Source organism: Zophobas morio, unplaced genomic scaffold, assembly GCF_036711695.1.
Source record: "Zophobas morio isolate AGI-343-1 ecotype UQ-CSIRO unplaced genomic scaffold, CSIRO_AGI_Zmor_V1 ptg000322l, whole genome shotgun sequence".
In the NCBI taxonomy this organism is placed as follows: domain Eukaryota; kingdom Metazoa; phylum Arthropoda; class Insecta; order Coleoptera; family Tenebrionidae; genus Zophobas; species Zophobas morio.
In genome coordinates this window covers 59,395-131,483 of record NW_026972426.1, presented here as the reverse complement: position 1 = coordinate 131,483, position 72,089 = coordinate 59,395, and the positions used below count along the sequence as shown (strand labels likewise).

The following is a 72,089-nucleotide window of genomic DNA, read 5'->3' as shown; positions in this document are numbered from 1 at the left end:
CAGCATGATCATCTGCCACGTGACTAAGTTACACATTTGGTTCGTTGAAAGTTAGAGGGCGTACGCCTACTTTAGTGAACTATATGCGTCTGTTAATACATAGCTAGCAACTACTCACATAAACCAGACTAAGAATTTATAAAGTATTATAAGGTTTGTAAATACTCGCTTATATAACGCAAATTATGTTAAAGGGTGAAGGGTAAAGCAGGTTTATAAACCTGTTTCTGCTTCCTTTTCCAAAAAAAGACAACAAAGCGTGGGCCAATAAAAAAGTTCTTGGAAAAACAATCATATATATAGTACTGAACAACCATTTACATTATAAAAACATATTATGAGCGTTGGCGTATGGTTTATATCCGCTTGGAGGCATTAAAATTATTTTTAGAAAATTAACCCCTTTTTTTGAAAACAAATAATATAATATATAATGATCTATAGGTTACAACTAGGATCCATGTCATTGAAGATGACTCCATTTAGTGTACCCGCGTCGAGATTTTTTCAGTAGTAATTAATTTCCTCGAACCGAAGCCTTAGTGGTATGGTGGAGTTAATAAATTTTTATATTACTTCTTAAGTAAATTAATTAATAGTTTATACCTCGGCTGTAATAATGTTGTATGGCTAACGAAAAAAAAGAAAAAAATCAAAAAGTAAGGTAGTGTTTAGTTATTTTTACACACCTTAAAGAAGCAGGAAATCGTTTATTAAGTTAACATGACCTAAAAAAATTTTTAACGGAAAAACAAAAGTAACCAAGTGAGTGCCCTACTATAAACCTTAGCAAACTTTACTCAACGTAGAGCAAATATATTTTTTATCCTTAGGCAATATAAGGAATGCAACCTAAAAAAATATTATCTAACAGATCTAACAATATAAAGATATTAATATAAAGACAAGCATTTATACTAAAATTCCTAACTCCTCAAGTGGGGAGTGCTGGTTAAGCGTTAAACCTACCTATAGAACTGGAGCATAGTATGTCAGTAATAGAAAAATAAAGGAAGTTATAGATTTTGTATCTTTGCTCTCTCTTTTTCTTTTTTAAATATTTTCTTGCGGTTTTTGTCTCCTTAGTATATTATTAATCTTTTTTAGTTACTTGACCTTTTTATTAAGTTTAATTATCTACACACATTTAATGTTTGTTTATTTATATTTCTTTTACATAAAAATAATTAAAAAACCTATTAATAAACCTATTTTGGCGATGTAACTCCTTGTTCCTGTTATTTAGCCACATAAAGTATAGGCCCTTCAAAGTTAAAACAGCAGTGATGCTGCCGAGGGCTTTCACATAGCTCTACGATTTTACAGTTTCACGGGCAGCTGACGCGATCTAAAGGTTTCACTGAGGTCAAGTGTAGGGCCATCAACACAGCGGCATTCGACGGGTCGACAACGAGGATCAGAATTTTAGTTGTACACGAGGTATATAGGAGCATGGGTTTCTGTTCTTTTTTTTAAAAACTGTCACTGTTACCATAGATTTGGCGAGGCATTTTAAAACTTAAAAGTATTGAATAACTACAAAGGTAAATAATACAAACTACAACTCATGTAAAGATTAATTATTTTTGGAAGGCTTACAAACTGAATATGAGGGTTTACCTCAGCGGACTATTGACCCAAGCGACCTTCGGCCGAAATCTCTCTGTGAAGCAAGATACTGCCTAAAAGTTTTGTGCAAGGTTTGGAAAAGCACTTATTATTTAGATAGTCACCGAAAAGGGTATATAGTTTTACAAGTATATTTTGAATGTGGAAACAAACCTACAGTAGCCTTTTTAAGGATTTATGCAGGTGCGAATAATACACCTAATTTTTATGTCTAGGATCTAATTACCTTACAGCACGGCGTAAGTTTTGAGTAACTGAGGATAACTATTAATTATTTACTAGGTAGTTTTTAAAATAATTGCATTAATATGTATAGTATATATATTAATAAAATATGTGGCTCGTTCATTTTCCTTTTCCGCTCTTTCTTCTTTTTGGTGTTTAACGGGGCTTCGTTGGTGTAGTTTTTGTTTGTCTAGAGGACCAGCGGTATTGTTAAGGTATTAGTTTTAGTCTAGAGGGCTAGAACAAAGACCAAAGTTTAGCGGGCGTTTTTGTAGAAGTTGATAAATAACTTAGTAGTCCAGAGGAAAGCTAAAGAAAACACTAAGTTTTACTTGATATTTTAGACAAATCAAGAAAATTTTATTAAAACAGATTAAGATATTAATGCTCTGTGAGGTCCACGAGTTCCATTTTCAAAGGCAGACAAGAATCTTAAGAGGTAGGCTCCTGAATCTTTGAGCTGGCCTTGGTTCTAAGTAAGAGGTCGTGGGTTTTAGAAGGTGTTAAAGAAAGAAAGGTCCGATCCTTGAATCTCTGAGATACCACCCTAATTCAGTGAGCTGTAGGGCCCTGAATAACTTGCCACTTATAAGAATGGGGGAGTGTCGAAGTTGTGTACCCTTATAACGGATTAATTGCACTCAACTGGGGGCGTCCTCTCTCGAAATTGCGATTAATTACGACAGTTTGAAAGTTTTTTGCTTTACTGATTAGGAGAAATTTGATATTAGTAACGTTTGAAGTTAGTTTTTAATATAGTTTAGTAATAACTTAACAATATAGTAACAAATTTATTTAACTAATAGATAATAATAACAAACCTTTTTTTGTAGTAAAATTGATATAAAGATAGTAATTACTTTATTATAAACATTGTATAATAATGTATTAGTAAGATGGGCTTCACAGAAAAGCTAAAAACTTGTGGTCAGTTCCTAAACTGGATGATTGAGATTTAGTCGTGTCTTAATAAAAAGAGAGCTTCCGACGCTCACTACAAAATTTCTTTTAATGACGCGACGCAGACAGCGATCGCTTGGGACGCCATAATCTCGAGTATTGACCCAAGCCTGTTTTCCGTTGTCAGAAATATAAAAGGCCAAATGGTCAAAGCAGAAACAGAAGTATGGAGCCACCACAGAGGCCAATGAAGGTAAATTACATGGGGGGAAGTAGAAAAAATTAAGACGAATCTTAAAATAACAGCAATCAAATTTGATTTGGTGAAAGTTAAAAGCTGGCAAATCTGTTGCAGTTTTAGAAGACACTAAATTGGTTGGAAAGAAAGGTTAAAGGCACATTCCAATACCGTTTAAATTACAGAAGATATGACACCTTGAAAATTCGACAGCTCTGTTAATGCTTTTCCAAATGGTGGCCTTTGGAGCTTGTTTATAAGCAATGTGCTCCTCAAAGGTAATTTTTGGAGAAGATGACTTATAGATCCGTCACTAAACTAGCGAAGGGCTGGCAAGTCACTTACCTTGAAGTTGACGGTTTTCATGAAGCTTCGGAGTCGGGGACGATGGGTAAATGAAAACCCAAAACTATAAAGAAGGTATAGTCCTAATAATGGATTAAAGAAAACCTGCGCACTGTGCTAGATTGATACTCAGCAACAAGCCTGCGCAAGGTGCAAAAAATTTGGTCACTTTGAAGATCGATGACCATATTAATACAATATGGGTTGGCATATTAAGAGTCTGTGCGAGGCAAGATTTAATGGAAAAATATTTAACGTACTTAAACCAGATAAATCCGCTTATAATGCTCGCACCCGCCGTCACCAAAGATAAATTTTTTAAGTATTTACTCTCCTTACCCACATGGCAGCAATATTTTAGATTCTGGCACCAGTTGCCATACATTAATGATTCAAATCTGATTAAAAACTTTAGGCCTGTTGACGAGTTAGTACAAGGCCTTTCAGAAACCGTCGAGGACAAGGAAGAGGGCGCATACAATAACGTCAGGTCCTTATTTATCCCCTCAAATCTCTATATTTAAACTAACGTGGGTAAATTATATAACAAAAGGAAAGCAGTACTTTTTTATAATTACAGTGCTTTAATGTTAAATGATGATGAAACGCTAACTAATTTTTATCCATTGCCGAACATTTGGAGATAGCTCAAAGAGGCTGCAACGGGACTTTAAAATGAAATTTGAAATTGCATGTCTTGTTAGATCGAAACTGGAACCATGAAATATTGGGTCACATTGGAGTTACTATATCACCGGATATTTTTGCGGAGAATGAAACTAGAATGTAAATTTATAGAAGAAAATATATCTTGTTTTATATGTAACGAAGCCAATATAAGGTCAGAAAAGGTTAAAACTTAGTAAAGAGTATTCCTCCTTTAGTATTTAAAAAGAAATGGATATTGCTTTACACGGGGCTTATCCGTTACCATTTTAAACTGAATGGGCTATTACGATTATATGCAAACAAACTAACGAGCAATTAAGCTGATGTTTCAGTTGTTGTAGCGAACTTTTTAGATACTATATTGGGTAATAGGTATGACATGGAAAATTCCATCGAGGAAGTGTACCGAGTTACCCCGACTCATGACATTCTATTTGCAAACTCGGAGATATAACTCCTACCTACACAGTGCCTAACAGACCGTCACATAATCCCATTGTGGAGAGATGGAACAGTTTATTGAAATATATGACGAAGTCTATGCTTCTAGGAGCCACTTTACTAGCAATTTTGGGCTGAAGTCATGAACTACGCAGCTTTTATCCTAAATCAAAAATTAAATGCCTGGGAAAAAATTTTACCATGCTGACCCGACTTGAGAAAGTAGAAAAATATGGTACACAAGTAATCATTCAGTGGGATACTTATGAATAATGGCACAAAAGGAATTCTTCAAAGGCCATCCCCGTATTCCTGTGGGAATAGTTACCATAATCATAAAACCGCTACTAATAAACTAGTTAAGAGTAAAAGTTTTAGGGATTTTCTCTAAGTCATATACCAACGAAAAATGTTTTAATCCTTTTACTAATAAGATAAGTAGTTAGTTCTATAATCAATGTTGGAAAAAAGTAGAGTGATGAAGAAGTGAGAGCGGAATATTAAGATAAAGAAGATTAGCCCAATCTTGACACTGATACCCTAACATGCAATTGCACCTAATTAGCAATTGAAGTGGAATTTAAAAACAACGGACAACGATAAAGTGTTAAGGTACAATGTACAGTTTCGGAATTTAAAAGGAGCAGATATATAGTAATTTTCAAAATCAGAGATATTGAACTTAAACCTCTAACTTTCACGGAAATTGAAAAGTATGTATCACATAACGAACAAGAAACATTACTAGATGAAAAAATGGCGTTTATCAACGCCCCAAGAACTAAGAGCTTATGAGAGGAATGAAACTTGGTTAGTCGTTTATGCAACAGTTCTTTATTACTAGTTTTTCCAGTTAAATTATATACCATTAGATTTTATAAACAGGTTTAAAATCTTTTATTATTCTGTTATTAATAGTTATTAATTATGTCATAAATTGTTATTGATTTTATTATAAATTGAATTATCCTACATTTAAATTTTTATATTTTAATTTAGACAATAAGAAGTTCAAACCCGTTTGAATGACACCGTATGGCATTATATAATTAAAGAAGACGACACTTATAAATCTTGACTTTGTTTTAGAGGTTTTTCACAGGTTCATGGCACAAATTTTTATGACGTTATGAGTCTTGTAATCTCTAGGTAAACGGCTCGTTTACTTTCAGTTCTCGCTCATCATTATGCTTTAGAACAACCCAATTTGATTTTAACAATGCTTACGTTAACGCCAACTTGTAGTAAATATATTAGTAAACAAATACCTATTGGGTTTGATCTTATCTACAAGGAAACTTACAATAAGTGTCTATCCCTTAATAAATCTTTGTATGGAACGGAACAAGCGGGTTACAAATGGCCTGAGTTATTTAAATTTAAATCAAAAGGAATAGGTTTTAATTAATTCAAGAATGAGTAATGCGTTTTTTACAGTATTGAAAGCCGTTTCCAAAGCATTCTCTTTATATAGTGGACGATTTGAGGGTTTTTACTAACAAACGCTTCAAAAACACGAGAATCACTTAAGTTAATAGGAAAGGAAGTGTTAAATGAAAACTTTATTCATTTTTCAAATTAAAGAAATAGGGAACAAATTATTAATAATAAGAAATTCATGATAACCAACATCTTACAAGAGTTTGGAATGACCACCACCAAGTCCACTGTGGGTTCTATGGGTAATGGAGCCCTTGAAAACTTGGGCCTTATTATGAAATATACGCAAGCAACCTACAGATACATTAAACAAAACTAAACCGAATAAAAACATCATTAACTAATATTTTTAAGATAAACCCGATTTTAAACATTTGGCAGGGGCTAGGTAAACCAAATATTTATTATAACAACTATGGTAATTATCGACTATGACACATCTTTGAAACGTAACCTAATTAAACATATTTATCCAAGTAATCAAATTTAACACAAATAAATATACATAAATAGTAATGGCCTCTCAACCTTTTGTAGAGGTATGGATATATAAACGGATTGATTGCCCATAATAAATAACTCCCGTACTCCTCACCGTATTAAGCTCCACTACGCCTAACTGCCCTAATAAGAATTTCATAGGAGCCTTGCTATATCTCACAAGCGACATTAGGTCATATATTGCTACTTCATTACATGTTGACGCAATAACCTAAGGCTTATGGAATACCAACACCTAGGTAGCAGCTAAGCAAGTTCTCAGATACTCAAGGAGGACGAAACCTCTTAAACTGATGACTAAACGAAGCTAATTTATAAGGGTCACAGTATATTTTGATGCAAGTCATGCATCTGAACACGATTTAGAAAGTAGAAGTGGTATCATTATAATTATAAATGGGTGCCTAGTTGTTTGGAGTTCAAGCGTCAGAACATAACCGAGTCTTGCGTAGTCAGCCGAGGTTTATAAGTTGCCCTTGCATCGTGCATTCGGTACGCCATATGGTTAAAAGACCTTACATGGACAACCAGTCGGCTATACAATTTGCTTAGGGATATAGCGCTAGTAAATTGTCCCGGTGTAACTTAAGGTCAACTTGTTAAGGAATGCTTGAAAGACGGCGAGCTTATATATATCGCTCTGGGGATATGCTTGCAGATATGCCCTAAAGATATTATATGGAAAGAAATATATTGAATTTTGTAAGAGAATAGTGTTTTTAAGAAAATAGCCAAGGTTGTGGCGATGAGGGATGAAGGGGAAGAGTTTCGAATTAATCACCTCTTAGAACAAAACACGGATTTTAAGTTTGAATAACCGGTGATTAGTATAAAGTTAGACTATTGCCCTCAAAAACTCTGCAGGGCACCCGCCCCCCATTAGTAATACTACGGCGATATAAAATTGTCACGTTATATACTAAAAAGATGACCTGACGTTTTCTTTTCTTGAGGACGCGGAGCTTTTATTTGCTGGGTTGTACAATGGATGGCTGTGATGAGTAATGGAATTTTTTTTAGTTTAACTGTAGATATTGTTTGTATATAACAAAATTGTTACATTAAATGATATTCGCTAGTTATCCTCAAGTGATATTATCTTTTTAATATTAATATATATATTTTAAGTTAATATTTGAATACTTTATTTAATAGATTATTTGAAAAGACACAATACTTTCGGCCAAATTGTCTTAAAATTGAAAATGATGCTTTTTCTCAAAAAGGCTTAGTGGATAGCGATGTTCATAGTTCTAGAGTGTGTACAAAAGGCAGCTACTACCAGCTAGATAACTTTAACTAAAAGATACCTTCTTTAGGAACATTTGTCTAAACTTAAATTTAATTTTATTGAACATCAAACGAAGCAATTATTCATATCAAGTATTAATAATCAATTGAAAGACTTTAACAAAAGTGTTAAGGCTCTTTTCGGTATTTTGTTATTTCAGTGGCTTTCCCCCTCTCGTTTAGAGTATCAACAACTAAAGTTTACCTTGCTTAGTTACCGTCTCTCTTTGACTTCTATAAATTCATCACCTCCTTATTATTTCCTTTATATATAATTTAATTTTATAGAAAGTACGCTAATTTTGGATTATTATAACTAAAGCAATACAATATTTTATTTTTTTAAATAAAAATCTAAGTAATAAAATTTATAGAAGTAATAAGATTATTATGTTATAACATTCACTACCACTTCAAATATAAAATTATAGTTGTTGTGTATACTGAGCAACTACTTCAAACTATTAACCGTAGAACACGAAATTAAACTTATTAAGGAGGAGATCAAATTATTCAAAGATAAAAATCTTTTTGTAAAAACCGCTATTGAGAAATTTGCCGAGGAGATTGGATATAGTATTATATCTAGTATTTTTTTAGTAATATTTATTTAACCCCTTTTTCAAAGATTTCGAGATTTGTAATTTTGAATTGGAGCGGTTTAAAATTTTGTATAACAAAGCTAAAGAACTTGTTCGTGTTCTTATACCTTTATTAAAACTAGTAATGTATGGATTATTTTATAGGAAGTTAAAATTCGAGGTCAGAGACAGAATGAAATTAAAGCTTTAACCATCGGAGGAAAGGTTTTAAGCTTCCTTAATATAATAAATAATAAATATGTTAAAAGTTGTGATTAAAAATTTTACTTATTTAAAACGTTCAGTATGAGCCCAAAAATATTTTGTGTACTTCATTTTTCCTCATTTTAGTTCTCAAAAATCATAACTTTTTTGGTAATTTCAAGAAAATGAATTATTTAATTTTAACAATTCAAAAAGTTTATTCATTTTTATTTAGAATATACATAAAACTCATTTTTATTTTTATTTATAATAATAATTAGTAGCTTCAAAAGTACTAGCTCTTTATAATTATTTATAAAGGTTTTATCACGTTTATTAGTTTATCTTGTTATCTTTTTATTATTATATAACTCTTTTCAGTTTTGTTATTAAAATTGATTTCTTTTAAAATTTATTTGTGCACTAAGTCGTTATTTTTTGATATATATGCAAATGTACGGCGTTACATACGCGTAATATATCAATTAATGAGGAAAGGTTGTAGTTTTGTAAATGATATTGTTCACGTGGAAAATTTTACAGAAATATGTACTTTATATGACTTTTTTAAATTTTTACTCTTTAAGCTTATATTTTTTGTTAGAAAATTTCTTTTATGTCCATTTTTTTTCTTATCAAAAATAGTAGTTAATTAACGTTTACAGTATTAATAACATTAGCTTATTAGTTTATTTTAAGATTTGAAAACTTTATATATGTACAGAATTTAATATTTCATTTTTTATATATATAGTTTATATTTTATATTATTTTGATTTTTCAACCTTTTATAAAATGACGTTTATCTTTAATTTTTTAGTTTCTTTAATTGTAATAAAGTCCTCACTTTACTTAAAGTTCAGATTTCTTTATTAAAAACTACATTGTCAAACCATTTAAATAAAACACAGAACATAATTAATTTCTTTTCTTTTCTTAAGTACTGTTATTATTGCTAAGTGTATGTAACCTTACGTAACCTTCTAACAGAGTTAACAATTGTATGATTTTTTAACTATTATTTTTGGGTTTTAAAATTTGAAATACCAGTAAATATTGATTTTTTTATTTTTTATTTGAAAAATTAAACCTTATAAACTGTCGAGCGTATTGTTTGGGGACGGTGGGCCTTTCTTCTGAACTCAAAAAATTAGTTACGACCTAATCATAAACATTCGGTAGTTGTGGTGCGAGCCCCTATAAATGAGCAATATTGTAGTGTTTATTATATAGTGTGCAATTAATTCATACAAGTAGAAGTAAATATAATGAAATTTAATGGCGTGCTAAATTTTTAAAAAAATTAAAGCTTGTAAGTCAAGTACAAAGTTGTTTACTTTAAGTTTTGCATATATTTAAGGTGTTTAGTACATGATTCATAATGAAGTATACTTTAACTATCACATTGTGAACATTAATAGAAAAAGAATTTCTTGGTTACTATATATAACAATTTATTGTTTAAAGGCTTTTACGTTAACGACGGCCTCAAGGGTTCTAGATTCTCAAGCGCGAAGTATGCATGAATTAAAGGAGCGGCAAGAAAGATTGGACTTGGAAAACAAACGTTTGGAGGCTCTAATAAAGCAGGAAACTTCTAACAAACAGCGATTGCTGTAAATTTATTATTTAAATATATATAGTTTCCTCTAAGATTATTATACCTGAAATTGTATATTTTGACAATATATCAAGTATTTCTTATTGCTAATAACTTTTTACTAAGATTGTTAAGCTTTATTAATTGCAAGGTATTTACACCCCATTGTTAAAAATAGAAATAATTTTTCTAAGAAAAAAGTTAATAAATAAATAATAATCATGTTTAAAAGAGACACTACCCAGCCACTTGTAGAAAAGCTGGAGAAAGAAAAAGCTTCTTGTAATATAGAATTTATTGAAAAGTTGAAAAACATGGAAGATTGGTTTTGATTAAGATAACAATACCTATATTATTAATACTAATACTAATAATAATTATTAATTATAATAAAACTACTTATAATATAGGTACAAAAAGGTCATTAAAGTGAACCAATCAACTGCCCAGGCAACCATAATAGCGAATCGAGATCATGTGGTCGTTAACTGTTACTGTGACAACACTCATACGGCTGAACGAGTTACTTATCAAGTTCGCATAGACATTAATAGCAATACGAGAAAAATGAAAGACATAATGGTAAGTAATAATATTTATAATGTAATAATAAACTATTATAGTAAAGAACTGCATTTAAGGTACTTTATTTAAAAAGTTTTTTTTATTATACTAACTTTATATCCTTCTTTTTGTCTTAAAAAAGTTAAGAAAGTATGAAAATATGAGAGTACTATTACTCTTTTATTTTGTTTACACTATATTTTCTTGTGAAAATACTTTTACTAAACTAATTAGTTTATTAATCTGGTGTGGTTTAGTTAATTCCGAACCTTGTTGACATCCAAATTACCAAAACATGTGCCATTAAAATTGACGATGTGGCATTTTTACTTCGAGAAATTAAGCATAAAATCCAAAGAAACTTAATTGTTGCGGCGGAAGTAGAAGTCTTAAAAGACGTGTATCTCTTTTGTTCATAATTATTTTATATTATTATGTAATCTTATAATATAATTTTTACCATCAGCATACTCTATTATAAACTTTTTGTGTGTATGTTTTTACTTCCCTTTATACTAATACTATGTTTTAAAATTAATTTTTTTTACCTGAAATTGGTATCCTTATGTATAACCTTAACCGAACGATCTTATATACTTGTATATATTTTACCATTATCGTTGCTACCGTGTATTCTTTTTAAAGCTAAAATTATTTTGTAATAAAATTCAAGAAGCCTTTTTTAAATATTTAACTATAATATAAAAAGATATAAAATAGAATGGAACCGTTCAAATTTAATAATATACCACTTGGATGATGGAACTCGCTATGAACTTCTCATCGTTGATTCCTTTCCCGGTTATTATTACTATTATTATAAAATTATGTAAATCTATTTTATATACAATATTGCTTCATATAGCAATATTACTGTAGTATTTAAGTTTTTTTTTTAAATAATGAAAGCAGTGTTTTAATTTTTTTATGAATTGTTAAATTTTTTCTATATAAACGTTGAATTTGCTAGATTCATATAGTTTCATATATTATTGTTCTTAAAGTATAAAAAGTTTATAATTTTCTGATTTGAAAAAATAAAAAAATATATTAACTTTTATGTCATATAAGTTTATAGGACCAGCTATTATAATACAATAATTTAACTTTTTAATTTAAGATAATATGTAATAGTAAGAACAAATTATAATTATATATAAACTTGAAGTAATTATTATAATTTATATTTCTGTTACTAATTATAGTTTTATAACAAACTAATCAATTATGAAAGTAACTGCTCTTTTATGTTAACTAATTTTTTAAATATTTAAATTTAAAAAAAAAAATAAATATAAAAATTGCTATTTGATTTGTATTGGAATAAGAATAATAGCTTTGAATGTAGTAATATAAAAATAAATAAAATTCCGTTATTGATGAATAATTTCAAAATAGTTAATACTGTCCAAAAATAATTACTTGTTTTTTTAGCTTTCTAAAAGTGAATAACCTTATTTGAAAATTTATAATAAAAAAATTTTATTTAATGACATTTTATATCAGTTTTTGTATTAAGGATAGTTAGTAGCTGTACTCATCATAACATGTAACTGGAAAAATCTACACTAGTTGTCATCATGCTATACAGCAATTGAATAATAAAAATATTAAGATAGTAGCATAATAAAATGTTTAAATGGTTATTACATATAAATTAAATACTAATATAGAAAATAAAATATTAATAAAATTTAGTTATGAAGTATACACCAAAAGTAATTTCAGAATACATATAAAAAAGTAAATTATAAAATATAAATCATTAGTTTTAATAATATACATTTTTATCGTTATGAAATATATTCACAGGTCAACTTTACTCGGTAAGCTTGCCCGCACACAGTATGCAACTTAACTTCGAACAGAAAAACTTTTTATTGGTTTATCTCTTTCTTTTATGTAATTGTTATCCTTTCCATCCTGTAATATTCGCTATAGTTTAGTTTTTATTCCTTTCTTAGCTAACTTCTTTTTTATATCATTTTAATTATACATTATATAAATTATTCACAAAAAGATTTATATTTTTGGGTATATTTTTTAAGATTATTTAGTACAGTTATTTATTTAAATTAATTTATATAACACTTGATGTTTTAATACTATATTATAATATAGTTAGTAAACCTCTAAATCTTGTGAAATAATTATTAATTAATGTAACTTATTCTCTGTATAAGTATTGGTATTTAGTAACTGGACCATTATTAAAATGAAAACATTTTTTATATAACTATCACAGAATAAGTTTCAGGGAGAATCTATTGAAGGTTGTCTTGATGCTATATTAGAACTTCATAAGTAAATGCGCATATATTATTATTAAGTTAATATTGGAGAGGTATTATAAATATAATAATTGATTAGATTTATCAAAATTAAAAACGAGTGAAGGGAATTTTACGCCTCTCTGCTTTCGTAATAAAAAAGTTTTAATTTTTTTTTTGCCTATTTGCGGATGTTAATTATGCAAATGTAGAAAGGAAGCTACATTAACTTTAATAACTTGTATTGTTAAATGCTTTTTAGCATTGTGAAAGCGAGTGCAGTATTGTAAATTACTTTGAAGATGTACTATAATCTAAAGTAATCGCCCAAACGTTAAGGGGTTAGAGGTATTTAATACTTGCTAAGGCTTACCTTTACATCTATTGTTTTTGCAGTTTTACTATTTTACATAAATATTAATAAAATGAAGACCTGATTATCACAGTAATGAAAAAAAGTTAATTCTTCGACGTTGAAAAGGCTTTCGTTTATCAAGATGCTCAGGTTTCTGACGCTCTTTTTCGGCGCTCAGCCGTATAAAATTTAAAGCCTATACTTAAATTTTTTTTTTTTTGTTTACCACTTACGTGAAAGACAGTCCTCACCGCTCAGTAGTCGACAAGCTGCTTTATGACTATTTTTAACCAATTAAATACGTAGATGGCTATCTAGGATAGACTTGTTGCCTTAGGTTTATAGCCTAGAGCATATATATACTCACCAACTTAAGGGCGTGCACGAGACTCTATTCTTCGGTTTTTGGCAGTTACCGTTCCACCTCGCCCCTTTAATTCTTGTTATCTCGTAACTTTTGGAAAAATACTATACCTTGCGCAAATATTTAATTTCAAGTAATAGTAACTGTATGTAACCATATCGTTAATCTTTGTTAATGAGAATACCGCGGGTGCAAACGAGGTCTTCTCTTTGTCTCCGGCGCTGAGCACTCAAGTTCAACATCGGCTGAATCTGAGGCTTATCAATAGCCCTGAAACATCTTTGTTTTTAGTCTCTCACAGAAACAGTATACCTTTATTAGAAATCACAAGATGCTTAATTCCAGGTGTACAAGATTAAACAGATATAGACCTTGAGTTGCTCATATTAAACGTGCGTTTATAATTAACGTTACGCTCGCGGCTATTTTACTGTCGACTTACAGGGAGTTAAGACGGTAAAAAAAGGATGTTTAAGAATTTGCTTATAAGCTTGCAGGAAAAATTTATAAACTTGTTAGGAATTATTTTAAAACAGATAACAATTACTTAATGAAATATGAGTAACTAGATATATATTAAATTGGCGAAGTATCGCACCTATCAAACCTTAAATACGCCACCGTTACCTTTTAAATCTCGAGTCTAACAACAATTTCTTACTTTTGTTGAAAAAACAAAAAATTAAACTTTCCCATTTACTTTAATTTGGTAAACTGAAGTTCGGCAGTCTCGTTGTTAGTGAAATTATTTAGAATGAAAAAGCGGGTTAAGTGGTTAAGGGTCTATATGAAACCTTTTGTGAAAAAAAGTTGCCAAGACGGAGTTACGTACTTTTTGTTCCTAGAATTTGCAAGCTATTATTTTTTTAAATCCCTACAACCTCAAATTGGCGTGTCAACGATAAATACTGTTGTAGCTAGTTATACATCTCGCTAGAAATGCTAAAGTAATTTGTTAAGGTGGTAGGAATTTTCTTTTTATATTAATATTAATAAGACTTTTTTGCTCGTTTTTGTAATTATAGCGGTAATGAAGTACGATAAATTGATAAACTAAAAACCTTATTAGATTTATCTACAGTCTCTAGATAAATAGGAGAACTTGTGTAGCTTACTGCTTTGGTTATAATGACAAAAAAGGTATATATCTAAATAGAAATAAAAGCTAATTACTATTCGGACTACTCTGTTGATTTGAAAGAAGTTTGTGTTATATCATCTTTAGCAAATATTAGGTTAATTCGTAGAGCTCCTTGAAGGGCCTGCAATAGTGCATAAATTAAAAGAGTAAAAAGGAAATCTCTTATTTGGTATTTATTTTTCATGTTAACCTTAGTTTTAATAACACAACTCTAGTGCACTTTGTAGCCCTATAGTTATTTAATACAGCGTACATTTAACTTAGTACGAACTTAGTTGCATTAGGAACACTTACTGGATATAAGCGCCCCAACCTTAGGGTCTATCACAAAAATGTTTGTTACTTGTGAGCGCCAGATTATCGGTGTTTGCCTGTATAATTTGGAGCCGGTGAAGTCGTAGCTTTGTTTGCCTTACTTTTTAAATGGCTCTGGACGCCCGGCGACCCACTTCGCTTCCTACTGTAGGAACTGAAAATTTAAGGTTTATTTTCGTTAGGCGTTCACCGCGCAAAGTGTCTAAATTTGACTTATTCTTTACAGTCCTATCGTTGTTATTTAAAAGCTATAAAAACCTTTAAAAATTCAGTATAACTCAAAGATATTGGGCTTGTTTATGTTCCCCCCCCCCTATATAGAAAAATTCTTTTTTTTTTTAGACAAAAGAAAAAAAATAAGAGAGAATTTTGTAGAGTAGTCTTTTAGGAAGTCTCCTACACTTTAGGTAGCTACTTGCTTAGTAATATTGTCGAAATTAGTTATATATATTATATATATTATAGGAAAAAAAGCTTTATTCTGTCATTAACAATCATTCAAATAGTGTATATATACCGTCTGAAAGAGTTACCACTTCAGCACATAGTCGGGTATAGCAAAGGTATAGCTATTTATACTTTGGGTGATAAAACAAGAATTACTAGGGTGGGCATGAAATTTTGTTTGCAACAGTTGATAAATTGCTTGGTTGTTCCTTGGAGCAAGCTAAGCCACTACTTATAATCTATGGTTTATTTCGTTAAGTTATCCATATAACTCTTTGTTTATATTTGCCCATAATGTACGCTTGAGAAACTTTATAAATTATAAGTCAGCTTTGGTCAATACCAAAATATACGCAGTATCCTAGTTATTTATATGTACTTAGCAATTTTCTAGAGAATTTTTATAACACGACAGCCTCAAGTTTTTTTTTTCCCTTATAACTATTAATTCGTCCAGTTTTTATCTTTATCAAATGTCAATTATGCTGTACGGATGCCACACTGGTTATCTTTGTTTTTAGGAAAGTTACACCAAGTTAAGAAAAAGCAAGGGTCTAAGGTCGAGTTTACAGTGTCTAGCCTTAATAGTGCTCTGAAAGTCATAAAGTAGAAAGCCTTGACTTTTTATTAACTAAAAAATAATTTTTTTAATTCAAAAAGTTGCGAATTTTGGGAAATCGATCATTCTTTGCCTTTTTTAAAACCTGATCAAGTTTACCGTTTCGTTTTAGAAAGAAAAAAGCATGCTCTTTACCAATGCTTTCATGCACGAAAGTGAGCTTTTAAAAAAATCATATTTCCCCCTTGAACATACGTATATTAGTAGATATAATTTTTTATTTTTATTTTTTTTGGAAGGTATAAAACCTTATATTTTTATTACTGTCGTACAGACTTCAAAAGGAGGAAGAAGCGATCTTTCAGTTATAATAAAATGATAACTATTTAAAATAAAACAATTTAAGTAGTTTTTAAAACAACTTTGGTATTAAAAATGCTTGTATCCAGCTTAGTTCATTTTTTCCTATAATTGTTAATAACATTATCTGGTGCTTGATCCGGTCGCAAAAGAAAATACCAATTAACGAGCCCTCAGCGGGGTGATAGCGTCCACTTATAGCTTTTAGCTTGTGTTAAAGCAATCCCATGTACATGTATACCTGTTAAAAATAATTCTTCCTCTAACCAATATTTATACATTTCGAGTGCATTGCGCGGACGGCGATAGCGTGCGCCGGCCCAGGTTTCGTAGTTGACCTCATCAGTTCAGTAATTGATGGGGGTGCCGATTGAGCCGATCATAGGTGGCGCTGGCATTGCGATGAAAACCTTTACCCGGAGGTTCAATCTTGGGGTTCTGGTGTAAAACATCGTTGCGGACAAACCCGTCACTCCCGTCATAAGGCGTAGAAGCTTGTTTTGTCTCACTTGAAGCGGAGACTATTGCCCGTGTCGGAGACCAAGACAGTAGACGCGTAAGTCATGGTCGATCGGTTGCACAACAAAGACAAGCGATGTTTGTTGTGCAGCGAGAGTTTACTTCGAGCACTAAGTATAGGGCAGAGTTTGAACCGCCTTGTCCTTCGCCGTGATATAGTTTACGTGTTGCCGCCAGAAGAGCGTATTGCCGTTGATGACTCCATGTTGTTTCGCCTGAGGAGAGCAGGGAATTATCTTACTCTTAAAGGTCAGGGCGATAGTGTAACAAAAGGTCTACACGTAATTTATCGACCGAAAATGTGAGTTGTCACCGTAGTCTGTGGTTAGAGCACTGTCGCGCAAGCTGCAGGTCACGGGTTCGCTTTCGTAGGGGCCAACTCGCATTTTCTGGTCTGGTGGTTGCGTGTACAACTTTACTACAAACAATATTCCTGATATAGTGCGCTTCTTTGTAATAAAAAGACCTTTTTTGCATTAACTATCATTTCCAACGACGACACAAGTATGCAGGTGTCACTAAAAAAGTAGTACTACAGATGCTGGCGCGATAGGCAGGAGACTTTGACAGGAGTAAATTCGCCGTGTTATCAGCAGAAAAGCCAAACTGCTCGTGGGTGTTGTCAGGCAGTAGCGCGTACGTAAAGTGCTGGCTGTTAGTGGGCTTAGGGGCGAGCGCGTATCGCCCATACATATAGCAAAGACGCGGGCCTTAAAGTAAGATCTGATCACGTTAAAAAGAATAGTAGGAAGGGCTATGCGCGCAACTTGTGATGTGCAAGCCCTTGTGCCAAACTCGGTCAAACGCCTTTTCGACATGAGAAAGGCTGCGCCCGTTTCCCTCTTGAAATGGAAGACACAAGTCGTCCATTCTGTCAAGCGAAAAAAGGTTGTTAAGTCGTGGAGCGTTCTTGTCGAATTCTAAATTGGAACTCTGACAGGGCGGGGCTTGCATCAAACTGGTTTAAAGCGGCTCAGTTGACCTCCTCAGCTATTTTGCTAACGGCTGACAAAGAGGCTTATAGTCCTGTATTTGCTTGGTGTGGATGCTGGTTGTGGTGTCTTCGGGAGCATCACAACAGTTGCTATCTTCTAGCGTAATGGTAAGGTGCCTGGGAGGCAGCATAGTCGTTCTACCGCAACCATTGGTGATTGCTTAAACATCACGGTTGATAACCTTAGAGATAGGTGCCTTTCATCTTGGTAAAGCTTTAAAAATCTTTACAATTTGCGCTGTGGTGATTGACTCAAGCTTTTCCTCGGCATCAGCAATTAAATAAGCAGATGTGCAGATGGGACACACTGAGTAGCGAGGTGATCAGCAAAAAGAGTCGCTTTGTCAGCCTTATTTTCCACCACAAAATTGCCGTTTCGCATAGTAGGCAGTGGTAAAAGTGCTGGGTTTGTATATCCTAATAAACTTCTAGGAAGAGACGCGCCCGTTACCGTTGTCATCCGATATATCACTTAACTTTGAATACCAAAAATCGGTCTTGGTGCGCCAACAGCCCTTTCCTAATGCGCCGGTGAAGTCTATTACCGTAAAATTAAACTTGCTAAAGTCATTCTAGTAACAAGTTTTATAATTCACGCTACGACACTGATGACGTAAAGGTTTTATGATAACGAAGCACAGCAAAGTTACAAACCGTAAAAATAAAATAAGTTTACAGTAAATCATAATAATTTATTTATAAAATAAAATAGGAGAAAAAATAGCTTAAAAAAACCAAGGACAAACCTAGGAAGAAAAAAAAGTTAAAGTTAAAATACTAACCGAGACCATAATAAGAAGGGACGGGTCTCACCGGAAAAGAATATGGGCATGAGCCAGGAGCCCTCCACGAGGCGAAAGTCTTTCATCCTCAGTCTTGACACCGAAAGGTAAGTGAAAAAATTGGTGCTTACGGTTAGCATATGCGCAAACACAACATTGCATTACAAATTAGATTTATAAACTTTAGGCTAAGGGTAAAAGAATTAAAAAAATAATATATTTGAAGGTTTAATTTAAAAAAAAAAAAAATAAAAAAAAGAGAAATCTTTTCATACAGTTATTTATTAATCATTGATGACTCGGCAAGTGTTCTAAAAAACTGAAGGAGATCGCTTAGGTTTTACTAATAGCTTATTTTATCATATGTAATACCTCCCGTCATTCTTCTATTTATGTTTTAAATTTCATGCAGTTAAGCGCATGACTGGGCCTCGTAACCCTTTGTTTTTCCAATAATACTAAGTAATTTTTTTTTCAAATCCACTGGTGATATAATTGCATATTTTCACGTTTAAAAGCAAGCAGCAGATGGTTGCGAAAAGCCACTAGTCGTCCCAAACCCATATCACAAAATAAGGTAAACTCACTAATGGTTTCAAGAGCTTGTTTTCCGTGCATGCAGGAGTGCAACGTTGATGGTTCGTAAATATCCTAAGCAGCAGTCACAGAGATCCTAATAGGGCATGTAGGCGCTGTTTGTTGTGCATCATGGGGAAGAATATATAGGTTTTTGCGATACCCTATGACATAGTTTATTCGACGTGCCATTAATGAAAGTATCCTGTTATTGGTCTGAAAGACCCATGGGATTTTTAAGGTCTTAAAGGGTAAGTGTTGGAGATAACGCACTGCTGGAACCAGTTAGGTTCAATTGTTTGAGATTAGCTGGAAGAGCTGTTGTGGTAGTCTCCGGCTCTTTGATTACACTTAACCCACAGCGCGTGAGTGCGAGGTGGGTGTAAAGATTAACAGAAGGCGAAATGTCTGCGTGCATAGCGCGAAAAGCAGGGGTAATTGCAGAGGATTATTTAGCAGTCAGTCAGTGGTAAAGGAACAGAGCAGTTTTAATTATTACTTCAGAGAGAGTTCGCACAGAGACAGTGCGATGATGTGGAGAGATCTAGAGAAGTGCTTAATGAAAAATTGGGAAGCTCTCGTGTTATAAGCGATCATAGCTTCCTCGTGTAGAAGAATGAAGCCTGTAGATTTCTCTAGATTGAAGTTATGACTTGTTGTGCAACCAACGAAGCTCTTTTCGCGTGCTTTTGCAAATATCAACCGGCGTAACAGAACAATCTCGTAGTCAGTTATACTCACCAGTAAAAGTAGGCTAACCGGTTAATTTTGCTTGGGACTGAGGTTGGGCAGTGATGTCTTGGGTAGCAGCATTCAACAGTGGCTTTTGTTATATTTATGATGCAGATTAGTTATGTTGTACCAATTATTTGTTTTACTTGTAATTATCGGCCAACCAAAAACTAGTGAGAGCTATGAGATAGAGAAATATGTAAAGGTCACGGAAAGAGCGTAGACCTTTTTTTTCCTCTACCCGTTATGCGATGACTGGGTCTTCCTATGGCTTACTTTTATTATCCCCCTGGTATCTAGTATCAACTTTAAGAATAACCGACTACGCAAGAATTATGGTAGGTTGTAGAAATTTATTTGACCTTGTCCTCTTGATAAGACTTTCATGTATAGGTACAGCTGATGTATCTTTTCCACATACGAAAACAATATTTTTATATAAAACAGTTTTTTTTAGCTACTTAAGGAGTGCTTGCTTGCCCAGTAATTAAATCAAAGCCTACTATTTTACTATTTATAGTAAATGTTGTCAATTTCAACTTTTAAATTATTCTATCTCATTCATCTCTACAAAGACTGCCAATTACAATTTGCAATTTGAGTTTCTTATCACTGGAAAGTAAATAGGTATAAAACTTTAAATTACCTGAATTTAGTAGAGCGATAAGTTGTATACGGTCACCTGAGTTCACTAAACCTAGAGTTCTGTGTGCTACACGCTCCTTGAGTGTTTCAGTGTTTTGATGTTGAAAAATTGTGGTATACTTTTGTTTAGACACTCTAATTTCTCTTTTTTACGCAATAGTCTAACCTGTTCAATCCCTATATTTTCTTTCAAAAAGGATTTAGGGCATAGATGCCCACCACTGTATTCTCTCGAAAGAGTTGGAAAAAGCAAAGAAATATTAAGCTTGGAATCTCGCTATTTGGCTCAGTGTGGTGGAAATATGCTAGAAACCACACCGAGAGAGACGGCCATACGAGACCTCAAGCATCACAGCTAGCTATTATCATTACAAAACAGTTTGGTACCAAACGAAATCACTTCCAACCTCTCTGCGCCACTGGGATTGCTTTTTACAACGACCTCTAAATGCTCTGTTAGATGTTCTTTTAATGAACTAGTTTTAATAGTAATAATAATAATGAAAATAGAGAAATGCATATTTATACTTAGATAATAAAAGTATATAAATAGCACTGCTATTAATAAAGATAACTCGACCTGGCCCCAACGGTGTCATTGTGATGTTGAAGCAAATGTTGCTGTAGTGCACTGATACTATCTACTCTAGTGACCATAGTATAATATATATTATTTAGTACAAAAGCTATATATTTATAACGTATTAATATCACTAGCCCAGCGAAGCTACTCAACTCAAGAAACAGGCCGCCCCGAAATCACGCGTTAGAGGAAAAGATCTCTCCCACCGCGCCACTGACTAGCTTATAAACACAATTTTACTACTTAGCTGCCATTAAGATATATGTACATAGTAACTACATGTATGCCAATGGCGGCATATCGTCAATGCAACCTCGTCCATTCCTCAGTGACTGTAACTCCTCTCTGTTTGCGATGGAAGAAGGCTACTACTACTTTGGTACTTCCAAAAACATCGCTGCCAGACTTTAAGCCAAATAATACAGGTCTATCTGCCTCTCGTCATTTGTTAGAAAAGTAGATAAGAAGCCATACTGCATTGCATCGCTAAAAAACATTTTACGCAAATCATGCCTTACCAGAGTTCTAATTTAAATTCGAATAGGACACTCCAGGATGCAACAGTTTCGCCGTTTGAGAAAGTAGACGACTTGTGCCTGCAATTTAAAGAAGCAAGCGCCTTTTTTCCCAATGTCGAAAAAGCGTTTGATCGAGTTTGGTGGAAAGGATTGTTTCACAAATTGTGCGCCATAGCCTTCCTTACTGTTCTTTTTAAACTTAATCATATCGCCCACGCTCAAACATAAGACCTCCAACGGTGGGGGTCTCATAGAAATCTCTCCAGTTACCCTTTCAGGAACAAAAAACTTTTATTAACCAGTCTAGTTTGACCGTACTTCTAATTTTTAAAAGAGTTTTTTTTTATTCGTAAGGAAAATTACCGTACTAGGGTAAATCAGAATAGTTAATTCACCGAATGCACGAATAAAAGATTATTTCCAGTTTTTACTTGTAAATAGGCACTTGATACGCCTAACATGAAAAAAAGGGCCTACTAAGAATAAAGTTCCATTTTGGTAGAACAAAACTAATCCTTGGATAGTCTAGGGACAAAAAGTCATCCTCGCCCTGCCAAAGAGTGTACAAACTATTACGAAAGCATCGAAAATGCGGCAGATGCCAGCAAGTATGTGCGACCGAAAGCGCTAGAGCCTGATATGTTACGCCAATCAGGTTAACCCAGTCAGTGTTTAGATTTAACCAAGGCAAGAGAGCTCCTGAACTCGCTAAAAGCAGTTCACTTAAAAAGGTTTTTCATGAAAGTTCTTAATTTTTATTTCTTCCGTTGCTGCTCTAGCCAAATATCTTTTCTTATAAACGCTAGTCCCATAACATGGTGGGTTTGATTATTTAAATTCTTGCTTTATTTTCTTGAGTCCACTGTGTTAGGGTTAATAAAAGAAGGTTCTATATCCACGAGCTACTTTAATAAAACTACTATTCTAAGTGAGATACAACAACTTCGTAGAAACCCGTTTGGACCTATGGTTAAAAGTAACGTGTTGAAGGGTTATAAGTTAGCGTGAGGATGAAGTACTATTATTCGTCCTTATCTTTCTTTAGAAGATATAATAAACCAATTGGAGCAGTGAGAGAAGAACTTCCTAAGGTATTTCCAACCATTGTTTTGAACGAAAGCTAAGGTAAGTTTAAATTCAGACTGTTAGTTGTCCATTATACTGCAAGCCCTTTAAGCATGATTCAGTCCTAGTACTGAATAGCATTAAAACAAGTTATCTACTCAAATGATATTTGCCATCACTCATGCTCTAGTTAATGGTTGTGCGTTACCTAGGAGAGCTTCAGGATCATAACCAGTCGTATCGAAAGGGCAGTCTTGAATAAAAAGCAATCCTCGCTCTCCCAAAGAAATGTGATTAGATACAACATATAGCTAACAGTCGAACGTCCCAAAGAGGGATATACTCAGACTACTTTATGATATTGATAATCTCTTATTAACCTAGAGCTTCTATGCATTTTTAATCAACTTTCTTATTTGGTACCAAATTTTGTATTCGTTTCTTTATAACACGGCACTACCACTGCCACTGGCTTTTTAAGGCAAGGTGTTCTCTTGGTGTCATCGGAAATATATTTGGGGGTCAAACCATTAACAATATACTGTTATGACGGCCTAACGTACAATGTGTAGCTGCGAGGTTAAGGCGGCGGCTAAAATTTTTTATACTTTTCTTTGTGCCTGAAGCTGACTCTCGTTATGCAATAAGCGACGCTTGTACGTGTTGTGTATCCGATCGCTCATGATATCAACTTGCTGGCAATTACCTCTTCACGTTAATTGAGATTAAACAAGCTGCTACGGTTCATTATGGGCTAGCCATGGTTTCTTTAAAACGATGCTTTAGACCTAGATCTCCAGCTCTATTTCTGGCTACAGTTTTCCAACGCAACGCTACTATCACCTGCGACTTACTAAGCACACCAGTCGATTAGTGGCAGAATAGCTCAGTTAGGAACCATAAGCTGGTGAACGTTATCGCCGCTGCATAATGCGCTTTAAATTTATGTTGCATTTATAATAGAGGTTAAGGCTAATGGTAATTGCTTTTACACTAAGATAAATTTTGTTTGCATGTTAACTGCTCGTAAATTAATTTTTTTTTTTTAACGGGGTAGAATACCAAAAAATACCATTATATATACAAATAAATTAAAGTAACAGCATTTTTGTGTTTAACTTCTCCTTCTTTTGTCTATTTCATAGACCCCCTTCGTTTTATACTGAGGTTATTTTACTTGGCACTACTATAGCTGCTAGGATTACTATTATCTACGTAATTGGTTAGTTTTTTTTCGCAGTCTTATTTCCGTTTTTCGATGTGGCATGCGCCCCTCGAATAATTTTTACTTTAAGATGACAGATTATTAAAGCTTATTATAATTTTTTATATTATTTATTATTATTATTCTATCGTTTTAAAGTCCCTTTTTTCTTTATTTTTTATTAAGTTATTTATGTTTTATCTGCTTTAAAAAATAAGTTTTCTACTTTTCTGAAGAAGAGCTGCGAACTTAGACTGTTTACTTTTAGCTCTCCACGAAAAATTTAGAAGAGAGTTAGACTTTTCAAAAGCCAAACTTAATGAGTACTTCAAAATTATTTAGGACAAACTAAAGTCTAAAAGACGAAAGGAGCTTATTGACACATTGGCTAATAATACTGTTAACTCACACCCCTTCACGTTTCCTAGATCATTCAAAGACCCCTTTTGTAATGTTAAAAGAAAGCGAGAAGTTAAAGTCAACCAAAAAACGAAAATCTTAACGGTAAATAGGTATTAGTAATAATAATAATAGTATTTAGTCGCAGTAGTATTAATGCTTCTTCAATAGTGTTTTTAATTATAATATGGTTGAGAGTACCACTCTAATAGAGTGGTAAACACAAGCATTTTAGTTATAACCATGTTGGTAATATAACTTATAATAGCTTAAATAAGAGTAGTCAAAGTAATAAATTCATCGGAGGCCTGGAACAGCCTGTAAAAAAGCTTTACAGCCCACGCCGTGGACGTTGAGATGGGCAGTGCTTCTGGCATTATTCCTAAGCTAAAAAGGAAGGAGCAAATGAAAAGATAACTCGAAAAAAAAATGATTTTTCTCATTACTCTACGCAAAAAAAAAAATGGTTATATCATTTCAACTTTTACCGACAGGGCTCGTATTGGTTGAGCGTACAGACGGGTATTATAATACCCCGTAACTTCAAGTATTTCCTTCCCTGCGGGAGAGACATTATTAAATTTACACTCCCAGGGCACCCCTTCAAGTTGCGCGAATGCAAAGTAAGGGTATAAGCAATGGCGAAGGTAAGAAGTATTCGTTACCACCAGTTTTGATACATATACTCAGAAAGGAATTAGAACTGATGGCTATCTCTCCTTTAAGTTCGTATGAAGGGACTTTAGATGAGTAATCCCGTTAGTCAGTGTCATAGTTGTCAGATTTTTGGGCACACTGCAAGCTTTTGCACTTCGGCTCCCCAATGCGTCAATTGTGACGAGGTCACTTCGCTGATGGCCACTATCAACAGTATCGTTATCCCGGGTGTCTCTTACGCTCCCAGTTTGAGGACAAAACCTTATTAAGACTCGTCCACTATTCCGTTAGTTTCTAAAGCTCCTGACCAGCTTCTATCACAAAAGCTGATGAGCAACAGCCACAACCACAACCGACATTACCGCAGCTTTTAGCAATTTTAACCTTGGATTTATCCAATTTATCCATCACGCTTGGAACTGTGAGAGAACTAGAATCTGTTTGCAACGGTTTCTAGACTAAAGACGCGCCGCCACATTTAACCCCTATCTGGGAATGCGGATGGTTTCGTAAGTAGGAGGCATGAATTTAGGAGCTGTCACAAAGTGAAAGAATTAACGTGTGCGCCATCAACGATACGCACCTCCTTCCTAAAGTTGCATTTAATATGTGCAGCTTGTTGGCGGGGATCCTGGTTGGTGAAAAAGGAGCATTCAGCTTCACTCTATATGTCTGCCAGCTCTACCAAGTGTCGAGACAGTGGGGATTTTCCTATGTGTAGCCGACCAGGGACCCGCATATGTGAGTACTGCCTACAAATCCTCATAGAAGCTGTTATGGTCGTCATCTTTGCGAGTAGCTCCTCTTTGGTTTTGTGAAGAGATCTTAATTGCAAACACCTTTCTCGGAAGAGCCAGGTCGATAATTTGAACGGCCACGTATTAAAGGTCTATGCCGACGAGCACAGGTTGTGCACAATAGGGCCCCATAAACCAACACACTTGGAGACTACAGGCTTAATGGACTCTGGATAGCGCCATATCAAAAGATATACGTTTCTCAAGGGCGATTAAAGCTCTCCACGGATCACCTTCCATTTATTTCGATTTAGTCGAAAAGAAGGAAATACCGAGGGACATCACTCGCTTTTCTACCAGTTAGGACAAATATGCTGGATTTTTGGAACCAAGCCCTGCTCTTCCCGTCCCTACCATCTACACCCGCTATGCGCGATATGCTGTTGCTTTATTAGTAAGCGAACCAATCATGGCTCACACTACTGCCTTGACAACTCGTGAGGTAACGTACCATCCCGATCGCCTGTCTGACGAAATTAATGACGCCTATCTGCCAACGTCGACGTTTTATCCGAGTGATCATGTTGTCGCAGAGCGCCGAAAGACAAACTTACGCTTAATTGACGGCACAGTTGCATAAGTGAGGCTCATGGCCCCTTTTAACAATAAATGGGTAGCCAAGCTGCACTATATATCCGAATCAGGCAACAACAGCCACGCTTCCTTCTAGGCATTTGTTAAAAAGTTCAAAACTCGGGGCTGCACCTCTTCCGCCCCTTCGTGAAGGAAATATAGTGACCCGAAAGTGATGAAGACAAAGCTACGCTTTTCGCTAATTTCCTTGCTACCAAAACGTGCCATCTGCTAATAATGCGCTCCCTCAGCTGAGCTTACCCCTTCCTGGTATCTAAGAACCGCGTAAACTGTTAATATTGGCGAGATTCAAAAGATTGCTGAAGCGCTATCCAAACGCGAAGCGCGCGGTCCTTATGGCATCACTAATGAGATGTTGGAGAAAATACCGTTAACAGAGATGCACTATCTATACTTCTTAGTAAGACTGCGGTTGAGTTTTTGCGCCTTCCCGATCTGGTGGAAGATGGCGAGCGTTGTGATGCTGCTAAAGATACTTAAACCGGAATCAGCAACTTGCAAGTAAATTGACTCGTCCATCTCCTGTCAGCGGTCGGCAAAGCGGGTGAGGCTGTTCAACGCTTTCTCTGAAAGAGGTCGTGGACTCTCTGAACGAGTTGCTGGGGTTTCATTTAGGCAAGGGCACCCAACCGCCCAGCAGCCCCTATGCTTACCTGAATGAACCACTCTCACTTTTAACTCTAAGTAGGCAACAGGCGCTATCTTCCTTGACGCTGTAAAGCATTTGATTGTTTTGGCATGAAGGTCAACTGCACAAACTGCGCTCGTTATCCGTTCCATGGCCTTACAACTTGCTGAACTCTTATGTAAATGTTTGCGTTTTTCAGCGTGCGCGTGAGAGGTACACAAGTTGCCGCTGCGACTCTGACATCAGGGACTCCTCAGGGATTACTTCTTTCGACCCTATTATTTGCAATTGATATAAGCGACGTGACCTTGCCATCAAATCCACGAATTTTTTTTAAGCCCGGCTACAAAACCCTTTTGCTCGTCATTCGAAGTTTCTAGCCTTGTTATGCAAGAATCTGCAGCGCTCTCTTGACGCTCTTGCTAACTGGTGCCGTAATTGGGAAGTTTTCTATAAATGCGATGAAGAGCAAAGCGTTTTTATAATTACTAAGAAACACGACCCTCAGTTGGCGTTAAGCTTTCGTGGCGTTCTCATGCGAGATACTTGAGAGTCATCAGTGACTACAATTTTGCCTGGAAGGCGCACGTGGACTATCTAGCGGTGAAGATCAATGCAGCCACTAAAGCGCTTTAACGTTTACTATGCGGTAAGAGCTAGCTTTCTCTGCGAAACAAACGGCAATTGTATATGTCTTACATCCAGCTAATATGGACATACGCGTTCGCTGCTTGGACCTACGAGTCCTGGGGCGGGGCTCGTAATCGCCACCCACATAACGCGTGTAAGCGCTAATTTTTGTTTGTTAATTTCAAGAAAATAATGACACTATCGATTGAAAGCTATTTTGAAATAGTTTGCGACATTTCAAATTGAGAGCTCGAGTATTCGAAGTATTTTGACTCGATCGAGCTCCAGGAATTCTCAACTATATATAAATAAATTTAGTATTTCTGGAGCCGCAGTGCAACTGAAATTTTCGGGTTATATGGAGTACTGCGCTAGCGTTCTTTTTAAAAATACTTAAATAACTCCTTCTAAAACCATATTATGTTTAGGAAGTTAGATAGGAACGTATTAACTTTTAACTATATAATTATTGCAGGTATTGTATTTTAAATTTTTTTAACTTAAGTTAATAAGATAAGCCCAGACAATATAGCTTTATTTTTGTTTCTAATAAAAATTAATTGCGTATACGAAGATAAATATTAAAATAATAAAATATTCTAAAGAGGTGAACAATTTTTTTAACGAACTAGTTACACTTTATCTGCGATAGCTCACTATTCAAGTAAAGTTGATTTTTGTCTTCTAAGAAAGTTCTTGATTTATGAAACATGAAGTTTTAAATATTGTCTTCATAAGAAAATACAAATACTTATAGTTTTTACTGTTGCCCTTATTACACTAAGTAAAGAGTGATGACGAGAACTTGGTATGCTTTTCTTCGGCAGTGCAGAAAGGTATAGCGTAAGTCAAGAAAGCTAGTTCTTATCCGTTCCAGGCCGCCTTTTTTTAGGGTTAATGAGTTGTCTAAAAAGATTATTTTTTTTTAGGGCAGGAAAAGGTTTTTCGCTTCCTCTCTCCTGACTTTTGCTTGCCCAATGTTCTTTTGCTTTCTCTATGTCGCTCTCTAATTCATTTTTACGTTCAAGTTGGATGGGGTTAGCAGGAAGCACTTCAGAAATAGAAGTGATAGGAAGTTTAGACATCATGTTACCACTATTATAGGAATAACTAAAACCTCTAAAATTATTGTTAATCGGATTTCTTTGACTATCAGTAAATAAAATATTCCTAATATCATGCTCTGCAACGTTCATCTCTTTCAGACAATTTAATAAAACTTGGCATAAGTTAGCTGGTAAAATTGAAAGGCAAACGTCGGTCTTCTTCCAAGTTCTTGTGCATATACGCTTAACTTCTTCAGTAGAACAGGTTAATAAGCTCTTACCATTAATCCCCACAATTCTTTCTCCTACTAACAAATTGTTCTTAAAGGCGATACTATTTAACTTAATTTTAATTATTTGGTTGTTGTTATATTCTAAGATCCCAGTGTCTTTAAAAAAGTCTGGTTTTTTTATAGTTTCGGACTTTACTGAATGAAATTTGGCGTAATGTTCGTGGCTACGGCCAATATTATGACTTTGTTGATAAAAAAAATTCGGATTCCAGTGAGGTGGTTGAGATCTCTCGTGTTGCAAAGTAACATACTTACAATCTTCCACTTTTAGTTTAAGTTTACTCTTCTCTTTTAAGATGGCCTGTAGGCTACTTACGGAATAAGTATTGGCCTCGTACGTATTTACTGATATGAGTCTATCACCGAAAGAAAGCCCAGCTTTAAAAGCCGGAGTTTCTCGATAGACAAAACCCTCGAGGACTTCGTTCTGGTTCAGCACAGGATTAAAAGAACCCACCATAAAAGCTTCAGAGATACATTTTTGGTTAGCCAAAAGATTATGATTTACTAAATAGTTCTCGGTAGGTTGAAAATAGCCTTGTCTAGAATTTAAATGTACATTAAAAGGATCCAAAAAACTTTGCTGATTAATTTCGCTTAACCTCTCGACCAAAATTTCGGCATTACTGTTCGTATTCCTAGAAACACAAATACTTTGCTGCTGGTCACTACTGAAGAAATTCAAGTTATAATTGTTCTGTATTGCACTGTTCTGTATTGCACTGCAAGCAGGAATAGAAAAACTAGCATAGTTAGAATTAATATTGTCTGAATTGTTAACAAAGTTTGAAGATGAGGAACATATAGGCAAGCAAGGGTTAACTGAACTAAAACAATTATCTAAGCTATCTGCACTGCCGTTGTTATAAAAATTATGAAAACCTTGAACGTTAATATAAGAATCAGATGATATGATGTTGTTAGCTTCTCTGAATGAGATTCGATTTTGAGGACCGAAATCCAACAGTAAAGATCTTGGAGCGACAGGGACAGAAGGGTTGGTAGCGCTAGTGCTAGAATTAGTGATTAAAGATCTCCTAATATATTGCGCTCTTTTGACATAAACAATGTATATTTTTCCGCCAACAAGTGCCAAGGCGGCTCCAAAATTTTGACCTGCGTATTTTTTAATGTCCAGTTCGCGAAATATGATAGTCGGATGGAAGCAGTTGCCAGATGAAACAATTTCTTTACAATCCAAGGTAGAATGACTATTTTCTGGAAGTTTGCTTACAACATGTTCACTTTGAGAATCTATAGTTGGTATCATTATGTATATAAACTGTCAAATAAATGGTTTTTTCAAAAATACGGCAATAAATAATATTTTTGAGTATCTTTCGTGCTTAACTTAATCAAAATATATTTATGAAAAACATTTTAGATTTTATCAACCTACTAGAGATTAAGTAAACACTAATGAAAGAAGACAATTCAGAGGAAAGCGAAGAACAAACCAGGGCCCAAAGCTTTTAGGGCCCCGAGAAAACGTAAGTTCATGAAAGGTACACCTTTAATGGAGGTCTGCCTTCACGTGGCCCCAAAAAAAGATTTATGTAACGGGCAATGTTCATACATTATTAAACACCTAAACATGACGCTTAAGCGAGCATACCTTCGTAAAAGTAGTGAATTAGAACCGAAAGTTTTCCCATTTCATCATATTACAAACGACCACTTTTTGTCATCTTGAAAGAGTGTCATCCATAAGCTAACTATCTCGTCTCAAAAACTGCAGAAGGCTTGGTTTATAAGATTGCAAAATAAGTCTCTCAAACCTCAAATTATAATTCAGCGTTTTAAAATAGTTCACTTAACAGATCTCGAGGTTTTCTGAGAACGTTAAGAAAGTGTTAAAATGATAGTAAAGCTACCATACTTGAACCCTTAAATGGAAAAGTAAGGCACAAGGATGCAAATAATAATAAAATTTCTTCGAACTTTATACGATTTATTTAGCCTTTTTAAAATAGATAAATTTAAATATAGTTCTTGTCTTACTAACTTTCAGCCGAACAGCGAAACTGCCTTCTACTATCAACGCTATCTTCAAAATTCACTTTTGACACTCATAGCCAACAACTTTTCTCTTACGAAGTACGCTGACCAGTTCTAAAGGGGGTCGCCGGGTTGCGGCCAATGAGTTTTCTTAACAGTCCGTAGTTACTTCTGCATTTAACACGTGAACAGCTGCCTAAGGCTTACCACATAAAGTTAGGTTCTGCTTCATATTAAAGAGCCCTTCACTTACTCCTTCTTTAGGCTATCTCTTTATCCGCTATTTCTATTTTTTAGTTCTATTTTATTTTAAGCTCTTAGTTATAAAATCTATTCTCGTCAGTGCATAGCTTAATTTGGTTGTGCCATATCTTGTTCTAAGATCTTTTTTGTATCTTTCAACCATTTTTGTTTATTTTTTGTTTCTCACTACATTAGCTTTTAAAAATTTAATTGCGGGTGCTTATTACATTTGGAGAACCTTACGTTCTTGGGTCTTAACAATGCACTTTGCGTCTTCCGCTTGCATTTACTCTCATATGAGATAATAAGATGTATTGCAAGTTCTTAAAAATTATTTCGGTGGTCCGTGTTTTATAAAAAAATTACATCTGCATTTAAGGCAACGCAAGAGAATATAATAAGTTACAAATTACTACAAATGATAATAATCTACTACCTTCTCTGGTTTCGAAGCATCTGCTGAGCTTACTCAACACACCCTCTCCTACTGATGCTTATTATTACTACTACTACATGAGTAATAAGATTAAGCAATATAAGGAACATATATTTCTTGACTGTAGCACACCAACTTCATAGTAAAATAAACACCCAAAAATAAAAATAAGCATATTAACTGTCGACAGTTAAAGAACCAAAAGCCATGAGAACCAAATTTTAATATTATAATTAAAAAAGTTAGAAACTTTATTAAGTACGTGAAAATGGTCCGAGTTCACAGTAGTAGTAGTATTGGGAAAGATTTCTGTACTGTATCCTTTTAGGCATCATCATAAAAACAGCTTTTATGGATTTAATCAATTTGACCTTAGCAACTTCAGCTATAACGTATTAAGCTCTTTGAACTTGGGGGGAGGGGAAAGCGAGGATGGGAGAGAGACTTTATGATGGGCCACATAAAATTAGTTATCACGCATTGTTTAACATTTGCTCACTTTTCCCCGACTCCACATTTACTATATTGTGGAGCCTCTCCTCATCACGCCCTCATCAAAGCCACCGTAACCTTTTCAATTCTTTGCTGAGCATACTGGGCATTGAATTATATCATACGCATCCTTTAACACTTCCAGTTTTTGCTTCAACCTTGTCGGCATTCATAGGATTTAGACTTTAAGAAATCCTTTGAAATTAGTGCTTTTCACCTATTCTGTAGGCGACTTTAATTTACTGAATATTTTTTACAAATTGAATAGCATTTTTATATATTGTGAACTTGTACTTTACAGAATGTTTTAATTTTAGAGTTACGAAAGTATTATAAGGTTTTATTGTTATACATTTTAGTATATATTTTATGGAGAAAGTCAGCTTCTTGAATATGTATATATTTAGTTTTTGATTAATAGAAGAACATAATTTTACTGTTATTTAAGATATCTAAAATTGATTATACATTTTACTGTTATTCAAGATATATAAAAATGATTATACAATTTTTATTTTATTATATTTCCTGTCGCTTAAGTTAGTTCAGCCCCTTAGAAATGCATAACTATAAAATGCTAATAAACCAATGTTCAGAGTTGTGCTTGTTTAATACTCTTATCTTGTTATTTTATATATATTTATTGGTAGGTTTTCCTTTAAAGTCCTTTATAAAAATACTAACTTCATACATTTATTTCATTTCCTTTTATTTCACTTGACTTTTTATAAAAAGAAGGTTAAGTACGAATTGCCTAACTTTATAACCTTTGTAAAATAGATCGAGCTCTAGTAGTAAAGTTTCTGTAAACTAACTGTTATTGCCTCTTTGTAGTTTAATGGAGAATTTGGTTGCTATCACCTACCATTAATGAGTCAGACTTCTTTTACACATACTACTAACATTTATTGAATGTTATATAATCAGTCGTCATTTTTAAAATTTAGTTATCCATTCTTATTAATATTAAAAGTTATTTTAACTTGTCTTTGTAAATAATTGCTGATATTGTAAAAATAAATATAAATAATAGATAATAATAGAATTTAAATTTATAATTATTACTATTGTGTGATCGCTAAAATTGTATATTTGAACTAAATTGTAATAGATTGCTTAACTATTTTTTACTTTATTCTTTTAAGAGTACAAGAGGGTGAAAACTTTGTTTTGTATAAATTAAAGGCGGTATTAAATGTTTTAAATTTTATATTTCTAATTTTTTCTATCAATTTTTAATTTTTAATTACTTTCTAATAAACTTTAACTATTCTACTTCAATATATTTCCTCTCTTTTTTTTCATTGGACTAAAATATTATTTATATATTATTTTTTTATATTATAATTCTTATAATTTTTTAACTTATACTTAACTCACTTTTTTTATTTTTATGAACACTGTTTTTAATTATTAATCGTTTTCTCTATTTATGGATTTAAATTTAGTGGCCACTATGCTTAGTTCGTCCGTAGAGATCAACAATCTTGTCTACGCTGCCCGTCTGGCTTTGACTACCGGCAATCACACAGATACTACCGTGCAGGTGCTAAACTTAATCTGTTTTTAACGAAAATTATCAACATTTATGTTACCATTGTTTTTATATAATACTTAAATTTTTTGCTCAATATAAGATAAAATATATTATATTTCTACTATCTACTTTTATAATAAATTTAATAAATTTATTATTTTTTATATATCACATATGTACAATATCTTTTATTTTTATAGAAATGAGTTTGTTTGAAATTGTTACTTTTCTTTTACTACTTGTTATTTTTTTATATAAAAATAAAACTTTTGTATTAACAACTCTTATTAAATAATTAACTATTTTTTTTTTACATTTTTTTATTGTCGGTTTTATATTTTATAGAAAACCTTGTATTTTTAAATCTCTTTATTTTTCTCTTACTTGGTTTCGTGTTCATTTTATTGTTGCTTTATACTTTTACGACTTATATCATTTTTTTAATAATAATAAAGTGCTTATCAGTTTTGTAAATAACTTACTCTAAAATTTTTTAATGAACTGGGATTTTGTTTTATAAAACTGCGGCTGTTTCAGTGGTTGGCCATATCATAAGAACTCTCGGTCCGTTTTTATAGCTTGTAAGCGGAGGATTATCTCGATAAAAAAAAGTTTTTATTACTAAATTAATACTTTTTATAAAGTAAAGGGGCTTTTCGTCTTATATTCTTTCCATTAACATAAATACAAGCGTATATTTCTATATTTATTTTTAACAAATTATTATACTATTACCTTAAATTTTTGTTTTATTCTCTTGAAATATATATTATTTTATATAAAGTAAATAATTTTTAAATGATATTGGAATAAATGATTTTAAAATACTTAAAACTTTATATATTTGGATCAAATATCAATATATTATTTTATTGAAAGCTTTTTGAATAATTTAAATATTCTTAATAATTATTAAAGTTTGTTAGGATTTCTTTTTTTTGAGTTTTTTATAAGTTAACTTTCTTAAAAGTTTTTTCACCAGCCATTACAAATACACAAGTCGGCTTTATATATATTAAAATAAACAGTTCAACTGAATTATTTTATTTTTAATTTATATATATACTTTATACGTTCTTTTGCTTTTATAAACTTTTTTATAAGATATTTGTTATTACTATAAACTTATTTTTAAGTTTTTCTATTATCTACAAGTATCCTTCCTATATATATATCTTAAAAGTTTTTTTATAAACTTTTTATATTTATTAATATATTTTTAATAGGAAGCTATTACACTTTTTCAAGGCGCAGAGTGTCTTTCCAATTTCAAATTTGTTTTAAGCAACGTTTTCGATACTTATGTTCAAGTTTTTGCTTGTAATATGCTTATAGAGCATATTAGTAAAAAATACACTACTATAGACCTGGATCTTCGCATCGACTTGAGTATATATTTATTGTTTATTAATAAAAAAATGTTTAATCAATACTTGTTTGTGGTTACGGATAACACTGTTTACTTTATTTCTTATATAATTTTTTTTAAACAATTATTACTTAAAAAAGAAGGTTTTACCTTAAATATTTATTAAAAGTTATAAGAATTTTTTTATTTATCCATAGCTATTTCATTAAATTTTTATATAAGAAGAGCTATAGCACAGTATATATTACTATATCTAGTTTTTTATACAATTTTTAGAAAATTTATGTTACTAACATAAAGTATTTGTATTTTTTTAATCTACGCTATTTTTACAATGCTTATTTCTTATAAAATTTAATACTTATTTTTGTAAAATACTGTTATTTTACAGCATTTCTTGATTATTATTTTTAATAAAAATTTTGTGGATAAAAATCGAGCGCCAGTTACAGTATAGATTTCATATTATTGAATATTATTTTATTTGATAAGTGATATCTTTGTATAAATATATAATTCTTTTAAGAAAAATAACTTGTTTATTTTTTAATATGAACACTTACTTATACTGACTACTTACGGCATATATATATATAATATTATAAATATATGTTTTATAATATTATTTAAAATGATGCGCGTTGTGATATATATATATCCATGTTTTTTTTAAAAAAAGGCGCCATCTGTTAGTATTTATTTTTAATTTTGTCTTGTCTTTATTTATAATTTAAAATTTTTTTTTAGATTATTAACTTTAACAAGGTGAACGCTTTCGGTTATGTATTTTCTAAACAGTAATTACTGATTTAAAAAAAATAGTACTTTTTTTCAGTTTTTTTTATATATTGGAGCTGTTATTCCTTGCGTTGTTCACTCTCAATTTTTATTATTGAAAGGATTTTTATATGAAATATTTACTGTATTCTACAAAAAAAGTGCATTTTTAACATCTATTCTATTGGTAACTACATATTAGTAGCGTGTAGCTTCTTTGATGATTTGCTAACGTTCTTTCCTCTTTTTTAAAGTGCTCGTGTCATAATTTTTTTTTTTTTTATATTATCGTCGTGTTAGCAGTGATGATTGGCGGTTTACTAATTCATATATGTGAAATTTTTTTATGAATAATTTATTAAGAACTTTTTGTTAGCAACTTCCACTTTGAATATGTTTGAAAAAAATTCAAGTAACTTTATTATGTTTAACTTGCAGTTTTTTAACGGATTTTTTAGGACTTTTTCACTATATTTTATTTTTATTTATTAGCTTAGAGATGATGTAAATTTTATGAAAAATAATTAAAACACTGCAAAAAGTTTTTTGTTAGATATACATACTTTAGTGTTTTAATAGAACTTTCTTATATATAACTATCATAAATGTATAAATTTAATATATACTAATTTATATTAATTATAAAAGTAAAAGTTAAATAAAGTTTTATTAACTTTTAGTAAAATATATGAAGAATAAAGATGGAACACTTTATTTTTTTATTAAAATTTAACTCCAAAAAATTAAATATTAGCAACTTGAATAAAAAAAGTTAAATTTCTATTGAGTGTTAAAAAAAAGTATCTAAAGTAATAGCAGGTATTAAATAATATTTAAATATTTTAGGATTTTTACTGATCTTAAAATTTTAAATTATATATAAAATTTATTTATTGAAACTTTTAATTAGCACTGCAAGAAAAATGAATAATCTACGAAAAATTATACCATAAATTAATTATAAGTATATTATAGAAAATATAATATAATTATAATATAAGTTTCTTATTCACTTGAACTAATCATTTTTTTAATAATTATATTATTAATCAAATATTATTATAGAGTAAATTTATATATTCAGACTGTTTATATATTAACATAAATTTTTTATATAAATTTAAAACTTTTTAACAATTTGTTCATATAATAACGAAAATATTAAAGACATTACTATATTCTATTTTTATAAAATCTTTATTTCTCTAACTATAACTGTTTTACTTAAGTTATCCTCATATTTATTTTATTATAAATAATTTTTGATAAGGAAAACTTTTATTTTATATAGATAATTTTATATTGAATTTTATATACTGCAAGACGGACGTATCCCCTTATGTTTTGAAAGTCCTTGTTCAGGCATCTTGTTTATATTCAATATTCACATTATTTTTATTATAAATAAATTGAATTTGTTACTATTACATCTTTTATCAATATTATGTTATGTTATTATGCTTATATATTAGTTTAGCTTCTTTATTTATTAAAAATATATTTTTTATGCAAGGCTCTTGGTTTGCTTACCAAGTTGGGCTGGTTCGACCGAAGAGGAGGAGAATTCATATTTAGGAATGTCCCAGCCGATCTTTTAAAATTTTTTTCTCCGGACGTATACCTTTTTGTTTTTTATATAATTATTTAAAAGATTTATAGGATTTTAAAAGTATACGGTTAAAAAATATATAAACAATTTTTTTTATACTTTGGACTATTTTTACTTTTTTTATTTATATATTTTACTTTTGGAAAATAATAAAGCAGGCATTTGCTTGTTAAGACATAATATTATTGAAACTAAAGATTAAAAGCATTAAAAATTACTATTTTTTAGTTTTCATTTTTTATTTTTTTTAATAATAAAGCAGTTCCTTTGTATATATAATATATCATTAGCCTAATTTCAGTATAAATATCATGTTTAAGATTTTAAAAGATATTTTATTTAAACACAAATGTGAGAATTGTAGTTATTTATTAATAACGTTAATAATAGCGGAACGAAAATATTTAAATATACTTTAACTTTCTTCTATTGCCTGTACTTTTTATAATATCCTGGAACTTTTTTTAGAGTAATACTGAACGGATTTTGGTTGGCTTGAAGGCCCTTTACGCACTGGTGGATCAAGTCGATAATGTAACAGTTTCACTTATTTTTTACTAGTTAAAGTTTTCAAATTACTTCTTGATTTTTTATTATCGCTTCAACAATAATTTTATTTTTTTTGCTAAAATAAAGTTTTATTGGCGTAACATAAAATCTTCTCATTTTTTTATTTCGTACAAATATAATTGTTTTCATTTTTAATGTTAATTTATGTGAAACCTTTCAATAAATATTGATAACTTTTAATACGTAAACTATTTTACTATAACAAAAAGCAATTTTTTTATTAGGAAATTAACAATTAATTTTATCATTATAGAAGCCAAATATTATAATATTAATCATTAGTTCTAGTATTTCTTACTTTCATTGGACACCTTATTCATTATTATATTCATCGTTTATAACTAAATATAGCAATATCATAGTGAATATGTCGATAAATTTTAGACGAGTTTTATATGTTGTTCTGCTGTAAAGTTTTTTAATAATGATTACTGAAGCTTATATTAATAAAGTTTAAACAAAAGCATTTTGTATATAATATGTACCCCAATACTATTTTTATTAAAAGTACTACACAAAACAAACTCTTCTTTATATAGTTGTATATTATATATTTTTATAGTGATTTATTACTTATTATATTTTTTTCTAATTGTTATATATTATTCTATTTCACTATAGCGCATACAATTATGCTATTTATTATAGTTTCTTTAGGTTATTTTTATATAAACTAGAACATAATATTAACATGCATATGTATTCAATATATTTATCACAAATTTGTTATATAACTCTCTATAAAGTATAGATTATCGTGTATATTACCATATTTATTATTAAAAGTTCTTTAACTATACAAAAGTAGAAATAACGAAAAAAATTACTTATAATACGGTCTGAAATATGTTGCTATTGTATTTATAATTACGTGTAACTAATATTATTCCCTTTAAAGTTTTATTTACTTTTATATATATTTATTTAATGTTTATACGTTTTTCGGTAAATTTTAATATAATGTTTAAATTTTTATTTTTACATAATTTATAAATTTATTTATAAATTTTTATATTCAAAAATGTGTGTGATTCTCGTTAATTTTTATTTATATAAAATGCCCTTTTTGTAATATTTATCAATCGTATTCTATGTTGTATACTCAGGAAGTAAATTTTTAAATTTTTAAAAATAACAAATTGTTCTTAATTACAATATATCTTGTAGGGATTTTTTTAGTATACTTTCACTTTAGTATTTATATTGTGTGCATACATTTGTTATTTTTACTATCTTCACTTGGTTTTTAATATGTAAATTTATTTATCCCTTTTTCCTGCTAGCAAGGTATTGTTCGCTCTTTTACACTCCAGCGGAAAATCTGCACTTCTTTTCGAAGCGAAGCTTTACTTCCCATATTTGAAATGGGCATAAAAATTTTGCGTGAGGGAATCGATAAAACCTTTCCTTGTTATTCTTTTTTTCATTATTATTATTATTTTATTATACAGATAATATTTTTTAATAATATTTTTATAACATTTTATTACTTAGTTTGCCGAAGTTCAGGGTGAGGTTATCATTATTTTTTTTTTAAAGAAAGCAGTTTTTTGTATTGGAGAGTTTCTTAAATGGGAATATTTTACAATATTATATCACGTGCGTGTACTTCCTGTTCATTGCTCTCCATTATATTAGTTAAATAAGGAAACTATTAAAAAATTCGTAGTATTAGTTTTGATTGGCTTAAATGAAGACTGAATTTTTTAAAAAACACCTTTATATAACTTTTTTTGTATTATATTTATGATTATATTCTGTATTACTTATTATATTTTTTCTATCATATATTTATATTAAGTGTTCAGCAACAAAATAGTTCTTGATGAATCGCTTTTGCTTATTTACAAATGTCTTTCCTTTGATTTTATCGGGACTTGTCCAGAGGAAAGCGGAGAAGATCTCTACACTGTCGATGTACTATTATTATAATTATTATCATTATTAATATTAATATATTATAAACCGACAGCTTCCTTGTTCGTGGAGGGGGGGTATTACTGTTGACACTTTACGGCTGTTTTTTAAGGCTTACACTTTATTTTGTGAAGAAAATACGAATGTACTATATATAATATAATAATATTATTGTTGCTAAGAAAATTGTAGGTAATGGAGTGTATTGTGCAACTGGCATCCATTCGACGCTCATTTTTTCTTAAAGAAGAAAGGAAAACATACTTTTCTTATTTTATTCACAACATTTCCGTAATATTTAATAATAAAATGGGCCTTAACAAAAACTATCACGAGGTACCATCATATTGCCTGATTTGTTATTAATTTTTTCATTATAGTTATATATATAATTATAATTGTTAGTTACTGTTATTAATATGAGTCATAACTTTCTATATTTAAGTTTTCACAACGGATATTAATTTATAATGTATTACTGAATACCACACCATCTTTTTAATATATACTTATATATTATAATATTAATAATTATAATAGTTATTGTTAATGTTATCCATTCATATATATATTTCTTAACACTATTTTTTATCTTTATTATTATTGTTATAAAATACCAAATCTATAATTCTATAATAGTAATATGTTTATTTTGACTACATTATTATTATTAGTTTGTTCGACTACTGGTGCGCATGAAATTGCATGACTTGATTTCTCTATTTGAGAAAGAAACTTTTGACCCTTTTGTTAAGCATCTCGCAGCATTTACTTGCGAAAGTTTTTCTTCTCTTACGGTTTGTAATATTATGTTTATTTATTATTTTTTTATTTTTTCTAGGAAAAGAATTTTTATTTAATTATCATAATATTATCGTTATTATTTTCTATACATGAATTAGTTATGTTGTATAATTTATTAAGTAATTTTTATTAAAGTTATGTTATTCTTTTAAAAAATTTTATAAAATTTTTAACGTTTCTATAAGTCATCGTTTAATTTTTATGAAAAGTATATCCTTTATTTATTTTTCTTAGTAAAGTTGCATATATGTATATATTATTTATATTATTATTGTACTTGTATATAAAACCCTTCAGATTCCCGAAAGTGATGTTGATTACCTGCTTCTAGTTTGGCAAAAGTTTGTTGCCAACTGTTATTCTTATAAAATATTGGATACTGTAGAGCAAAGTTCTCCGGAGGTTCCCCTTTTTACTTATTGAAACCATTATTATTTACCTTTTCACCTTCTGTAAAGGTTGCAAAGGCGTACATCAATTTGAAACTTAAAGGCGTGGAAAGTGGTCTTGACGATATACTTGATCATCAAGAAATACTATTAGACCAATTGGAAAAGTAACAATAATAATTAATATTTATAAACGTGAACAGTTTCTTATGAAAATTCACATTCGATATTTTATTAATATATTTATAAAATTAGTCTTATTTTTTTTGGGTTGAATCCCAAACTTATAATGCTTACTATTAAAAAATTTTATTAATATATATATAACACTTGACTGTTAAATTTTTTAAAATTTATTATAAAAATTTACTTTTTATGTAAGTAAATATAAGTGAGTAATAACTATTTAATAATATTCGAATAATTGGATAACAACTTATTTTTCTGTGTTTATAGATTTGCATGTGTTGCGCGCTGTCAATACGCCGTCGTCTGGCCTTACATAACTGAAGTCTTCAGCAGTTTATACAATTCTTATTCTGTACTTATAGATATATATATATAATCTATTTTTATGCTTTATTATAAATTATTGACACTTGCATGTCTTATTAGTTGGTCAGTTATAATAATTTATAAGGTGTCACGTGGCTCCAATGAGATCGTTAAAAGGCAGTTGGCTTGCTTGGTGTTCATGGCCGCTTCTATTCTTAGTACTCGGCCAGGTTATACTGATTATTATTACTGTTTATATTATTATTTTTTTATTCATATATACTTATTATTAAAATAGTGACTATTACTTCTCCTAAATCGGAATCCATGGATGGCGAATTGGCTTGCACCGTACTAAGATTGATGAGCATTGCTGCCGATATGCAAACGGTTATTATTATTAATTATTATTATTATTATTATTATTATTATTATTATTATTATTATTATTATTATTATTATTATTATTATTATTATTATTATTACTATTATTATTATTATTATTATTGTTGCTGTAGAGCTGCGAGCCTCTTGAAATTGCCTTTCTAACTTATCTTACAAACTTTAGTAAAGCTTTTATTGGCACTCCAGTCCTTCGAACTTCTAAAGTTTATATACTTATTATTATATAAATATATGAACTTGAAAGCTTATTGTATCTTTTTGTTATAAAGTTCAAAAAATATATAATTAATGAAGTCTCGATAAGTTTCCTTTATAATTTTAAAAAAAAGTTCATTATTAATATACTTTTCGAGTCATTTTAAATATGAATGAAGAGTATTTGAGTTCAAAATATTAAATAATAATGAAAAAAATTTATTTTATTGATAATATAAATTACTCTTAAGCGCGTGCTTAGAACATAAAAAAAATTATAATCTGTTTTTCTATTCTAATAACTTTATTATAGTTTTAACTGTCGTTTAACCACTTGCTACTATAAATCTTGGTAATTATCTGCGTACTGATAACTATACTTTAACAAGAACGGATCGTCTAAATTTTTTTATACGCCCATAATTAGTGAAATGTTGTAATCTCTTATAAATATTTACAAAAGTTTATATGAACTAATATACTGTTATAGCTATAATGCCACGTAATATATACATATAAAATAAGGAATATACGCTTACCAATAAGTTTATTATTAATTAGGAGTTTTGTTTGGACCTATTTTATAGTTTATGAACGAACGAATAAAATTTATTTTAACTTCACCATTTAGAAAGTTAAATAATTGATAGCTTTTGTTTAGCCACGTGCTTCCTATAACTATTTAAAATTTTGGTTTTTATATATATTATAGTTTTTTGGGGGCTCTCTTGAACTTTTAATTATTAAAATCTATAAAAAAAGCTATATTTTAAAAGCAAATATCAACCCCTCTTAGTGCTTTTATGAATTTTCGTGTGAACAACTTGCTTAAGCTCTGCTTTAGTTTGTTAATATTATAAGAAAATAGAGATAAGTTTATTTCTTAGAACTATTGATGGTATTTACTTTTTAGTTTTATCACGTGCTTTTTATTATATATATAAAAATAATGATAGCTAATAACCCTTTACAACATTTATACTTTACTTGAATAGCTTTTAGTTTTTTTTTCAGTAAGGTAATATTAAGAAGAAACGTTGATTGCTTTATTGCTAATAAATAATATCTTCTTTTTTCAAGTTATTTTCTTTGCTTGCTGAAAGTCTTAACCTTCCTGACCAGCTGACGGTGTTGGATGCTTTTGTTAATAAAATGTTAAAAGACTTTCTTTTCTTGTTATTATTATATATTATTATTTTTATTTTTTAGCTTAAAAAACTTGAAAGTCTTCTTTAATAATAAAACGATAATAAAAGAAACGCTGAAGACCTTTACTGAGCTTTCCATGGGCTATAGTTTCGGCCATATGCTCGTTAAACTTGATACCATTCAGTATTTGCTACGGAATCATGCCGTAAACTACTTGTTATATTTTTCTTGAACAGTAATGCTTGTTTGATTTTTTTATTGGTCAACCTAATGGAGTAGTCCTTTTTTATTCATTCTATTCCTCTTTTTCTTTAACTTTTTAACTTTATTTCTTTTTATGATAAGGAATCTTTAGAGTTTTTTAGTTTTCCTCAACGCTTAAATCTGAGGACGGACTACTATTCTGCCCTCTCTAGAATTCTTTCTACTTATATTGATTGCGAAGGTTGAAGCTATGAGAATCTCTTTTTATTTTTCTCTATATTATTGTGTATCATTATTTTATATATATATTATAATTAGTTAAGTTATTAAGGTTTACAGTATTTTTAAATAGATAATTGTTACATTTTATATTATTACTACATTTTAGTAGTTGTTGAGTTTTCCAATTTTTTCAGCTTTTAAGTAATTGTTTAATTTTAATTATGATTATCCTCTATTTACTTGCGTAGACTTTATATTATTATATACTGTCCTTATCCATCTCTGTATTAATAATGCAAAATACATAAAATTCTTTAATTTCTTAACTTTTAATATTTATTGTTTATATATTATTATGATACTATTAGTCTTTTTTTACTAAAAAGCATTTTCTCATAATTATCTTTTTAGACATACTTTAACAGTTCCTTTCTAGTTTAGTAGCCTGAAGTTTTCATTATTATAATATACTTTTTTACCTGCAACTTTTCTTTCAGCTGTTATATATATATTTTTATGTTCATTACACGCTCTGTTATTATAATGATAAAACTTGTTATTTTCTTATAGTATTATTATTCATGAGTTTTCAATTTTTTTACTATTACTTATTAATTTATAAAAATTATTAAATTAATTTTTGTTTATACTTTTCTTTTTTCATATTTATATCTGTTTATTGTAATAAAATAACTTTCTTTAGCTGAAAACGATATGCTTGAGTACTTTATGCTTACTTTTGATCGTGCTTTTCAAAATCTTTGTTCCATTTTCCAACCGCGCGATTATAGTTTATTAAAAAATGATAATTCAGTGAAGGTTTTTCTTGATATTATTATAAATTATAATAATTGCTGTATTTAGTGTCTAATTCTTATATATATATTTTTTACGTGTTACTAATATTTTCTTTTTTTTTTGTTTTTATTATACTTATATAATTATTATTCCTCATGTTTATTTATTCATTTTATCAATTTTTTATACTTCTCCTTAATTATTGTTTTATAATGATCATATACATTCGTATTTATTTATTTTATAAATTATATTCCGCTTAATTTTTTTTAAATATTAGTTTACTTTATTTAGTTTATTATTATAATTTTTTTACAGCTCTCTATTATACTTTTACTTTCTATAATATATAAAAAAAATATTACCCACACGTTACTAGTTTTTTTTTGTTCACATCCGCTCTTTGGTTATACTTTTACAGCTAACTTATTGTTCTTCTTTTATTCTCATTTATATACCAATCCTATTAGTATTGTATAATCATTTTCTTTAAACATTTTGTTCTTAATATTTTATATTACAGAAGATTTATTACATATGCAGAGCACTTATTAACTTTTTCATTATCATTAATTAATATTATTATTTAGTATTATCGGTTATAATAATAATTGTACTATACATTAATTAATTCTTTTTGTTAATATTAGTTGCTTATAATTATGCAATATTTATTTTTTTATTATAAATGTATAATATATTTTTTAAATAATATAATTTTATATTATTTCTTATTGATAAAAAAAATAACGCTAATTTATTAATTGTTGTTTTAAAAGTACAATTTTTTTTGCTACTTTTCACTTTATAATAATTTTTATTGACGCATTTATTCGCGCTATATGTTTGCTGATTCGGTATTAGTATAAACTCATCCATTTTTTTACTAACCTGCTATCCATATGAATTAAATTGTATCATATCCACTATTTTTAAACATTATTATCATATATTATTGTTTTCATATTGGAGTAGGCGTTATTTTTTCATTTTCTTAGAGTACTGTCATTGAAGTGGCCCGAAGTTTGACCGGCCTCTTGGTAGTTACTGAAAATAAAGAAATGTTCATGTGCTATTTTGATTACATGTAAGTTTGGCCCCTTCACCCACGTCGAAAGATATTTTCATGTTTGGATAAATTTTCACGATTACTATGCTGTTACTGATTAGTCAGTTAACTTTTTATAACGGTTACAAAAATCGATGATACTTAAGAGATCCAATACACAAAATGTATATTCTGCTTTTTTACTTTTTTTTGTATTTTTCTTTTCATACTTTAGTGACTTTGTAGTTTTGAGTAAACACGCCTTGCAGAGGCATAAGCCGTACTTTTCTTTACTTTTTCAGCTTTAGAAGAAAATTAATAGCCCTTCATAATCTATTTATTGAGTGAGTCATGTATAAGTCGAATATTTTATATATATAAATTTTTTTGGTCATGTTGGGCTCCTGTTTCTGATATTATCCAGTCATATATTAACACTGGTATTTTTTTGGTGACTTGGATGGTCGCACCGTTTTAAAAAAGTGTTTGGGTACGTCTTTCAGTTTTAGATTTTTACTTCATTAGTTTTATTTCTAATAAATCAAAAATCTCTAAATTTTTTGCTGCTTTTTTTTTATTTTTTTTTCATTGTATACTTTGCGGAACAGTTTTCCGCACTATACTAATGTTCTTCAAGAGGCCATGAATATATGGATGGATGACGTGGACGTCACTTTTCCCGTTCGATTTCTTTTTATTACTTATTTTTATAAATAAGACAGTACCGCATCAATCAAATTTATGTTTTCACGTAGCACATTTATGGAAAGTTATGCCTACAGTTTGTGTCTTTGATATTTATATGATTATTTTGCTTCAGTTTTATACTCATAAATATTTATTGTTTACAAAACGTGACTTTTTAATTCAAAAAAATTAACTTTTTTTTTTATTTTCATAAGATTCTTAAATTTTTTGGAGAGCTCGTCAGCAATCGGAAACCGCGAATCGAATTCGAAGTCACCAGCGTGAATGGCATTCTACTTTTTAGACAGCTCAGTCAAATCATTTCGGGTTTTGGTCTCTTTGATAAATGAACTTTTGAAATATAAAAAAAATATTGTATCAATCAATTAATAAATGGATAGTTTATATGTGCTGATATATAAGCGTACACAATTTAAAGTAAATTTTTTAAATTATTGCATGTTTTATATTCACTGTATCTTATTTTTATTGTTATCTTTTATTTTTGAAGTTGTTATTATTTGTTTTCCATATATATGTTATGTTGTAAATTATACTATATTTATTCTATCTATTATATTTATTAGTCTTTCTCATTCCCCCCTACTCATTATTTTTATATCTTACTGATTTTTTTTACTCCTACTCTTTAAAATTCGTAGCATACTTTTTACTTTTTTTTTCTAATAATTTTTTATTATTTGTATATTATTATTCATTTTTATCTATTCCTATTATTTATTTCATGCAGTTGCCTTTTTGTTATCTTCTCAGTTTAGTAACGACTCTTCGCAGGAGAGCCAGAAAAATCGGTGCGCCTTTTCTCTTCGTCGTTTACCAACTTTACGTTTCTAAATATATATTTTACTATTATATGCTTTGTATAGAGTTTTTTACTATAACAATTTATTAATTCTTAAGTTTTTTTTTTATTATATTATTAAAAAGTTTTCATTTCTTTCTATAATTATTTTATAATATTAGTGTTTGTGTTAAGCAAGTTTATTTTTTGTAAAGTTTTTTTAAAGTATATATATATAATTTTAATCTTTTTAGTAGTAACTTTTAACTATTTTTATGCAATGATTTTTTGGCGCGTGTAATTTATTCAAATTTATTTACTATAACACCTTTTCAGTTATATAATTCATTAATTCACTTTTATAATGAAGTTATATATATTATTATAAGTTTGTTAAATTATATTAAATAACATATCAACCTTAACAGTTATTCTACTCTTTCATGATGATATTTTTTTTAATTTTGTATATAAAAAACTTCTCTTTATATATATTGCTACTACCTTTTATCTTTCATCACTATTTAGTTACTTAAATCTTTTATTAATAATTGTTGCTAATTCTATAAACAATTCCTATTTATGGAAATGTTCTATAATTTACGATGTGTTTGTACTTTAAAAATTATTTACTTTCTGTATATTTAATTACGCTGATTTTATAAACAATACGTTTAAGTTTCTTTTTTTGTTAAATACTTTATAAATTTTCTATATTAACATATTACTGGCCAAGTTTTTAAGAGTATAGAAACTTTATCATTTCCTTATATATTTTCCTTTTTTCTGTTCCTGTATTTCGGTCCTTTCTTAATCACTCAGTTTATGACTGGAGCCACGTGGTTTGCATTTCCTAATTGTTGACTTCTTGTTTAATATTTCTATGTCATATTCGAAAGGAGCCTATTATAGGAAACCCTATAAAAATTATATTAATGTGGGCCCATTTATATTAATTTAAAGCCCGAATCTGCAACCTGCTTCTTTACATTATCTTTTCTCTAGCCGCTTCCATATGGTGGTCGGCTACTAGCTTATATTGTGTGAGAGTCACCACGTAACTATGTGTTAACAGATGAATTTTTTAGTAATTTCTACGGGCGTTTAATAATATTATTATACATGTTTACTGTCCACTTGTGATTTATTTATAATTTTTACTAATATTAAAAGTATTTTGTAATTGTAATGTAAAGCGCCGTATTTTTTTAGTTTATGAAATAAGTGAATAGGAATCGTATATATTAATTAGTCATAATACCTTAATTTATATATAAACTCTTTCATGCGATGCTATGTGTACCTTAGAATTTATAAGCATGTGATGGACCACAAAATAACTTTATTTCAATAAAAGCATGCTATCTATAAGTAACGGATTACTGGAAAACATGCTATGAGGTGTAAATATGACTCCTATTCCACCTGGAGGCGCTTTTAGCAATATTTAATTTCAATGGTCGATACATTTATTTTTTTCTCCAGTAGATGCGTGTGAATAGTTCAGTTGGGTTCAGTAATAAATTATTGGGAACATTTGAACTTTTAGAGCGTGCTATAGTGTATTAAATTCTTCTGGAGCTTGCGCAGTGAGGATAGGCAACAGGGAAACACTTCTCGCGTGAGGGTTATCACGCTATTCCTTAAAAAACTAGTACGACTCTAAAGTGGCAGTCGACTTTTATAAATAAAATAACTGAATTATATTCAATTTATGCTATTGTATATTATTTATTAATTTTTATTTTGTCAACTACTTACGTTCTGTAATCAATTTAATTGGTTTGAAACGCAGATATCGCGGAGTGTTGTACTCGATCAACATCCTTGTGCATACACTTGGCGCGAAGTTTGTCAATTTTGGCGCCTTCAAGCTTTATGGAGACGAAGCATTGGACAAAGTTTTGAATGTCTTTTATCAAGTCATATCAACGTTTCAACTTGATTGGATTTTGGTGACTTTCTTTATTATGATTCATGACATTATGCTTCTACAATAATTTTACTGCATTAAATTTAAATTAAATTTAAAAAATTATTTAATGAATTATACTGCTTATATGGAAATACTATATAATAATTTTATTATATAATATACGCTAAGAAAATTTTAATTTTTTTTTAATATTATTCTATTCATGCCACATATTAATGCAAAACAAATATTCCATTGTAAAGTATAAATTTTCTATTTTGTAGTTAATAATAATTTCGTATAAAGTCCGCTGCGCTTTTTAATTTTTTAGGCTGATATAACTATAAACCAATTATTATTCCTGTCAATACGCACTTTCAATTGTGTAGTTTTTAATGAAATAGCTTTTCGAAGTTAGAATTTATAGGATATTTATATATATTATAGAGTTTTAATAAACTTGCGAAGGCGTACTACAGTCTTGTGGAAGTGTTAGCAGCTGATCATATCTACTACTTGGCGACGCTCGATAGTAATGCCTTCCATTATTTTATCAACTCAATATCAGAAGGATTCGCTTTAATGGGTAGCTATTATTATTTAATTGTTACCATCATTATTATTATTAAAAATGTGTATCAAAAGCGTTACTTGTTAAGCTTGTTAAGCATTCGTATTGGACTATTTTTTTTAAACACTATTGGTTAATTATTAATAGGACGAAGTAGTTCGAATGATGAACTCGCAGTGAAATGCTGTCACGCTTTGGATTCCTTAATTTCTCATGCCGTTAAAGTATTTTTTTAAAATTTTGACCGTTCATAAACTTAAGTATAGCCGCATGTATTTTTACACACGTGAAAAGACCAGATCTCCACGTGTGCTTAACAGTTTTATCACTTTTTAGTGCTTAAAAAAGAAGACTAATCAAGTAGACACCGGCTTAATTTTAGCCATTGAGAGTTGCAAAGAGCTGCTGGTGCAAATGCTAAAAGTCATGCTTAATGCAGTAATCTTTGAGGAGTGCAAGGTCACGTGATATTCGTCCTCAGTAATGTTGGTTGTTTCCTTAGAAAAAAAAGTTACCGAATTTTATTTAGCACCTTGTTTATTATTAATATTGTACCTATTAAAAGCTTCTTTTAATATTGTGTACTTTAATATTTATTTATTGTAAACTATTATATTGTTGATTATGAGATTTCCTAATTAATATATTGATAATAAGCATCTCTAAAATGTAATGCATATATATTTATTGTTAAAAAGTAGTATTGTTATTTATATGTGATTCTAGTAATAAATATACTAATAATTAGTAAACCTCTTTATGATATTTCTAAACCTGTTAATAACGCTTTTATTATTTATTAGATTTATTGGTCGCTCTCGAGGCCGATGTTGGCCATCATCATACTTAATAAAAAAGTATTTGTTTAAAAAATTTATTTTCAATACTAAAAAGTAAATAATCTCCAAGTTCTTAATAGAAAAATATACTTAAATTATTATTTTTATTGTAAACAGGTTATTGTAATAAACAATTATTAATTTTTTTTTTAATTATTATAATATGTAATAATAGTTTTCATAAAATTAAAAAAATTAAAAAAGTGTTTCGACAATTTTAAATTTTTGTGAAGTTTATGAAGTGCTTTAACTTTTTAATAAATAATAAATATTATTGTTTTTTTATATTTTACATTAAAGATGAAAATTACAATTTTTTTTTTGTAACTTAAAAAAAATGCTATTGTAAACTTTTTTTTAATTTAATTAATACAATCTTCAACTTTAAATAAATTAAAAACAATAGAATTTTATCATATCCACTTTATAACGAATTTTTATAAAATTATGAACTACTATAGAAGTACTAAATATCATTAAATATATATTTCATAAACAAAAAGTATTTTGATGAAGCCAAGAATTACGTTATTGAGCAGCAATCCAATGAAAGACAAGTAAGTTGCTGTGGTTGATACAAAGTTTATTATACTTCTTTAATACTTCTGCTAAAGTTCGCTTCATGTTTACTTATAATTGAATGCATTAAAATTTATTTTGAAAAGGTTGAAAAGTTTGCTTTTCGAATTTCGTATTATTAGTAAACTTTGCTTAATTTTATACTCTTAACTTTATATGATTAGAAGAAGTTTATGATTCAGATAACTTCATTAATTTTATGAAAATTTTTCATCTCCTTTATTTATTATTATTGCTTTTTTGGAGTACAGTTAGCGAATCATCACTCTAATACAAGTTAACTTTATGTAATATTTGTCATATAGAGGCTTATATCTCTTAATAAATTCTTTTTAACTTTTAGTTTTTATAGTAAAGATATTATTAACAGTTTTACGTATTATAAAGTTTTGTTTGTTTCACGTTCGGTACTTGTAATATATTACCTCTTTTCTATATCGCTGTAATACTTTTACACTGTCTAGCCGATGTTCCATAAACTTTTTGATGAGTTGATGAACGGGCTCGATGGCTCCCTTTCTCAAAGGAACCGAAATCAGTTTAATAAGAATATTAATTCGTTTCGAAGGGACGTTACTAACTTTACTAAGACGGCTCCTCCGGAGGAAGAGGGCGCTATTATTGGGGAGAGCGATAGTATTATGATATTCTAAAATATATATAAACTTCGTTAAATTTATATACTTTATTTCATTACCCCGCAAAGAGTTCGTAAAATTATTGAATAGAATTATTGTTGGACTTTACCATTAGATTTCTATTCAGGGATAATTACCCGTATTAATAAATATCTAGAAAGCTTAAACATTCTAATTAATGAAAGTCTTACCAACTGAATAATTAATATAATATTAAATAGATAAGTAAAACTGCTTCTCCCCCCCCCCCCGCTTCCCTATACCAGAGTCTCCCAGCTACTCGCCCTTTTTTTTTAAGATAAAACCGATCAATAACTAGAAGATCCGACAATTATAATAGAAGAAAAAATAAATATTTTGACCCTTTTACTATCTGGGTACAAAGAAAGCAAAGTCATTTAGTAAAAATAATTCTCGCAACAGTGAGTTATTGTCGTTATAGCCTGGTGTCCTGGTATTGACTTTCTTTCTCTTTCTCTCGTGTAGACTTAAAATTAAAACTGTAGCGCCTATAAAGCGAAGATGTCATATAAGAGAGGTGAAAACCATTTTTTTTTAAGCTGCCACACACCATCGTTCAAGAACAGCTTACAAAGAGTAGAGTTACTAACACATAAAATTAACTTATTGCAAAAGGTTAAGTAGACCTGTTGATATAACAATTGACTTAATTCAAATAGTATTTTAGCTTCACTCGCCCATATTTGTAAGACCTTCAAAAGCTTTGTTTCGTTGTTCAAAGCCTTTTTCACGTCTTACTTTTTTAGTAACCACGGTAATAGGCCTGTTATAATTAGTATATAATAAGTAAGCTAAAAGGTATAGCATATTTAATATTTTCGAAAGTATTCGTTATAAGTTTAGATTTATAAAGTTCGTAATTTTATGACTCAACGTGGCGTATCGACATATAGTAGTGAACTTTAAAGTTTGTGAGGTTGTGTAAAAAAATAAAGGAAAGAACGACTCCATTTTTTTTAATTAAAAGGCAGATAGAGGATAAACTATATGCAACTAAATGGTTTTAATAGGATTTAACTGTTTAATGTATTTACTGAATGTGTGTATATCACGTGTTTCTTTGGGTGACCCAATAAGCACCTGTTAAAAATTTAAGACAAAATTGTTATTGTTCGTATAAACCTCTTTTCATGTTTCTTCGAATACTATTATACTTAAAATATATCATAAGCCCTATAGTTGCAAAAAATACTTTAAAATACTTTCATCTTTTTAAGTTTTTACCGCCGTTTTTTATGCCCAATATTGCTAATTAATTTTCGTTTTCTCTTCACTTGGGGTTACTAGACAGTAACCAGAGCAGTTATGCTTTAAACAGTTGGTCCTAATTTCCCCGCTGATTCCGAAGAAGAGCTTGAGTTGATCACCACAGTCGAAATCATGTAGCTTATTAAAGTTTAACGAGACCAAAGGCAAGGAACTACTAAAGGTGGCGATAGAACGTTCATGCTGCCTCAAAAATCCCACGATGGCCCTATGCCCTTCCTATTGCCCTGGAAGATGGCACCTGTTGTGCTACCCCGAATACGTCAAGTCCAGCATTAATGCTAAGCAAAACGAGATCAATTAGTCTCTTCTCAGTCGTTGACAAAGTAGCTGAAGCCTGGCATACTATGCCGCTTGAAAGCGTTTGTCGCATGGACTTTTTCACAAATTGCTCGTATTAGCCCTTCTTATTGTTTTATTTAACGTGATTAATCTCACCTTAACGACTGCATTTTTAGTACAGCTGAGTGATGTACACACTCTCATAAGATCTTTAACAGCTGGAGCCATACAAGGGCCTCTTCTAACACCTTTACTCTTTGCACTTTACGCGGCGATGTGCTTCAGCTTAACGGCCCCTACACGCGGATTACATTATATGTAGATAATACGGCTATTTGCTCCTCGTCCAGTCGCCTAACTTATCGCACAGGCCTTTGCAGTGCTACCTAGTGACACTTGCCAACTGTTGTCTTCGTTAAAAAATTACATTTAATGTGGGAAAGAGCAGAGTCCATTTTAACACGATGAAGCGCACGGCACCATTACCGCTGCTGCACTTCGAAATAAAGGAATCCCCTGCGGCCTAAGTCAAGGCGACTGTTCCTTTAAAATTATAAGCGCAGCTTTGTAGGTGCAATTCAAGTAAAGTCCAAAACTATTCAAGCGTAGTAAAATTTAAATAAATCGCTTTTTCTTTTCTTATAGTCTATGCTTGACCGTAAAAAATTTTAAGAGAAATGACAATGAAATCAACTTTCCATAAAAATTGCAATAAAAACTGGAAAAAAATCTTTGGAGTCGTTTGCTTTTTTATATATATCTTTGTTCCACTCTTAAAGATGAAAGTTTTATCTTAACACCGTTACAAGCTGTTTAAAAATATATTAAATGTATTAACCAGAAAATTTTCTTTGTCCAATGGTTAACAAAAAAAGTTGCATAATAGTATAATATAGTTACACATATGAATTGGATATTTTTAGAACTAAAACTCTTTTTAATATTGTAGGGTCAACAAACAGAAGCACCTTATTTTTAAGGTGGAGTTTTCTGCGCCTACATATAATGGGTATAGGACATTCTTTGCAGCGTTCATTAATCTCAAGACATATCAACTTGAGCGTTCCAAGTGCGTTTATAATCATAATAACTTCTAAATACTTAACACGAGAGCTCCGCGGAATAGCAATTTTAAGTTAATGTAAAGTTTGGCGGTTTTAAATGTAAAGGCTTTTTTATAATCAATGCTGCACTTCTACAAGCGTTGATCATTATCTTCCTCAGCTTTTTAATCCCTTAGATTTAAATTAATTGTCCCTACACGAACTGTTAATTTTCTATTTATTATATAATATCTGGAGTAGGATCTAGCAAAGTTTCTTAATAATGCAAGTATCACACCCTCTGCAACTTTACCAATGCTAGTAGTAGACTCATGGGCAGATAGCCTTTAATAAGGTTCCCCCTTTTTTTTTTAATTGGAAATAAAAACAAATTCCACTATCTTCCAACGAACGGGAAAGTAAGATATAGTTAATATCGATATAAAAAGCTCGTTTATATGGGCAATAGCCTTAGTAATAAAATGTTTGATCATTAGGTTGGGTATACTGATTAGTCCCACAGCCATTTGGTCCTTAAGCAGTTGATAATACTAATGATTTCTCTTCACTATTAAAAATAAAGATTGTTTAATATAGTTAGAGGTCGCCTCAAACCAGGGCCCACTCCTCTTATTGATTCGCAGTGGAACTCTTGGAGAACGAAGACAATGATTAAGGGAAAACGTTAGAATTATCTCTGGTAGTATGTACTAATACCTAGAACGGAAAAGGAGCGTGAAAAAAAAGGGGCGAGGTGGGGGGGGGTTATTTTAATACAGTCAATCAAAGGGTTCTTTACAAAAGGTTACATAGCATTTTCTGAAGTATATCCGTTTAGATTAAATCTAAGATTCTATGAATAAACATTTTTAATTTGGTTCCGTTAATATACGTGTCAGAGTCGATAGTTAGCACAATAAATATCTGGTTTACATAGCCCTGCCAATGTGTTTTAAATCGTGGTTATTTTAAAAATATTAGTTTATGATTTTTTTAATTGTTTCAATTTTAATTATAGTTTTTGTGCGGTTTACTTTTGTTTAAATGTATGTGTAGGTTGTCTGCGTATATTTCATAATAGTATGTGCTACTATATTTTCATAATAAATTGGTGGAATTTTCATTATAGTGCACTGACACTATTTACTCTAGCTACTGAATTACAAAAAAGAGTAGCGGGTCACCTCGCAATAAAAGAAAAAGATCTCTCCAGCCGAGCTACTGGTTAGCTTTAGGCATAGCTTTACAACTTAGCCCTCACTAAGTTATATGCACTTACTAACTACAGAATGCTAAATAAATTGAGACAAGGATTGAGGGGCCTGTTAAAATTTCCATAAGGTCAAAGCCACAGGGTTTAAACACTTCAGCTCTTTTGTCTCAAAAAATTAATTACTTTGTTGTAGGCTATTTTCCCCTAAAAGTCTGTTTTTTAAGATTTTAATTTAAAAACAGTATCTCCTTTTAATCATATTCATAATAGAGGAGGGCGGAACTAGAAAGCTTAGCTTAGAAGTTGAGGCAGTATCATACTCATTTTGAATTGTAGATTAGATGATAGACTGGATCATCAATATCCGACTCAGATGACGGATGTCGAATTTAATTGCAACTTTAAAAGAGACACTCCGCAGTTGGGTGCGATTTATTCGTTATAAGGGCGCAAGTTCGACAGCGGAAAAGTATATTTATAAGATTTTTGTCCAATAATTTTTAAAAAGTTGGTTAATAAGTTATTTTGATAGTTGAGCCTCCAAGAAAAACATAGTCTACCAGCTCGATAAGAACTGAATTATGACTGGTGGATTACTCGCAAATAGAATTTATACTTGTAGCGACTCATATTTTTTTGATACCGCAATGTCCACTACATCAATGCCCCCCCGTGGTGTAATGTGAGCTGGGGCATCTGGCGCAGAACAACGGAATCAGGTAGCCCAATTTGCTAACAATTCCCAAGTTATAGTTTGCACAGCGGCTGTTCCAATTGTGTGCTTGCGATTAAGATTTTTGGCCTGGGTCCGATAAGCCGAAAATATAATCTAAGTTTTCATAAGATAACATCTTGTTAGGGAGCTTATAAGCAGATATTTTTACGTTGCTCCTGTAATTTAATGCGTATCCCGATTGCTTCCAAGCTCTAAAGATTTCTTTAATACATTTCGAAACCTTTCTTAACTATAATTGCTACCACTCCTTTTTTCGAGGCCATGCGACGCACCTATAAGTAAAATAATTAGATATTTAAATTTATTGCCTTTTTTCAAGTGAGTTTCCGAAATGAAAAAAGCGCCAATTTAATAACGAGTAATTCAAATTTATTGTTTCTTAAACCGTCTGCTTCCAAGAGAAAATCAAAATTTTTAAGCGGTATTCATTATTCATTTCCGATCGTTAAGTTTCTGGAATAATTCGCTTATTGAATTTTAAATTTAGTTACTGATAGCCTCAGTTAAGGGGACTACTAGATAATTAATTATTAAATTATCTAAATTAGTAGACGTTGAAGGTCTCCTATCACCACTCGACATTTTGCTAGCATAACTCATTCCAGGTCCTGTAAAAAAATCTCTGATATTTTCTTATCGTCATTTTTCCCAGCCGTTGTAAGAGGAGTGTTTTAATATGAAAGATGCACTCTCTGTAGTTTGCAGTGTGATCGCCATTAAGTTTGCACCTCTTAGCTTTTCATCTTACTCTTTTGGGCATAACTTCATGGTATATTATCTTCTCGTCATTTGGCACGTTTGTAGTCAAAGGAACCAAAATTATCGCTATGTTCAAATAATTGGCATCTAAAGCCGTGTGCAGTTCTATCACAATTTTTTAGAGGTTCCAGAGAAACTGTACTGTAGCTTATATTTCTCACGTTATATACTATATTCAGATTGAGGTAATTTAACAAGATCAAAGGCATTGGTATTTTAAGCTTGTCGTTGCGTCGCATTCTGATAAGTACGGAAGGAGAGAACCCTTAATTTTTCAGCTTTTGATTAATATGTTTTGCAGCTTAGCTAAATAAAGACCCCGCGCGAGGCCATCTTCATCTCTTTATTAGAAGGTAACTGACAGGTATAATGTTCATGACCATTAAGGTCAAGTAAAGGACTGTAAGTTTTCTAACGTCATCTTTGGGAGGAGCCATATTTTTTATGTCATCTCTCGCATTTAAAGCGGAGTTTATAGAAATGTTGTCAGCTTCTAATTGTGAGGATAAGAATACCCAAATTGAATTACGAAGAATATTTGGGAGGCGGTGGGGAGGAGGGGAAGGAGGCTAGTAAATTTATTAATATTATAGTTACTATTACTAATATAATTATCAATGTTATTATCATTAAATTTGGTTCAGTTCAAAAGACAAATTAAAAACAAATTGTGGTATTTATATGTAGAGATATTTGGTTAAAAAGGTTTATTAGAAATTGTGTACAAAAATGCTGTATACGTAACCACCCTACCTGAAAAAAATGCGCGATGGCACCGACTGGAAGCGAACTCGTGACCTTAAGATTGCGACAATGCTATAACCACTGAGCTGTTGTGACAACCCAGATAACCGGTCGACAAATTATGTATACAACGTTGTTAAGGCTTATAAGATAGTTGAATTTTTTTTGTTCTGATTGGTGTAACTGGTCTTAAATTAAAAAGCTAATGGTTTAAGGTAATTTGAAAATATAAGTCGTGTTGGGCTAAAGCTTAAGCGTTAGCGATGACCAATCAGCATTGTAAGTTAAATAAAAATTACGCATGGTTAAAAGGGCCAATGACAGTAGATGTAGCTAAAGGAAATTTAAAAGTGGAATGTTTAGAATGCAAACAGCACAGGTATACTGTGAATACTCGTTTATCCAAGTCTAAAGATCTCTCGGGCGTAGTGCTAAGCGATTTATTAAAAGATATTTCTGAATACTTCCATTTAATTTTTGAGTTAAGTAAAATTTATAATTAAGATTATGTTGTTTATGCTAGTTTCATCAATTTGTTGCTATTGTTACTATTGTTATTTTTGTCTCTATGTTAAGTGTTTTTTTGAAAACCTTCGACGCAATGCTAATGCCACCTACTAACGGATTAAGCTGTTGTAATTACCGCATCTCCAAAAAAAGATGCCCCACAATTTGATGTGGAAGGGTATACGTCCTATACAAGCAGCACACCCATCAACTACTAGCAGATGAAGTCAATTGCTAACTTTGAGAAGGCGCACGCTCTCGCCGGCTACAGCAATGGGCTCTAAATATAATACGGTTAGGGCTAGAAGTTCTTAAATATAAAAATTATAGCTGTGCATATATGAGATTGCTTTAATACAAGCTTAAACCGAATGTGTACTCTATCATCCTGTTAGAACTCCTAAAATTGGTGTTTTCTTTAATGACCCGTTTGAGCTTCAGCTATATCATGGAAATAGGTTGGTTCTCGCATTAAAATTTCATATAATAGCTTGAGTCTTTAAATTTTGTGTTATTATTAATGTTTTAATTTCTTACTTTATCTGCATAATATTTGTCAATAAAGAGCAATAATAAGTGAGAAGATTTCTCCACATCCCAAACAAAAAACCTGCTTACTGGTGCTTGCTTGGTTTTATAAAGTATATATTTAAAAAATTGTACTGAAGCATAGCTGCTTTAATACATCATACGCGTGTTTGTTACGTTTAAAAAGACAAGTTCTCATAACTCTTCTCACAACTCCGTAATCTAGACCCGAATTGTAGAGTAAATAACCTTGGGAGAATGAAAATGGCTCTTTTTTGTGCACTTTGACGGTATTGCTCAGAAAGGAAAGGTCAGTAACATATTATCAAACCTTTTAGATGAGCTTCTCCCAAGGCTAAATAAGCTAAAATAAACTAAAATAAATTGTCTACCTGTTAAGTAGTGCAGAGTTCAGGTTTTTGTCAAAAGTTTGAGATGGGTGTAAGCTCTGGTGAATAATTTCTAGTCTAAGCGCAGAATGTCGGATCATTCGTTCTAAAGGAATTCTTTTTGATTCGTAAAAATTAAATGGATTTTTGTTCTATCAGCAAAAATTTTATTTGTTTTAGCCGGAATTTTGTTTAATCAAAAAAAGTTTAATGAATTGTTTTCCTCTACACATCTCTACTTATCTAAGCACTTGGTAACGTAATAGAATGGTAAGCAAAATCTTTTCTATATATTAATATCTATATTTGCTTAAAAACTGAAAATTTCAACTTGATGCTTTATGTATTCGTCAACTGACAATTAGAGATCTATAAACAGCAAATTGTAATTTTAATATTAAAGAATATTTTGGTAATGATGTATTAAACGAGTACATCAGAGTTACCATAACCGAATAAATTGTTAAAAATCAAAAAAACTAAGCAAAACAGTTCGAATGTGCTTATTTATACAATGCCTTATCTACACAATTAATTTGAGATAATTTAAAGTTACGGCCATTTCTCATAGAAATTGTATTTGTTCGTTGAATATTAAATTATTTTTAACAAGTTATAAATATTTTGATGAAGTGTTGTCTGTGAAAAATAAAAAGACCTCGTTATTTCATTTTATTTTAAATGTCAAATCTTGGGGTATTGTAAGTTACTTTAAAATTGTTAGTTTTCAAATTAGTACTACACAGTCTGTCGTAATCTTTATAATGGTTAAAAAAACTAAAAAGCGTTAATATGTAAATAAACCCAAAATAGAAATGAGAAATTTTTATTAGATAATATATATGGTACATGGTAACTGTGCCACACCCCACGCAGTAAAAGGAAGAGCATGAAAATTTAGACTTTCTGCTGAAGACTTGATGTCTAAATGCACGTGGACTGCAAGACTAATTAATGTGTTACGAATTTTATGATATTGAGCGTCCCTGCTTGGTTTTTGAAGGTATTTTATATCTTCCCTCTTCATATTCAAAAATTTAAAAGTATTGCTGCTAAACTTTTGGCCTAAAATATAAACTTTATTTCCGCGTCTTCTACACCACGTTGTTATAACAAGCTTTGATAGCTTTAATAGAAACCTCTTTAAATTATACTTAAAACATTTTCTTAACGTTTTTACAGATAAGGCCTAAGGGAACCCAATAACTAGGACACATAAAGTTGTTATACTAGCTTTCATAATATTTACATACCACCGAGAGGAGCGTTGTGCTATTATTTGAGGACAGTTAACTACTAAAACGTTCAGCAAAATCTTCAGAAATAGGTCTTAGCTAAAGTCCTCTTTACCTAGTTTCAAGGATGAGCAACTACTCAGTTTCTATAGTGGATAAGGTAGTAGCTCTTATATATTGAATTTCCATAGTGTTTGTGCCTTATGCTTTTATGCTGGCAAAGATATTTGCATTGTGACCTTATAAAGTAAGCGAACCCTTACAGAAACTTGGATTAATAAAGCTTTATAAAGGCTTCCTTAGCTTCCACCTTTAGTAGTGAATTTAAAGCTTTTTAAGTCGTTATGTTACTCCTCTCTACCAACAGAAAAGCTGCTAATAACTTACAGGACTGACAAGTGGATTGCCAAAACTTAAGGCTTTTTACTTTGTTCGTCACTGGAAAATGTTTTTTAGAACTATAATTTTTAAAACTATCCATTAACTATTTACTTCAGGATAACTTTTTTTAAGCACTCGCCATTTTAAACCAAACTTTAATTTAACCAAAGTTGTAACAAATATAAATCAAACTTATTTTACTTATACAAGTGTAAAGCTGTGTATACAATATTTATTTCTTTTTGAGTAATGAATTTTTGCGGATTATTTCCTTTTTTCTTAGTAACTTCCAATATTTCCTGTCATTGGTAGTATACGCTGCAATCGACAAAACAAATGAATTTTATGAGTAAAATAAAATTTAAAACTGAGTAAAAAAAAACAAAGGTAAAAAGTTATGTTTAAAGCTTAAAAATATTATAATAAAAATGTATACTTTCCAAAAAAATTGTTATATATATCATGTGGCTTAAAACCAGCATATAGTATAGTTAGTATTTAAAAACACTAAAAAGACCTATATAAACGAAACTTTAGTAATAAAAGTATGTATTATAGTAGATCATAACTTATAGGTTCCAATATAGACCAAAGCCACTCAGGATATTCATCGCTTTCCGGTGGTATAAGTAAAGTAAGAAACTTTTAACTTTCAAAAATAAATAGAATTAACTTTGGCTTTAACTTAGGATCTTCTCCTGTTATATATATATTTGCACCTGCGCATACAGTAGGATCCACTTCTTTATAAATAATTGCTAAAAAAACGTGTTAATTAAATGAAAAATTCAACTACTATCAGGCCATAAAATATGTAAAAGTTAAAAAAAAATTACGAGCAATTTCTTTTGAAGGTTTTAAAAGATTTACATATGAAGCATGAATACACCGCCTTAGTAACTTTACAGTACTCATAAGGCAAGCCAAAGTCAGTACGAGCCTGAGCGAAAAATTATCCTAAGTTTTACTGTTCTATAAGCAATCGCGTGGGCCCAAGGGAAGTGTAGAATCGGTAATAAATAATTTCACGTTTTTTCACTTACCTACAAAAAATAGGGCTGTAAAAGAAAGTTTAAAGTTTGCAAATTATTTGAAATAACACAAAGAATTCCAATTAATTCTAGCGTAGTATGGAATTATATTATTTCAAATAATTGGTCTATCTAACTCTTATGGAAGGATACATCCGTTAATAATTTCGCCTAGTAAAAGTATGTCAGATAACTATAATTTAACTCTTTTTTAAATATTAAGATTTGGAAATTGTTTTAGAGTTATATATACATTATTATAGTCATACAAAGTAAGCGTTTAAAAGATGTTTAAAGACCGGATAGGAGTAACTATAATAGGAAAAAAATTTAAAAGGTCTCATTGGATGAATATGGTGTGTTAGTTTCGAAAAAATTAACGCTGTATTATAAAAATTGTTTCTAATGACTTTGAGCTAAAGGACTTATTAAGTTTTTAACTCCCTCATAAAAAAGGGTTTAATAATATTTTGAAGTACTAAGAAAACAAAATGTGGAACAGATTTGGTTTAACAGATTTTGCAAATAACGTAATTCAACGTGCTTCTTCGGTGTTGGAACAGGCAACAGAGATAGTATGCCTCTTTCCTTCTCATGCTTCGGCTCTAAGAGTTTTTTTTTTACTTTAGTCAATAAAAAAATTTTTACTTAAGCCAATCACTTTAAGTTACTTTTGTGAACTTTTTGGAACTTTGAAATTAATATATTATGTTATAGCTTGCTCCTTCTTTCCCTTCACCTTTGGAAGAATTTGTTAATGCTTGGATGAAAATATTGGATTGCTATAAGCATGCTCTTGCTGAGGAAGAAATGTCTTCTGAATTTAAACTTCCTGAACTTTTAAGTAAAATGATGACTCTTCTCATAGAAGAGGACAGAAAAAGGTGAAAGACTTTATTTTTCTATTTTTTAACCAATAATAATAACAAATTTAAGAACTACACAGAACAGCAATGTCCCCATTTTAAATTATTTAGTAAAAAATAATGTATTAGATTCTCTTTTTCTAATGGGCTCTAGAGACGTAATAAATTTTATTTTCCTGTTTGAACTGTTCTTTTTAGAGATTTATGAAAAGTTTTCTTTCATATATTTAACTTCAGATTCCAAAAGGAATGAAACTTTATGCATTTCAAACTTTTTTTTCTTTTGTAGAGGGAATGCACTATAGCGTAATATCCTACGAAACCGTAATAATAAAAATTTATATGAATAAATGAAAAGCATTTTAAAAGTTAAAAGTATAGTACTATTTAAAGAAGCATAATTAAGCGATTACCATGTAATTTCTTACATAATATGAGTTACTTCTAAATTTTACATTCCTGCGCTTCATATTTTTGTTTTTACTTTATAATGTTGGAAGTTATTATGATTTCTTATTGCTTTTGTGTTCCTTATCATATTTATTGTGTTAAATTTTTTATATGTCAGTATAAACACTTTCTTTCTTGATTTTAATTTTACCGTTGACTTAAAAATTTTTTAAAATATAATCATATTATTAGGTAGTTACATAAGCCTTATTAACTTTCTATATGCATAATATAAATATTTTTTTTATGTATTTGTATAAAAGAAACTATTAAATTAGTTTTACTTAACTTTACTATTTTATTCCTAAGGTTCATCGTCCTCTAAGAAAACTGATGCGGTCGTATTATCTTAAAAGGAACAGCGCATCAGATGAAGTAGAAAACTATAACAAACTTTTCTTGTTTATATTTATTTATAAAGTTATTTTTATTTTTAAAATATTTCTATGTATTATTAAAAAATAATAATAATAAGTGAGAAGGTTTTTTAAATTACAAATTTTTTTCACTAATTTTTTCTAAAAAAAGTATTTCCTATTTTTTTTTATTACTTTTTCTTATTATAATACATATTACTTTATAACTCTGATAGTAGAAAAATTGTATATGAGTAAATATATTGTTTTATATTAATTATCTTTTTCAAAACTATTATTAGTATTATAGTTTATAAAAAAATTTTAATTTTTTATGTATTTATAAGTAAAACGTCATTTATATTTATTATATAATTTATAAAAACTTTTTTAAGTACTATTATTAAATATAAAGAACGATCTGTACTATTTGCATAATTTTTTATTTGGTATTACATAATATTATTTTTTTTACTAATAAATTTTGTAATAGTAATATTTATAATTATTTTAACTTTGATATAAAATTATTTATAAGTAACTCTAATGTTTCATATATTTACTTCTATTATAACAATTATTAGTATAATAATAGTAATAACAAAAATGTACAGCAAGGATACGTACTTATATTTATAATTATTGTGTTTGTTTATGTAAACTATATATATATATATAAAGTATCAACAAAAAGTTGGAAGTTTTTTTTTACTTTATTATTATTATAGTAATAATAAATTATTAATAATTCTGTTTTATTTTTATTTTTTACCTTTTTTAATAACTTTTTTACCAAAAAAACAGTTTTTTATATATTTTTGATATTTTTACGAGTAAATATATTAACATTACTATAAACAATTTTCAATATTATTAATAACTTTTAATCAAAGAGATTAGTAAAAAAGATGGCAGTTTTATTATTTTTGTTAATTTTTTTTGGCAATAACTTTTTAACCATGAAACTAGTTTTATTATTTTCTTACTATTTTTTAATTTTTTTTACTTCCATATTCAATTTTCTAAAATTTTTTTTTATTCATATTATTTTTCATATTTTTCAAACATTAATTAGTTTTCTAATAATTTTATAACGTAAAATTTACAATAATCAACTTTATGAATTTAGTAAGTAAAAATAAAACGTTTGTTATTATGATGATATAATTATAAGTGAATATATATTATCTTATTTTTAATAAAATAAAAAAAGTATAATACTTATACTTATTTTTTTAATAAATGCTTGTGAACTTTTTTCTCTTTTTGTAATTAATTATTTATTTCTTTACGTTGTATAATTACAATATTTTTAATATTTTTATATTTTATTAGATACTTTTCATAATCAATATACTTTTTTAATAGCTTTGTGTTCTTTATTAGATTAATTATTTTTTATTAAGAATATTGTTTTTTTAAAAACTTTTGTATGTATTTTTTATTTATTTTATCATTCAATTTAATATATATTTATAATATATTATTTACAATATTTGAGATATTCAATTTTTTTCTTGACCTTTTATATTCTTTTAGTATATGCTCGTATTATAGTTTATTTTTATGAACTTTTTTTTACTATTTATTTTAGTATTATTTTATATTATTTTTTATTTTTAACGCAATATTTCTTTGTTAATACTTATTGTTTATTCTTTATATAAATATAAATGATATTAATTTTCATACTAATTACTACAGTAATTTGTTTTATTAAATTTTTTTAGTGTTTATTATGAAAGTTTGCTTAGAAATGAAGATTTTTATTTTATTAACCTTAATATTTATATATATATTTAAATTTATTATAATTTTTATTGTACTTTCTTTGTTTTTTTATTTGTAAGCTTTTTGATAGCAATTATAATTTTTATAAAACTTATATATTTTAGGAACTTTTTTAATTTTTTTAATTTTATTTAACATTACCAACATACTTATTAGTTTTCTAAATTTATTATTAATTTTATAAGTTTTATAGTTTTATTTATCTTTTATAATTTTATATTCTTGCTATTAATTATTTTTTTTTAGTTCTACTTTTAATAAGATATCGTATTTTATTTTCTATTAATAAATATAAGTTTTAATTTTATATAAACTTTACTATATAATTAATATATATATATTATTAATAATAAGACGTTTATAATCAATATTGTTAGACTTATTAATTATTTTTTTTATTTTTGCAGATGTTGGTTTCTTTCTTTTCTTTACTTTCATCAAAACTTGTGAAGGAACCTTCTAATGTGCAATATTTTATTATAACCGACTCTTCTAAAGTTAATTCGTTTTTAAAAATAAATATATGTTATGTTCTATATAAACTTTTTTACTATAAATAATATACTTTTTCATATTTTATAATGAAGCTAATTTTTATAATTTAAAATATATTATTTATATTTATATTTTATTAAACTATTTTTGTATAATATACTTTTAAATATTTTTATATTGGATGTAGTCCATTTTTATTATTATCATATTTATTATAAAAATAAAAAGTATTAAATGCTTTTAGTAATAATTATTATAAATGTTTCCATAGTTATCTCTTATTTATATTTTTATTATTATAATAAGATATATCATACTTATGTATTTTTATGTTATTTTAATAATATTAAAAAAATATATATTTAGCTTATTTATGTATTATTACCAATTTACTTAATAGTAATTATATTACTATATAAAAAAAGCTTGCTCATACAGTTGTATATAATTATTATATTTTTATTATGATTAAAATATTTTTAAAAAATATATATATAATATCCGGAATAAATATATACTAATAAATTGTGTTTATAATTTTATATATAATATAAATTATTACTCTCATATATTCATGATACTAATATATTATAAAGCATACTTATACATATTTATAAGTTATATTTTTATACCTTTTATTGTATATATAATAAAATGATAATATACAATTTTCTTATATTTTTCTTACATTTTTCTTACTTATTATCTTGGATACTTTAACTTATTCTAAACAATTTTAAGATTAATTTCGTTATTATAAAACTTTTATACTTAAAAAGTATTATATTTAAGAACATTCTCATATTCGTAGCAATAAATTATGTTTAAGATATTCTTTTTAGTTTTTTCTATTTTTTATTTTTATGAAATTTAATATTCATATTAATAACATTCTTTTTATTATCCAGGAAGCAAAAGATACAGAATCTTTAAACTTTTTTCTTTCTGATGTAATAATTGATTTTTTGCTGAAGGAGGTCCTCCTTTTCCCCCATTTATTTTAATAGTTATCGTTGAATAATCACACTTTTTTATTATAAAAAAGCAAAAAATTTATTAAACATTAAAAGTTTAGTTAAAACGACTTTTACTTTAAAAAGTTAAAAGAAGAATTAAAATTAATTAACAAATACGTTACTAATTTTTGTTTTTTTCTTTTAAAACAAAATTTATAGGAAAAGTTTTTTATAAATAATATACAAAACTACTTTGGACAATTTTTTTAATAAAAGTTTTAATATGAAGTAAAAGTGAAGTAGCCGTTTCCTTATTAAAATATTTTTTTTTTAAAAAAATAATTATAAATTATGATAAGTTTGGTTAAATGAAACGTGTTTTATTATTTTTTTTTCTGCGTTATAGCATTTTTTACAGTAATAATTTATACTTGTCAAGCAAAAATTGGTTTATTTGGTGCAGTTTAGTCGTTTAGGAAGTCTCTAACAAAAAATATATTTAATAAAACTCGGAATGCAAGCAAAGAACTGAGCTGATAAGTGGCGGGCCAGTAGTAAAAAAGTGTTTACTTAGCCTTATAATAACTTACCAATGAGTGAACTATAAGCACTTGTAATTTGCTCTCTTCTCTCTCTGATCATATACATTATTTTTTTAATCCGACGAAGGGTAGTATGAACTTAACAATATTAGCGAATGACAGTTTGTTTTTAATTTAATAATAGTGATAATTGAATAATTGAACTTTTTCAATAATCACAGTTATTAGTAAAGTCTCCGATCATGATTGTTTTCCCTACAGTGTTACAAGTATTAATGAACTTTTCGAGGGAACTAACAAAAACCCTCGGAAGTAAAAGCAATGGCGTTCGTACTAAACCTTTCTAGAGGACTCTAAAATCTAATTTAGCTAATAGCAGTTATTATAGTGACGCCTTAAGGAGTTTGATTGACCCCTGACTAGTAAAGCAGACAGTGATGTAGTTTTACCTATTGCTGTGCTTATTTGCTTGTTTTCCATATAAAATTGTGAAATATTATCTTTTTTCAACTCTTTTAAATAATAAAATTATAAAAATTTTCATTGTTTTAATTGAGTTCATTTGAAAACTTTAAATTTTTATCATAATTTTATTGTAAGAGTGTTAAGTATTCGCTATTTATAAGGAAACAGCCGCTTTTACAATTTGTTATGATGAGAAAATAATATATTGTTACTTAATTGAGTATTAGAACATAAATTGTTAACACATTGTGCGACAAATTGTTAAATGGTTTGCATACTATTTATAATGTATATTAACTAAGTTGTAATTGGATACTTTTTGTTTGGTATCATTTAATGGTTATTTTGGTCACAGTTTATAGCCAGAAGTTGGCTCAACACCGGAGCCTTCACTTTTCTTTGCTTAATTTTTTGTTTAATCGGGTACCACTTAACATTAATTGTATCAGTTTAAGTTTAAAGTTTAGCTAATTTGAGCCGATTTGTATTGGCGCTATTTACCCTATAATTTTAATTTCTTTGTCCTATTTATACTTTATGTATATTATTGTTGTTAATGGTTATTAACTTTAACAATATTATCATTTGTAGTTTAGTTTTTTGTATGAAGTTAAAAAAAAAATAGTAAACTTTACTAAAAATATAAACGATAAATTTAAAAAATTATTATTCGGTAATATAATATTTTTAAGTTATGAAATAAAATATTCCTTAAAAAAAATAAAACGAGAAACTTTAATAAATAATATAAAAGAGATTTATTATTAAACCTTGTTAAATATGTATAAGGAATCGAACTCTTGCGCTATAGCTCGAATGGGGATGCTTAATATTTTGGAGTTAACCATTCAGCCAACTGTTTCAAAGTATATTACGGATTATTCCAACTTTCCTTCTCTCATTGTAAAATTATGCAACTTTTCGTTTATTATTTAACTTTTTTATCATTATATTTATGCTTTTTGCCTTTTATAAGGACTAAATATTTTTTATTTTATAAAATAGTAATTCTAATAAAATTACTTGAAACTTTTATTAAAAACAAAAAGCAGAAAAAAACTTTATTTAAAAAAAATATATAAAGTTTTTTTTATAAAAATATCACATACACTTTTTTATATGTAACTTTTTTAACAATAGTACAAACGTACTTATTCTGTATTTATAACTTTTTCTAAATTCATATATATAACTTTTATAGAATTTGTATAAAAAAATTACCTTTTTAAAATATAAATTATACATTTAACAAAATCTATTTATTTTATGAACTAAAAGGCCAACAAGTTGAATCTTCTGTTAAACTCCTTGCCGACTCACACAAGTTTCTCTATAAAGGAAGGATCGTTAAAAGTTATAAAATATTTATATTTGTAAAATTAGTGTTTTATAATAGTAATTTACTATTAGTCATACATATATAAATAAATATAATATATAACTTAACATGGAATATTTTATAATTATATATAAATTATTATTATAATAATAACAAAAGTAAAGATATACTATTTACTTAAAGTGATAATTATCGAGCATATATTTAAATAAATTTGAAAGTAAGTAAATAAATAAAAAAATATAACAATTTAAAAATAATGTAAATAAATGTGGAAGTAAAGTTTAAGTAAAAAGTATGTATAACGAGTAATAAAATAAAATTGTAGTGAAGCTAAAATGATATAAACTTTATATTACTTTTGCTACGATTATTAATATTATTAAGTAATAATGTTTACTTATTATACATATTATTTACTGGTATTTGTGCAATGTTTATGCCACAAATGAGTGGTTTATTGGCTTAATCTTCTTCACAGTTTTATAATTTTTATTATTGGCCATATTTTAAGCGATTAACGGGCACGTGCGACCTTTACGTTTTTTTTAAAATACCGTTTTTATATACTTTTAAAACTAATAATAATAAATATTTTCTACATTTTTTGTTAAACTTTGTAATATGGATAAAGTTTTTAAAATTTAGTTTAGAAGAGTAACAGAAGATAGGTTCTATTGATTTTCTCTGTCGAAATGCTAACTATAAGAAGATAAAACTTTTATTGCTCAGAGACCTTTTACGAAATAACAAATACGATGAATAGTAATAATAGTGAAATTAGTCCTACATTTTCTTTAATGAAAGAAGATTGGTTGGGAAATAGTAGTGTACTACGGGATTGGTTTCTGCCTTTCATTGAAATATAACTACAAAATTTTAATTCTAATTCTTGAAATTTGCGAGTTTATTTAGAAAAGTTTCCCGTTTACTAAAAAGGATCTATATAATCCAATATATAGCACTAATATAATTTTTTAAGGAACCATCATTTTAATAAGTTTCATTGTTTATATTTAGGAGGAAAACTCTTCACGTTTATCAGCTTTACTGAGTTGGCTGAAGTATATAGACAGCTGTCTGCTGAAAGCAACGAAAGTACTTGTTTAATTTATAAAAAAAAAATATTAAATAGGAAAAATAATAAATAAAATAGATTTTCACTAAATAAATAAAGAAAAAGAAAGTTAATAAGTATAACAATAAATATATGAATAATATTAATTTGTAATATTTTTATATATATAATATAAATGTTTTTAGGAAGTTTCTATCACTATTTGTAACGAAGTGGTTGCTGATGTTTTCGCTCCGTTTTTTAGGCAGAGACTTTTCTGCAGGTTTCTATAATAATACTTATAATAATAATAATAATAAACAATAATAAGTAGTGATGAAAAAGTTGTATATGGAGCAGCTACGTATACTCTTCATTGTCTTAATGCTGTATGAATTCTTTGCTTATAATTAAAATATTTTTATACTATTTATACTTTTGGAAGAAAATTTATTCTTATAATAAAATATGTTTATAGTTAATTCCTTATTTTATATATAGAAATTTGTATTACTTTTTATAATTATTTTTTTGTTATATCTATTAATTTTTAAAATAAATTTTATTTTCCAACAATTACTTTTTCTGTTTGTTGATTGTATACACAACTTATTGTTGACTTTATTGTGATATCATTATTATTATTGTAAATGTTAATACATTCAAATAATTATTTACTTTTACATGTTATATAAATATATTTACGATATATAAAACATTTCTTTTAATTTATTTTCTTTTCGCGTAGTTTATGTTTACATATATAAGTAACTATTAAATATCCTTTTTTAATTAATCATTAAATTTATTGATTATTCTATTGCTATTTTTTATATCCATATACTAATTTTTTAATGTATTTTCATATTTATTATAAAAATAGGTTAAAAAATTTAATATTATTACTTTTCTTATTTACTAATATTATTTGTTTTATATTTTCTATGTGTTATACTTATTTTATTTATTATTATAACTAAATAGTGTTATTTTATCTAGTATTACTTTATAATATATATTTCTTTCACATAAATATATTTACTATTGCTATAATTTATTCTTATTTCCTTTATTATTAATAATTTTTAATGACTGTTATATTCATTATATTTCTTTAAATTCAAATTATTTATTTTATTTCATTTTTTTATTTTACTCTTATTTTTTAATACTAAAATTTTATTTTATGAACTTATCATTTTCTTATTCTTTTTTATATAGTTATAATTTTAATATCTAAATATTTTCATTTAATATATAAATTAATTTTTTTTTTAGAATTTTTTTTATATTTTTACTTTAATAATAAAGTTTTTTTAGTTTATATTATATTGTATTAGAATTTCCTTTACTATTATTAATTATTTTTAATAATATTTTCTTCACACAATTTACTTCACCTTCTTACTATTATTTTTATATTTGCATAAAAATTAACATATATTTATTTAATTTTTATAGTTTAATATTTTTCATCCTACTCTTTATGTATTGTATTTATGATAATAGTATGTAGGAAAATACTTTTGAAGTCTTTTTTATTTTTAAATTTATATTTTTTACATTAAACAGTAATTCTCAAATAATATTGTTTGAAGTTTAATATTTATTTATCAATATTTTTAACTCTGGCGTTATTATTATAACAATTTTATATAGCATTTTTTTAAAAAACTATTTTATACTTTTTTTCAAGTTGTACATTTTTATTTTCCTTTTTTTTATAATATTTTTGATGATAAAAGTATTTATGTACTGTTGAAAATATTGACATATATTGTTTAACTTTTATTTTTATAAATATTATAATTGCAAAACTTTTTCAGTAAAAAGTAAATATAATCATTTT

At 29.0% G+C, this 72,089-nt stretch overlaps 2 protein-coding genes and 4 long non-coding RNA genes across 6 annotated transcripts; 5 read left to right on the top strand and 1 right to left on the bottom strand.

The window, feature by feature from the left end:
• The first annotated feature begins 7,345 nt into the window (after positions 1-7,345).
• On the top strand, positions 7,346-7,754 carry LOC135119945 (uncharacterized). The gene is made up of 3 exons (XR_010278443.1): positions 7,346-7,389; positions 7,544-7,646; positions 7,708-7,754. It is a non-coding gene; the product is annotated as an uncharacterized LOC135119945 (long non-coding RNA).
• Positions 7,755-8,187: 433 nt separating this feature from the next.
• LOC135119948 (uncharacterized) lies at positions 8,188-13,022 on the top strand. Its single transcript, XM_064044319.1, has 11 exons — positions 8,188-8,254; positions 8,307-8,371; positions 8,425-8,484; positions 9,931-10,079; positions 10,296-10,388; positions 10,474-10,645; positions 10,885-11,027; positions 11,337-11,428; positions 12,440-12,510; positions 12,873-12,931; positions 12,998-13,022. The coding sequence occupies exons 4-11, from the start codon at positions 9,982-9,984 to the stop codon at positions 13,020-13,022; spliced, it is 753 nt and encodes a 250-aa protein (XP_063900389.1). The 5' UTR covers positions 8,188-8,254; positions 8,307-8,371; positions 8,425-8,484; positions 9,931-9,981.
• Positions 13,023-32,400: 19,378 nt separating this feature from the next.
• Positions 32,401-35,114, top strand: LOC135119942 (uncharacterized). Its single transcript, XR_010278442.1, has 3 exons — positions 32,401-32,493; positions 33,718-33,815; positions 35,033-35,114. It is a non-coding gene; the product is annotated as an uncharacterized LOC135119942 (long non-coding RNA).
• A 4,308-nt stretch (positions 35,115-39,422) lies between these two features.
• On the top strand, positions 39,423-40,336 carry LOC135119933 (uncharacterized). The gene is made up of 4 exons (XR_010278432.1): positions 39,423-39,541; positions 39,933-40,048; positions 40,104-40,193; positions 40,241-40,336. It is a non-coding gene; the product is annotated as an uncharacterized LOC135119933 (long non-coding RNA).
• A 453-nt stretch (positions 40,337-40,789) lies between these two features.
• Positions 40,790-51,803, top strand: LOC135119947 (exportin-7-like). The gene is made up of 22 exons (XM_064044318.1): positions 40,790-40,845; positions 41,150-41,254; positions 41,311-41,408; positions 41,698-41,782; positions 41,882-41,966; positions 42,035-42,126; positions 42,255-42,344; positions 43,417-43,490; positions 43,546-43,690; positions 43,831-43,930; positions 44,615-44,730; positions 45,708-45,796; positions 46,366-46,438; positions 46,660-46,777; positions 47,196-47,256; positions 49,042-49,201; positions 49,609-49,747; positions 49,880-49,956; positions 50,069-50,191; positions 50,536-50,589; positions 51,075-51,128; positions 51,615-51,803. The coding sequence occupies exons 5-22, from the start codon at positions 41,936-41,938 to the stop codon at positions 51,801-51,803; spliced, it is 1,785 nt and encodes a 594-aa protein (XP_063900388.1). The 5' UTR covers positions 40,790-40,845; positions 41,150-41,254; positions 41,311-41,408; positions 41,698-41,782; positions 41,882-41,935.
• Positions 51,804-61,118: 9,315 nt separating this feature from the next.
• Positions 61,119-61,822, bottom strand: LOC135119930 (uncharacterized). The gene is made up of 4 exons (XR_010278430.1): positions 61,729-61,822; positions 61,566-61,650; positions 61,462-61,505; positions 61,119-61,210 (listed from the first exon to the last, which is right to left on the bottom strand). It is a non-coding gene; the product is annotated as an uncharacterized LOC135119930 (long non-coding RNA).
• Between the last annotated feature and the right edge of the window lie 10,267 nt (positions 61,823-72,089).

What these genes read in the sequence shown, in the direction of transcription:
- LOC135119947 (XM_064044318.1), top strand. Translation starts at nt 41,936, where the DNA reads ATGGCCGCTTCTATTCTTAGTACTCGGCCAG. An exon ending in TCAAATCATTTCGGGTTTTG is followed by an intron (nt 46,778 to 47,195) that starts GTCTCTTTGATA and finishes TATTTCATGCAG; the next exon opens with TTGCCTTTTTGTTATCTTCT. An exon ending in AGCAATCCAATGAAAGACAA is followed by an intron (nt 51,129 to 51,614) that starts GTAAGTTGCTGT and finishes TACACTGTCTAG; the next exon opens with CCGATGTTCCATAAACTTTT.
- LOC135119948 (XM_064044319.1), top strand. Translation starts at nt 9,982, where the DNA reads ATGCATGAATTAAAGGAGCGGCAAGAAAGATTGGACTTGGAAAACAAA. An exon ending in TTGAAAAACATGGAAGATTG is followed by an intron (nt 10,389 to 10,473) that starts GTTTTGATTAAG and finishes CTTATAATATAG; the next exon opens with GTACAAAAAGGTCATTAAAG. An exon ending in GTAGAAGTCTTAAAAGACGT is followed by an intron (nt 11,028 to 11,336) that starts GTATCTCTTTTG and finishes TAATATAAAAAG; the next exon opens with ATATAAAATAGAATGGAACC.